Below are 69,750 nucleotides of genomic sequence, written 5' to 3'. Positions count from 1 at the left end.
ATACCAAGAGGTCACTTTGACATGAGGCTGAAGGTCAGACGAAGTGGAAATACACTGCGGGGGGCTGGAAATAAAACCCCTAATTGCAGTCATGTGAAACGTTCACCAGTGAGATAAAATTTCTTCGTGGAATTGATTAAGTTTGGTTCTTTCATCGTGTATATTTATTGTATTTCAGCCATACACAACGACAAGCTTGCCTTAAGTACGAGAAAGGCTTCCTGACATTCAGTGAATTCTTCGCTTTAGCACAATACGAAAATAGTAAAGAGGACGTCAAAGCACAGCAGCATTTATGTGGGAGAAGCCCAAACTGCATAACTATTTCGGAGAATCGAAATTGTCTTCCGGGTGGAGGAAGATCCTGCACACAAACAGTGAACCGGTTGTGGCAGGGTTTTCTGGGGTCAACTTCGTGACACCGATCTCATTTTTCTCCTTCTCTAGGGTTAGGAAGCGATAAGAAGGCAGGTGACTTTGTGCGCTATTGTGTCGCGTCGTTGAGGCGATCCCGGACGCCACGCCCCGGCCCGGACAGGTTATCTCCCATATGGGAGCCGCCAACCGGGGAAAAAAGCAAGGGAAGTCCAGGCAAGCATGGGTAATCACCATATTCACTCACTGAGGACGTAACTGAGGCCACTGACGTCAGAATAACGTTCGTCTCCGCGTATATAAAGACTCCACACCTCAGCTTCGGCCACAAACATTCAGCCTCCGACAGCAAAGGTGAGAAACTTTGGTCTGCAGTGTACGGGAAAATCTATTAATAGAGTATATGTGCTGAAGCAACGGTCAAATCAATAACTTAATTTGTCACTAAAACTTTACCCTCTGCTCTGCAAGTACTCCCACAACACGACTCTGCCGTCGACATGAAGATAATTTTCCGTGACATCTTGCACGAGACTTCCCCTGTATCATCGTTTTCTGATAGACAGGCTTCGTATGTATATCAGTTATAGCACTGACCCATAAATCGAATAATTTCAGATGGTTCGACAGCTGGTGGAGGTGGTCGTCGTAGCAGTGTTGGCGGGGTGGGCTGCGGCGAAGCCCGGCTGTTACTCCTGCAGTTATTCAAGCCACTCAAGTCCTCCTGGTAAATCCGGCCACTCTGGTCACCCTGAAAAATTCGGCCACTCCGGCTCCTCTGGTCACCCCGGAAATTTCGGACACTCCGGCCATGCCAGTTTCGGTAATGTCGGCCGGCCAGGAGGGAACGGGTTCGGGTCTGCTGGAGCCCTCGCGCAGGCCGGAGTAAGTACTGTTTGTCTGACGGGATTTGACGGGTGCGCACGCCTATTTAGAGAGAAAGATTTCCTTCTTGCAGTTTTAACAATAAAATAAGAATAAATAAGTTGTCACCAATATCAGCAAAAGTATAAATACTCCATGTAATAAATTTTGATTCCTAGAAAATGGGAGGACAACCCGATACGAGACACTCATTTGTCGGATATTTACACGCTGATGATGTTGACATCTTAATTCAACTATTGCGAAAACATTGTTAAATTACGCTCTACCGATTAGGCCCCTTTCACACGAGCGGTTTTCTCCCTGCGGTTTTCGGGCGGGGTTTAGAAATCAATGGAGTTCAATGTTCAATGGGGCCCTTCACATGCTGGCCGCGCGGCTTAAACTCCCGCGCGGCAGTGATTTACCGGCCGCGTGCACTGCTAACCCGCGCGGCGCCAGGCGGTTCAGAATACTATAGAAGTCTATGGAGCCCTTCAGACGGGCGGTTTTTCCCCGAGCGGCAGACGTGGTTAACATGTGGCAGAGGTTCATTTTGCTCACAAGTTCTTCAAATGTGGATGATGACATAATGGAAATAATTGAAAAACTTTTCTTCATAAACTTTCAGGTCAGAATATAATGTACAGAATGCTCTTCGAAAGAGCCTAGGGCTGTTTACTGGGTGGGTCCACCATTTACGTAGTCGCTTCTTCTTTAACATCCTGTTCATTATATACACAGAGATCACTCTCTTCTTTACGTCCTCCATCTCGAACAAACAATCAAATAAGTCTCGACAAACTGACAAGTATTCTGTGCACTGTTGCAGACGAACCGAGCGGGAAAACTGCTCGTTTGACGACATGCCTTTTTAGACACCCGCCCGAGCAGCCATAGTACCGCGCGGGAGACAACCGCTCGTGTGAAGGGGGCCAAGTCAACAAATTTAAAGACGACCACTTAGTATTTAATTATAACAGTTTTAAACACTTTCCAGAGTTTCGCGTTTAGCAGCAGCAGCAGCTTCAGCAACGCTCAGAGCTACGCCAACAGCCACGCCAACAGCCACGCCCTCAGCTTCGCCAACAGCCACGCCCCGAACCAGGGTCTGAACCAAGGCCCGAGCCATGGCGGAAACAAAGGCGGAAGCGGGCGCGGCAGACATCAGGGAGGAAGGCCCAATATAGGTCATCCAACTGGGTGTCCTAATTGCGGCTGCGGTGGCTGTGGCGGCTCCTGCGGCTGGTGCGGCGGTAACTACGGCCGCAAGAAAAGGAGCATCGACGGCTTGATGAACAGCACCAACGTCCAGAGCCTGTATGACGCCGTGAGTACATCGTGTGCGCTGCTTGCTAGCGGTTCAAGAGACTTGCATGTATATACTGATAGAAATATGATCAAATTACCACATTTATGTTGATATGTGCTAAACATACCAACAGTCAAGATGATGTTGAACAATAGGTAACATTGCACCGAATGCGCCACATTGTCTTATTTTTGACGACGTGCGAGATGTTCTAACAAAACACCGCTTCAGATCTCGTCCGAGGACAAGGACCAGTGTGGGCTGCGGCTGGTGTGCGAGCTGGCGCAGCGCGACCCGCGGGACCTGGCCGAGGACGAGGTGCAGATCCTCCTGCCCTACAGGTGAGGCTACGCTGGTGCTGCGTCGCCCTGACACAACCTTTCCCTCTGTTTTAGCACCTAAGCTGCCGCTGGGCTTGTTCCTGACTTATATACACTCGTGACTTAACCGCAGGGGCGCCGGGGAGAGCGACGGCAGCATGTACGGCCAGTACGACGAGGCGGCGTGGCACGGGCAGGAGGGCCACGCGTGCCCTGAACACTACCCGCTGTGCGCCTTCACCGCCCAGCAGATCATGGACGAGTACAGGAAGGGCGTTGCTGCTTCAGCCAATGAAAACTGAAGACTTTTTGCTTTTTATTCCAAAATTTAACAAGAAACGCTCGCAAAAGTTCTTGTGATAATATTTTAGGTACAGTCTCTACCTCGGATCATGTTATTCCTTTTAGAGAATAAATTAATGCAAAGCACGCCCACTTACTTCTTTCACTTCAATGCCACCTCCCCAAAGCTGTGATGCATGTTAACACACTGAAGGTGGCGACGAGCCGAGATGGCCGGTGGGGAGAATATTAAGGCAAATAAGTGTAAACTTGTTAACGTGTTGTGAGTCATGTCTTCATCGGGTTATTGTTTGTCTGGACTTGGCATAAACAAGGCCAGTGTAAGCTGCCTCGTGTGTCGCAACTCAGTACATTTAATTCCGATCCTGCGCTCATTATGCCTTTCCTCTTGGTCACCAACAGGAACCAGCGGTGGAGGGAGCGAGGGGTTGGATGGGGAAAGAAGACTAATAAACACGTGAAGAGGGAATGAAAAAAAAAAAAAAGGTTGTGGCTTGTAAAGAGAAAATACGAAACGGAACACGGACGAAAAAACAACATATTTCAACTCCCTACATAAGAAGAAAGTCACGTAGTTGCCTCAGGTTTTGCGGCTTACGTCTCCGAGTTATCTTGAGTTATCTTGAGTAGCGGGCTTTTTTTTCACATTTGTTACCTTTTTTATGCCTTTGAACTGACTCCTCTGCTGTAAAAAAAAAAAAAAAAAAAAAACTCGCTACACACGTTTCCTCTCATCTGTCCCTTCCTTTCTTCCTTTCTCTCAGGTCTCAACCCTTTCTCTCCTCTTCTTCCCACTTACCATCTCCACTCGCTACACATAATTTTCCTCTCCTCTGTCCCTTCCTTTCTTCCTTTCCTCCCTCTCTCTCAGGTCTCATTCCTTTCTCTCCTCTTTTTCCTACTCACCATCTCCACATGTATAAAAAAAAAAATCTACCTTACAATCAGAGTTGCCAAATTATCGTACTCAAAACATCGCATTTATCAGTTTCAGGGCCCAAAACTTTCTTACCCACACGGATAACGAAATACCAGTCAAAGTTCTCGTTAAAAGCATTACATATTGGCGTTTGTTTGCGATAGCTGTGACCCAGAATCCGGAAATTACGATGTGCTGAGTGTCTGAATACGATAATTTGCTAACCCTGCTTAAAATGATAGCAAACTCCAGGAGACATAACTGTACCACGGGGGAAAAAAAACGTCTGCAATACTCTAATATATTATAAAAACCGTTCGGGAATCAAGAAACGGATAAAGAACGTGGTTATAGATGGCATAAGAGACCCCAGCGAACCCCGTCCAGCCCAGGACCAAGTAAACAGCCCCAAGTGACCCAAAGACCCCAGCGAACAAACAAACGAACAAACAAACAAAACGAACACGTGTCTCGATCTTGTACTCAAATGGCAAGCCTCCCCCCCCCCATCCAAGAGAGAGAGAGAGAGAGAGAGAGAGTAAACACCTACTAGTTCACTGTCAATAATGGTTCGAGAAAGTACGCAAGAAGGAGGAGGAGGTAAAGGAGGAGGAGGAGGGAGAAGAAGAGGAGGAGGAGGAGGAGGAGGAGGAGATAGAGGAGAAGGAAGAGAAGACTGACAGTTGACTAGGAGTAATAGTAGTATCAGTAGTAGTGGTAGCAGTAGAAGTAGTAGTAGTAGTAGTAATAGTAGTAGTAGTAGTAGTAGTAGTAGTAGTAGTAGTAGTAGTAGTAGTAGTAGGAGGAGGAGGAGGAAGAGGAGAATAAGGAGGAGGAGAAGTATAAGTAGAATGTGGAGGAATAATAGTAAGAGACGAAGAGTTAGAATACGGAAAATAGAAAGGAAAAGCAAAAGGAATGGGAAGAGATAAAGAAGGAGAAGGAGGAAGAGGTGAAAACGAGAGAGAGAAAGAAGGTGGGTTTAAACAGAGGAGGAGATAGGTTAGAAGGCACAGCGTCAGAGGGCAAGACAACACAGGGAATACCGCGAAGGAGGGAGGGAGGGCAAGCAACATCAGCTGGGCGGCCGACGGGCAGTATTGGCACGACCAACAAGGCATCGACAAGGGCAAGGGACGAAACACACACACCACACGCGACAAAAGTCCACTGAAACAGGAAAGAAACGAAAATGCAAGGTAATGCCGATAGACAACGAGAAAATGAAAGAAAAACTGATATGAGGTAATCTAGACTATTGTTATAATTTAAGTGAGGTAATATATAGGAAATAGGGTAATTATAAGAGGTGATGCAAGGTAATGCCGATCAAGGAGGAGAAAATCAAAGAAAAACTGATATATAAAGTAATTCAAACTATTGTTATGATTTAAGTCTAAGGAAATAGGAAATACTTGTAAAAAGTGATGCCGATGTCAAACGAGGTAATTCGTTGAAAAGAAACAAAAAGTAATGTAGTTAGGTATTTTTTTTTTAAACGAGGAAATGACGATTAAATACAAATACAAAATAATGCCAGCTAAATAATCAAGGGAAATTAGGATAAAATATGTCAATGCCGAATTCAAGCAATAAAACCAAGCAAGTAAGATGGAATAAAAATCAATATAAGTTAATGCTAATTTTGCAAGATGTGTCCAGAGGAATAAGAAAACTACAAATCAAGGCAAAGTTTAATCATCTATACACTCTTTTAATAGGGGCAGAGATTAGACGGGCTTTCTTCTCTTTATTTTTTGCCCTTGAGTTGCTTCCTTTACTGTAAAAACAAAACGGATGAGGGTAAAACAAAACTAAAAAAAAACAAAAAAACTCTGACGTCATACCGGTGGGTTAGGAAAGAGGGAATTAGGAGGAAAACAAACAAACAAAAACAAAACAGGCGCAGGGATGAGAGAGGGGAAAACACAGCAACCTTAAAAGCAGCCAAGACAAATGGTGTTCCTTTACCAGACCCATTTCACAGGCCGACGCTTAACGACTCTCATTTATCAGCGCGTAAACGGGGAGACAACGAACAGGAACCACTTTTGTTGTTCCTGTTCCGTTTCCTGTTGTTGTCTGCCTCTTCTTTTCACCCCACTCTTTTCTTTATCTTCTTTCCTCTCTATCATCTTTTCTTCGCTCTTCTCTTTCCTTTTCTTCTCTTCTCTTCTGTCGTATCCTCTTTTTTTCCTCTCCTCTTTTGTCTCTTCTCTTCTCTCCATTCTTTTCTTTTTCCTTTCTTATATTAATTTTTTCTCTATCCTCCTTTCTCTTCCCTCAGCTTTTCTTTCCTCTTCTCTTTCTTCCTCTTATCTTGCCTCCTATTTTCTTTTCTCTTTACTCAACGAATCTCCTCTCTTTTCCTCTCCTCTTTTCTTCTCTTTTCATTCCTTCTAATCTTCTTTTTTCTCTCATTTTCTCTTCTCTATTTCCTACTCCATTTTCTTCCTCTAATCTCTTCTTTCCTTATTTTTTTCCCTCTCTTCTCTTTTCCTTTTCTTCCTCTTCCTTTCCTTTCTCTTTCTTAACACTTCCCCTCTCACCAGCTTCCTTCTCTCTTCCCTTTCCTTCCCGTTCTTTCCTTATTTGATTCCTCCTTTTCTCCTCTCTCCCCTCTCTCCCTTGTCTCTTTCCTAGTCATACTCATTCTTAACTCCTCACCCCTCATCTCTCCCTTCCTCTCTTCCCTTTCCTTCCCCTCCACTCCCCCTCCCCTCTCTCTCCTTCCACCCCTTTCCCTCCTTCTACCTCCCACTCCCCGTCACTTCCTGGTCACTGAGGGTCACGGTTGGAGGTCAAGAGTCAACAGGAACACCACTGGGTCAGGATCAAGGGAATTACTTTTACTGCGGATGACCCTCTATACGCCAAGGCAGGTGGATTCAAGGCGGACGCAAGGTGGATTCTGAGGTGGATTCGAAATGGGTTTAATCACAGTAGATTCAAGGCGAGTTTACGATAAGTTCAAGATAGGTTCAAGGCGAGTTCTAAAGTGGATTCAAGGTGTGTTTCAAATAAGTTCAAAGTGGCTTCAAATTGGAGGATTCAAGGCGTCTTCTAAAGTAGACTCAAGGTGGGTTTATTATTATTTTTTTTTACAACAAAGGAGACAGTTCAAGGGCACAGAAAAAGGAAACAATAATAACAAAAAGCCCGCTACTCGCTGCTCCTACAAAATAGAATCAAAAGAGGTGGCCGAAAGAGAGGTCAATTATTATTAGGTTCAAAGTGGATTCAAAATGCGTTCAAGATGGATTCTTAGGTGGGTATTAAGTGGATTCTGCAGAGTATACAATTTCCAGCTTAAAAATACACCTTAACGATATAGATTTCGTTCGTAGTATTTTCTTTCTTTGTTCTTACTGTCTTTCCCCTCTTCTTTCTTTTCCCTAATTGCCCGCATATTTTTGCTTTTTATTTTTTCTCAATCCCGCTTCAGGTAACAACACGCTATGATGGTATGTAAAGTAACTGCATAAAATTATTGTAGAAAGTCTTGGTTATGAAAATCTCCGCGTAAAGGAAGATCTTTAAGCAAATGATTGATAGTAAAAAATGGAAAAGATGAGGAAAGGAACAGAGAAAACGTTAAAATAGGAAAACTATACGAGAGAGAAGAGAAAGATGAGGAAGACGACAAGAGGATAAGGAAAGGAAAGAAGGATGAGAGATAAAAGAATGAAGGAAAATAAAATAAAAATGGAGGAAAAGGAAAGGATGGAGGCACGGAAAAGGAAAAAGGAACAAGGACGCGGGAAGAAGGCAAAGAAGAAAGGAAAGAAGGAATAGGAACGAAAGGAGGATAAAGGGATAAAGGATAGAAAATAATGCATGAGAGAGAGAGAGAGAGAGAGAGAGAGAGAGAGAGAGAGAGAGAGAGAGAATGACACAGCACTTCAATCTTGGGTATGTAAACCAGAAGTAGGAAGGAGCCACGCGCCGCCCTCGCCCCCGCCAAGACGCCCAAGACCCTGCCACTGAGGCTTCGCGGGAAGTCATTCGTTCTTTCAGTTCATTCATCACTCATTCACTCGCTCACTCATTTATTCATTCATTTGATTTACTTATTCATTCATAGATATTCCATTTATTCCCTCATTCATTCACTTCATTATTTTTTCTTATTCATTCATTTCATTTACTTATTCATTCATAGATATTCCATTTATTCCCTCATTCATTCACTTCATTATTTTTTCTTATTCATTCATTCATTCATTCATTTACTTATTCATTCATAGATATTCCATATATTCCCTCATTCATTCACTTCATCATTTTTTCTTATTCATTCATTTCATTTACGATTCATAGATTCTTTCATTTATTCCTTCCTTCATTCATTCACTTCATTATTTTTTCTTATTCATTCATTTCATTTACTTATTCATTCATAGATTCTTTCATTTATTCCTTCCTTCATTCATTCACTTCATTATTTTTTCTTATTCATTCATTCATTCATTTACTTATTCATTCATAGATATTCCATTTATTCCCTCATTCATTCATTCATTCGTTTATTCAATCATTCATTCACTCATTCATAAATTCTTCCATTTATATCTTCCATTCTTCATCTATATATTCATTATACGACTTATTCATTCATTCATTCATTTATTCATTCATTCATTCATTCATTCACTCGCCTAATCATTCATTTTTTTTCTAAACTTGCTACACTTCCAGAAGAAAATGATAAGGGGTAATGCTACGGATATGAGCATCGAGGCCACGCGCAGCTATAGCGTTTTCTTCCTTAATAAAGAAAAAAAAATGGTAGAGCTGCAATGCCCCCTTGAACACATAACCCAACATTCGATCAGTCAAATTATTTTTCACGAGGGTTCCTATACGTTTCACCTTATCCTTATCATTTTCTCGCTAACTTTAACTCTCTCTTTTCATTAAATTTCTGAACATAATCACACTATAGGGACCCTCGTGAGCTCGTTGATAAAAGATAATCCTGCCTCTTACTGATATCAAGATAGAGGAATTTATCGCATGTGCCCGCTCGCTAAACGTTTCTCTCCTTATATGAAACTAATATCGAAAACCACGTGACTTCTGTGCTATTTCTTATGAACACTACGGCTCATATTCTCAAACGCTTTCGGCCTATTCATATCTCAATGCTTTCGGCTCTCACAACAAGTATTTCCAAAGGTCGCAACTTCGCAAGGGAGATTAGTTGAGGTCTCATGAGTGTTTTCACGTTCATGGTGTAGAAGCCTTGTCAAACCGTCACTAGATTCATAAAACAACCCATGTGTAAAGCCCGAAATGTTTGAGCATATGGGTCTATTAGCTACAGAAACCTAACATACTTTTCACTTCTCCTTCACCAGTGTTTCTCTCTCCATATAACACGCCAGGCAAACCCATGGACTTTCATACATACTTATACATAGATCACCTGCACCAATCCCATCAGTGGCGCGCATGGCAACTGTGATAATAATAAAATCCTGCTTCTTGTGAATGTTGAGATACGTAGACTTATAACTTCTTCGCTAAATGCTTCTCTATCATCAAAAAAATAAATCCTTTGTACACAGAATCAGTCATTTCATCTCTCCTTTGCTAAACGTTCCTCTGCCTAACACTCCTCTTTGCTTTTTACGAATACTAAGTGAGAATGAGACGTAGCTATCAATTTCCTTTCGCTGATGTCCTTTCCCTTATCTTTCCTTATTTTATCTTCACTTCTTTCCACTATTTTTTTTCCTCCTCTCCTCTTATCTTCCGACCTCCCCCCATGTCATCTCTCCTTTGATAAACGTTCCTCTGTCTAATACTCCTTCTAGCAACCATTATAAGATAGAGACGCATAATTTCCCCTTCGCTAATGTCCCTTTCCCTCAAACTTCCTCGTATAAGTCTTCCTGCGAAACAGCGAGGTCGACGTCACGCCCCTGAGCACGCCCGCACGTCGATCGATACCCAGAATTTCTCTCCTACATTGAGGTCACAGGAACTCACTTTGTTTCTTCGGACAAATATTGGACCACCGCTGTCCTTGGCTGGCGGTTTTGTCCCTTCAGTATATAAGGTGGGCGTCTGTCAGAGGACCTCACTCCATCGCCACGAACTGTCTTGCTTTCACGGTTTTTAGCATACAGGTAAGACTTTCTATTACCTTCTACAATCTGCCGGGAATAAAGCCGTACTTATATCATACTTCCGCTGCAAGATGAGAAACTCGCAATTAGGTTATAATTAACGAAACTGCAGACTTGGATTACGTACATTCTAACGCATCACGTGTAAAAAGCTCTGATTGTTATACCGTGTTCCAGCGCTGCACCGATGGAGGCTGCCCACACCTAATCATCCACCACTCCCACCCACCCATCCATTTACTTACCCCACCTTCATTTCCACCCACCTACCCACTCACCCACCTATTCATCCATGTATTGCTCTTCCTCCCCTCTCCATCATTGTCCCACCCACCCCGCCTACACAGGGTTCTTTAGTCACAAGTTTAGTGCACAGGTTACGCCCTAGTGCTGCACTGCGAAAGATTATACTTAGCCTACTTGGTCGCCACACTCTCCCAAACAAGAAACTTAGTACTAAATAGTGTGTAGCATACAACTCTTTTGTATTGCATGTCAGGAGGCTTTAAAACAGGTGACGAGAGTAATACTTAACTAAAACTGGGTGGCTGTAACAAAAAAAAAATCTCTTGCGGTAGACTTCTCATACATAGATAACTGACTACTCAACACAGCTCTTTGTACGCACGGGCAAGAGACTTCAAAATGACTAGCCTAATAATGAGAGTAAAATTGAGTTGCTATGGAAAAAGCTTGAAGAACTCTGCAATCGGCTACGTTCTGGCCCGCCACTTCACCAGTAGATAAGCGAATACCATAACTGAATAACAGATAGCGCCAGTGACACAAAGCTCATAATATGCAATCGAGAAGTTTAAAAATGACAAATGCTTAAAATGAAATGGGGTTGCTAAGAAAAAAGCTTGAAGAACTCTGCAATAGGCTACGCGCTGGCCCTCCCTTTCTTCACAAATGGATAACCGAATGGCGAATACTATAATAGACAGGGACAGAGACTTATTTTGTAGCCTAATATCACGAGGCTTCAAATGAGGTCATGAGGTTAATAAATAGGAAGTTATTTATAGTTCATACGCTATAGCTGCATGCTCGTGGGTAATGCTCAAAGTAGAAATGGATTACTGTACGGAAGTTTGAAGAACATTATAACAAAAAACTAATCTAACCCACAGCCTCACAGGACCGACCATGCGCGTGGACGTCTTGCTGGCCGGGGCGTGGGTGTGCCTGGTGGTCGGGGGCGCCGGGGTGGAGGCGTCCCCCTGCTGCGGCGTCCTTGCGGCAGCCACCGTCGGGGGCCTTGCCTTCGCTGGGGTACGTAACCTTGCTTCTTCACTGCCATTCCCTCCTCTAGCCTCTTTATATAACAGGAACACTATGTAACTAATCATCTTTCCATGTATCCGTTTATTTGTTTATCTATCTTTCTATGTTTATCTATCTATCTATCTATATCTATCTACCTTTCTAGCAATCTATCTCTCTACCTACCTGTCTATCTATCTATCTATCTGTCTGTCTGTCTATTTACCTTCCTATCAATCTATCTCTTTACCTTTCCATCTATCTAATTATCTATTGATAAATCTATCAACCTTTCTAGTCATATTACCTTTGAAACATCTCTGTATGTTTATACGTATCTACCTTCCTGCCTATGCCACTAAAATAACGAAACAAATTTCCGTTTAGCCTCCCGGGATTAGTGAGTCAGATAACCTCGAGATACGTTGATAACATTTCTGCCGCGTACCCGTACACTCACAGCCACACACTGCATTTTTTTTTTCATTCAGAATTAAAAACTAACCATGGGCGCCTTATTGATTTTTTAAGACCCTTCCTGACAAACCAAATCGCTTTACTAAATCCAAAACATACATAGTCATAACTTATTTAGCATTGAAGATTACTGAAATAACATGCATTAACGATTAAGAAAGTGAGCATTGCATTTATTTAAAGATGGCGATGATGAAGCTAATAATGGCGATTCTGACCTAAGGGTGTTGCGGCGGCCAAGCACCACCACCACCACCACCACCGCCGCCACGGGTGCACTAGCTGTGGCTGCGGCGGCTGCGGCGGCAACTGTGGCTGGTGCGGCGGAAACTACGGCAGGCGGCGGCGCAGGAGCATCACCAGCTTTATCGAGGACGCCGAGATTCAACAGGTGTACGCCAAGGTGAGGGAAGCCTTCACAGATTACCATCTCTGAATCGTATTCTCTGATCCTGAAAATCAAGTATACAGGGAAGCCGACGGGAAGGTGGGTGCTCTAAATCTAGTGATTCCTCAGATCTCGTCCGAGGACAAGGACCAGTGCGGGCTGCGGCTGTTGTGCGAGCTGGCGCAGCGCGATCCGCGGGACCTGGCCGAGGACGAGGTGGAGATCCTCCTGCCGTACAGGTAAGGCTCCTCCGATGTTGCGTCGCCCTGACACAACCTTTCTCTCTTTTAGCACCAAGTTGCCGCTAGGCTTGTGCCTGACGCTGTACACCTGCGACTTTTTTTCCCTCAGGGGCGCCGGGGAGAGTGACGGCAGCGTGTACGGCCAGTACGACGAGGCGGCGTGGCACGGGCAGGAGGGCCACGCGTGCCCCGAACACTACCCGCTGTGCGGCTTCACAGCCCAGCAGATCATGGACGAGTACAGGAAGTACGTCAACAGCAACGAAACCTTCACGTTCAAGGGGCAGTAGTGGCCTTGACGCCCAGGTCCGGGTCATTTGCTGATTGATGGTGTAAACTTGGTCCGGTTGAGGGGAATTCCTGACTCCTGGTCTCTATTATTCACGGAGTGTCATTTGGTGGTGTAATATTTCCAACACTGAAATCATTGCAGTGATAACCAAGCATCCTTATGAGGAAATTGTATATGTAAATAAAATTCATCGTTAATACAGCGCCTTTGAAAATATCCTTTTGATGGCGTTACGCAGGCATTGACGAGGGAGCAGCCTTGCGTCACGGCTCGGCGCCCCTGACTCAGCAGCCCTGACTGGCAACAACTGGAGGAATCTCCACCGACAGACAGACATCCCGAGAATTATTATACTTTTTAGCAGTCACTAGAAGTAAGTGTCGTGCCAATGCTTGAAGCAAGGCGCCTCATTCCGCCAACGCGTCATGCATGGCATCTCGTTCTTTTAGTAATCCAAACTACTGATACGAAGCCTCAAGGACAAGACCTATCACCATCCTGCCACTCACTGCTGGCTCCCCGCCGCCAAGCCTCCCCATCCATGCTCCGCTACGCCACTCCTTTTCGTTAACGCGGCGCCGACAACAGAAAACCAGAGCTAACACTGAAATGTCGAGTTATCGGACTTCCGAAGGTGTTGAGAACGAAATTTTAAAATTTGCTGTTTCCACACCTGAGAACGGCACTTCATTTATGCAGATTGAGGGCGAGCTTCAAAAGCCATGAATATTAACACCTAAGAAATTAATATTCTCTTCATCGAGTCGGAAGATACACACACACACACATATATATATATATATATATATATATATATATATATAGATATATATATCTATATATATATATATATATATATATATATATATATATATATATATATATATATATATATATATATATATATATATATATATATATATATATATATATATATATATATATATATATATATATATATATATATATATATACATATATATATATATATATATATATATATATATATATATATATATATATATATATATATATATATATATATATGTAATATTATTTTAGTTCATAGTTGAGGTTAGTCAGCTCGAGGGGTTGACGCAGTCCAGGACATGTGTGAGTGGGAGGGCAAAGGCATGGAAAGAAGCAACTTGCCCCACTCTGAAAAAAAAAGTGCGTACAACCCCTTTATTTATCATTTGTCATCATATCCTCTGAAGGCCAATCTTACCCCAACATTCATTCTTTTTTAGGGATATTGTGCGCATTATAGCCTTTGTAGATATTCTGTCTAAATTTACTTAGGTCAACAAACAAAAATTTTTCCAACATCCTGGAGAGTTTACCCTCTGCCCCCCCCGGCCCGACCCCCCTTAACGGCCACCCCCCCCCCCCCCCGTCCTCCCAGCGCAGGACAGTCGTGTGTATAGCCCCTGGATGAGGACGGTTGGACGGGGCGTGCGGGGGCAGCCGGCAGTGGGTGCTGGTCAGGGTACTGGCGAGGGCTTTGGGGTATTCCCACCCGAAGCTCCCTTTGTTGGTTTGCACTGTTTACATTCGTGATTTTCTTTTTACGGGCTGGGGCTCCTGAATCTTTAGTCATTGTTTACCTATTCTGTCTGCATCCTCCTGCTGCATCATCTTCCCCGTCATATGAAAATATTAAAAGGAATATTGACGCATCCTGTGTGCTAGAGCATGGAAAATTCCCCGGTCCGAGTTTATACTTGCACTGCGCGCACGCACATGCGCGCGCGCACGCACGCACGCACACACACACACACACACACACACACACACACACATATTATATCCTGTGTGCTCGAGCATGGAAAATTCCCCGGTCCGAGTTTATATACACACACACACACACACACTCACACTCACACTCTCTCTCTCTCTCTCTCACAGAGTGGGCGCCGGTCACTAGTGGCGTCCCTCAGGGCTCGGTTCTTGGCCCAGTGCTCTTCATTATTTACATCAACGACGTGGATGTTGGACTCAATAATCGCATTAGTTTATCTCAACGTCTCATTTTTCCTGGATGAAAGGCGCGGGCTTAACTGTGAAAAAGAAAATTACAGTAAAATAAGCTAAAGCGTCATGCTAAAATTCTAGCTGCTTGTAACTTTCCGCGTTAATGCAAACACACCGACCCTCACACCCTCACACCCACATTTTTATATTTGTGTTTTGTGTATTTTCAGCACATGACCATACTATTTACTCGGAAAAAAAATTAATTATTATCAACATTTTCATTATAATTACACTCTCCATCTGTATTATCATCATCATCATTATTATTATTATTATTATTATTATTATTATTATTATTATTATTATTATTATTATCATCATTATTATCATCAAGTTACGAGTCCTTCTTTCACAAATCGACTCCTCAACAAGCGGGAGGAAGCACGGATGTGAAGGCGGCGCTATGAAGCTGAGTTCCTCCGAAGGCGAACAACTTCCGATCATCGCCGGGTGGCCGAAAGATGGTCGCAATTTCTGCCAAGTGGAGCATCAAGGGAACACGAGCCATACAAAAAGGAGTAATCGTTTGGGGCCGACCATCAGTGTCCCTCAACATGCTTAGTAGCGTAATGGGGCAGCACATAGAAAATAAATAATACAAAAATAAATCTAATCACCTAAACGTGGAACAATTTTTTTTTCTAACCGAATTTCCAACACGACCAGTAGTCAAGTCTTTCCTCTTGACAATAACGCTGTCCATTATGCAACCGATGGCCATCACTGTCCTTCCCGCCCATTGCCTTCTCCCTCGTTCTTCTCCGCCTATTGTAGTATTCCGCCCGTAGCCACCGCTGCTGATGAGCCGAGTCACTCTGAGCCCCGAGGCCCTCCTCCCACGCAGCAGCCAGGACATATATACTCGCCCTCTGGGACGTCCTCGCCCTCACAGGACACCGTAACGCGGGACAAGCCAAAGGTTACCGGGACAGTCCACCTAACGCTCTAAAGACTTGATCAGGTACACACTCTCACTCTCACACTCACACTCTCACTCTCTCTCTCTCTCACAGAGTGGGCGCCGGTCACTAGTGGCGTCCCTCAGGGCTCGGTTCTTGGCCCAGTGCTCTTCATTATTTACATCAACGACGTGGATGTTGGACTCAATAATCGCATTAGTAAATTTGCAGACGACACAAAGATTGGTAACTCGGTTCTCACTGACGAAGACAGGCAAAGCCTCCAAGAGGATTTGCACAAAATTTCAGCTTGGTCGGATAAATGGGAGATGCCCTTTAACGTAGACAAGTGCCAGGTCCTTCAAGTTGGAACAAAAAATAAGAAGTTCGATTACGAAATACGCGGCGTTAAACTCACCATGCAATGGACATTGCTAAACTAGGTGTTCAGCGTCGAGCAACAAAAATTATCCCTTCCTTGCGCAACAAATCCTACGAAGAAAGGCTTTCCACCCTTAACATGTTCTCTCTTGAGAAACGTCGCCTCCGAGGAAAACTGATCGAATGTTTTAAAATACTTAATGGTTTCACGAATGTAGACAGAACAAAATTGTTTATGATCGATGACACTTTGCGAACGAGGAACAATGGCACAAAACTCAAATGTAGACAAGTAAATTCAGACTGCACCAAATTTTTCTGCACCAACGTTGTAGTGCGAGAATGGAATAAGCTCCCACCATCAGTGGTCTAGTGTAACACGATTGACTCCTTTAAAAACAAGCTCGACCGTCACTTCCTTGAACTTAATATTAACTAGAGTAGAAAAGCAACGTTTTGGAGCCATCTGATTAATGTAAAATCACTTAGGTTTAAGGACAGACCACCTAGTCTGGACCATGGGGTCTGTGTGGTCTGATTTTCTATAAATTTCTCTCTCTCTCTCTCTCTCTCTCTCTCTCTCTCTCTCTCTCTCTCTCTCTCTCTCTCTCTCTCTCTCTCTCTCTCTCTCTCTCTCGTCGGTTCTCACTGACGAAGACAGGCAAAGCCTCCAAGAGGATTTGCACAAAATTTCAGCTTGGTCGGATAGATGGGAGATGCCCTTTAACGTAGACAAGTGCCAGGTCCTTCAAGTTGGAACGAGGAATAAAAAGTTTGATTACGAAATGCGCGGCGTTAAACTCAAAAGCGTTCAATGCGTCAAGGACTTGGGGTCAAAATCGCGTCAAACCTCAAATTCTCACAGCAATGCATCGATGCAGCAAATAAAGCGAACAGAATGTTGGGCTTCATTAAAAGAAACTTTTATTTAAGAATAAAGATGTAATACTCCGCTCTACAACAGTTTAGTCAGACCCCACTTGGAATATGCGGTACAGTTTTGGTCTCCCCACCATGCAAAGGATATTGCTAAATTAGAAGGTGTTCAGCGTCGGGCAACGAAAATTATCCCTTCCTTGCGCAACAAATCCTACGAAGAAAGGCTTTCTACCCTTAACATGTTCTCTTGAGAAACGTCGCCTGAGGAAAACTGATCGAATGTTTTAAAATACTTAATGGTTTCACGAATGTAGACAGATCAACATTGTTTATGATCGATGACACTTTGCGCACGAGGAACAATGGCGTAAAACTCAGATGTAGACAAGTAAATTCAGACTGCACCAAATTTTTCTTCACCAACGTTGTAGTGCGAGAATGGAATAAGCTCCCACCGTCAGTGGTCCAGTGTAACACGATTGACTCCTTCAAAAATAAGCTCGACCGTCACTTCCTTCAACTTAATATCAACTAGAGTAGAAATGCAACGTTTTGGAGTCTTCTGATTAATGTAAAATCACTTAGGTTTAAGGACAGACCACCAAGTCTGGACCATGGGGTCTGTGTGGTCTGATTTTCTATGTAAATCTATGTAATTGGCTCGCTCTCTCTCTCTCTCTCTCTCTCTCTCTCTCTCTCTCTCTCTCTCTCTCTCTCTCTCTCTCTCTCTCTCTCTCTCTCTCTCTCTCTGTGTGTGTGTGTGTGTGTGTGTGTGTGTGTGTGTGTGTGTGTGTGTGTGTGTATTTTGAGGGTTGATATATGAATCTCTGCGTGCATTCTTATTTGCCACACCCTGTGCAACTTCAAAAGTTTCGCAACGCAAGAGATCGTGACTAGTAAAACGAAGGGCCACAACCAATAAAAGAGGGGCATTCAAGCATGCATGGCCTTGATTCAAGTCCCTGAGAAAACACCGACCCTCAGATTTTCCTCTCCTCCCCAAGCCATGAAGCTAGGCGTGGCGTCACCGGCGGGCGTGTGGGTGGTGGTGGTGGTCGTGCTGCTGGGCGTGGGCGTCGAGCAGCCGCCGGGTACGGAGGGGGCTGCGGCGCCACACGGCTGCTGCCGCCGAGGACGCTTCGCCGCCGTGGCTTTGGGCTTCATCGGGGTGAGCGACGCGACACGTAAATTTCTTTGGCGAAAAAAATTAAAAAAATTCTTTGACTTGGATGAAACTGTTTACAGATACTAATAATGCCCTCTCTCGAGCAGGTGATACTGGATGAAGTGCTAATTAAGAACATTTTAGGGGTTCGTGGTCGGACGCCACGGCGGGCACCACCACGGCGGGTGCGGGGGCTGTGGGGGCGGCTGCGGCGGCTGTTATGGCGGTTGCGGGTGGTGCGGCGGCGGCCACTACGGCAGGAAGAGGAGGAGTCTGGACGAGGTCATGGAGAGGGACATCATCGAGGCCATGTTTGAGAAGGTGAGGCTGTGTGAGGCTGGCGTTCAAGTGACAGTTCTGGTGCCACATGCACTTACGGCGCTCATCACACATACACGCTCCGAGATACTTTGGATATTGTTGAGGTTTATGAACTATAGATAGAAGGCAAATATTTGTACTAGAAGGCAAAATAATTGACGTATCAACTACATATCAGTCTCTGTCTTGCCGCAGTTCGCCTCGCAGGACAAGGACCAGTGTGGGCTGCGGCTCGTGTGCGAGTTGGCGCAGAAGGATCCCAACTACCTGACCGGCGACGAGACCCTCATCCTCCTCCCGTACAGGTGAGAAGGCGGGAGGTGTGCAGGCTGGTGTGCACTTCAAACACAGCACTCGCCGGGGTAGTCCTTCCTTACTGTGTTTAAGCTTCTTCTTAAAAAAGTTCTATAGCATAACAGCGTATTTCAAATGTCGTAGTGATGGCTCTTGTGTTTTCATATTTATAGTAAAGGAAAAGTTGAGCTTATTACCACTAATGTTTGCCATAATATTTTGATAGACAATAACAACCTGACAGCAAAAAACTACTTAGTATATTCTCGATCCATCCAGTAACTAACGATTTTTTTGCGTAGAGGTTTTGCTCCTGAAGCCAAGAAATTCACGCGGTATACCTTTTTGATCTCAATGAGTAAAATCATTGCATACCTGGAAGCGCTATCCCGCATGGATGCTCTTCCTCGGCCACCACCGATGAGATGATATTGACGACATTCACTGGCGTAGTCGATTCCCGGGCAGTGGAAAAATTTGGGCGGCTTTTCCGATACCCTACGCCCCTGTCCACCCAACAGTGAATGGGTGTACCAGGTATTAATCGGGGGTTGTGTCCCGTCTCCTGGGATCTGTTCTCTTCTCCTATAATTCCTTCCCCTTCTGTCTCTCTCCGGCATATGACCACAGATGTTGCGCCGACTAAACGAAACTTTCCAAACTCTTCCACTGGCGTAGTTTTCTTCGATGACACAACATACATCTCAACAGAGGAATCACACACACAGGGGCCGCGATGAGAGTGACGAGCAGAGTTTCTACGGGCGGTACGACAAGGCGGTGTGGCACGGGCAGCACGGGAGCCCCTGCAAGAAGCTCTTCCCGCTGTGCCCCTACACGGCCCCGCAGATCATGGGAGAGGTGCCCACCAACGCCACAAACGTCACCTTCTGACCACCGACCCCCACCACCATCATATACCACCACACCACCGACCACCACCACGGACTACCGCCACACACCGACAACTAAATGATGCTGCAGATGTCTTCGAGGTTTCACTCCTACGTAATATTACCGTCTCCGTTTTGTAATATTTTTGTACAAATAAAGAATTAACAATATATTGTTCTTATTCGCAACAGCATGTATAAATCACCAGTGCTAATTTCGACCTATTAAAACTATCATTACTGCTGCTGATGCTGCTACGATTGTTATTGCTGCTGATGATGATCCTCCTCCTCCTCCTCCTCCTCCTCGTCCTCCTCCTCCTCCTCCTACTACTACTACTACTACTACTACTACTACTTCTATTACTATCGACTTGCTCAATCCATGAACTCTGTCGGCGTCTCTTGGCCTCCTCCACTCGGCATTGTCTCTTACGAAAACAACCCGCTGAGCAGGGTCGACTTCTGGGCAGCGCGTCTCATGCCCGTTCAGGCGGAGTTGGCGTTAATGGACTATGCAGGTAAAAGGCCTCGAACCAGTCTCACGGATTAATCGCCAGTTTGACGGTCACCTTTTTTTTTTTTCAGTGATACCGTATATCGTTGTTTATTTCTTGTTCTTCACTGTAATGGTTCTTGTAACATTGAAACAAAACTGCATCGTCCACCTTCTTTAAAACTTTATTACGAGTCACTGAAAAAAGAGCAGGGAAAAGTGAACAAATGAACCAGAATTTAACTACTATATATCAGGTCCGTAATTTGCAGATTTTTAAGGGGGGCCAGAGAGCATCATGGGTTCCTGAGGTAGGGTGGCGAGCGAAGCGAGCATGAGCATTTAGGCGGATTTTTTTTTTTAAAGTAAGGTCTTTTAGGGGCATTTTGAGGCTCTTTCAAGAGGAGGGTATCAGGACACCTCTCCTCCCGAAATTGACCTATCTTTCGGCCACTCCTCTAACTCTTTTTAGGAGCAGTGAGTATCGAGCTTTTTTTAACATTTGTTACCTTTTTTTATGCCCTTGAACTGACTCCTCTGCTGTAAAAAAAAAAGGGGGGGGGGTAGCCCCCTAGTCCCCCCAGAAATTAAGGCCCTGTATATACTCATGAAAGAGTCGCCAAGCAAGATTGCAATAGGATCGAAAGAGGAAGGCCATTAAGCTCTTAGAGAACTAGAATCCATATCAAATCCACCCCTAAACTTACCCTTATAAAAATATTAAAAAATCGACTTTTACGCAAGCTTACACGCGGCATTTTAAGCCTTTTAGGTAAGTATGTCACGGGGCGAGGCGGAGCAGGTGCAGCCGTCCCCAGGGGGGGCGCCGCTCGGGTCCCCGTGTAGCCGCCTGAGCAGCCTGGGTCAACACGTTTGTTTGAACTATTACGAGGAAGAAACGCTCCTCACCTTCCCCACCCCGCGCGTGAGAATCGATGACAGGTAAAGAGACTCTTGTATCTTCTGTTGCTATGCTGTCATTATTATTATTATTATTATTATTATTATTATTATTATTATTATTATTATTATTATTATTACATAATTATGTAGTAGTAGTAGTAGTAGTAGTAGTAGTAGTAGTAGTAGTAGTAGTAGTATTCGGAATGGTGATGGTTGTGGTGATTCTTTTTTTCTCGCTCCTTGCAGAGTGGTCGGTTCTCCTTATAAAGCTGAGTCGCTGACTAAGCATCGATTCAGGTTTTCATGTCCTTAAAGCATGGCACAAGCTCAACAATTGTCAAATAAATATTATCGGCAATTAATTCCATCACAGACTCCCGATTCTGCATAAAAAAATGTTTGCGCAGAGCGTTCAAACACTCCTACTCCTTCTTGAAGAAACAAAGGAGGGTATTGCGTAACCCTGCAGGCCAGCGGGTCATCGAAGTAAACAAGAGGAGCCTCGGGAGTCGGGGCCCGCGATCCCGTGTCCTTGAACAAGCGGGTATAAAATGGAGCCACGGGGTAATGAGCACCAGAAACAGACTGTGCGGTGCAGGACGATCCCATGACAGCAGAGCAATAAGGTGGGACGGTGCGGCGAGGCTGACCCAGGGTCTGGCCATCATGCACGCTTTGCTTTAGTTTTAACACACGTGAACTTTTTAGTGTTTACTGGGAATGTGCGCTTTCGTGTGTCTGGTTGAGACGTCTTCAATTCGTATTATTCGTGTATTCCCCTTAGATTCGTCTAACACTCGTGTTATTTGTTCGCGTCGCTTATTTTAATTAGGGAAAATTTCATTTAACAGCAGAGTTGAGAAAGATAATTAAATCGGTAACCTCATGAACAGTTCCTCGATCACCGTTCAGTTGCCGCACACAAATCTTTCTTTTAACTGTAAGTTATTAAGTGCGATTGTCTACACCAGAGTTCATTTTTTGCCTGCCGTGCCCCAGTTTTATATTGAAGATTTATATCGTGGCGTAGTCTGAGGACTCATGGTGGTATTAAAATGTGTACCTTCCGCTGTCCGGTATTCAGTAACCTACATTCGAAGTAGTGGCGACCCAGACGCAGGCGCTCACTAAACATAATGAGAGTGTCTGAGAATGTGACGACACAGCATCAGAAGAGCACTGGTCGTCATCGGTGCGGGACAGGAAAACCAGCTGGTCTGGAGTCTCATTATGCATGGCATATGTAATTCAGAGAGGCCTAGTTTCGACAGTCAAGGCAACAACCGCCCAGGTCCCAGTCTAACAAGTGTGCCGTCTGGACGAAAAGAAGGAACACTGAACAGCGACCTCAAGGAAATGCACGTAAGATTTGAATGTCTTTGGTGTCTGATTGGAGCAACGTATAATTTTTTTTTCTGCGGTAATCGACAACGGACATTGGTTGTTTGATACGTAGTAATGAAATGCCAGAATTTTCCCTTTACTACACTCCCACACGACCACTGCGTGTAACGATACACGAGAAATTAATCCAGACAAGGAAAGGTTTGCCGGCGCCGGGGATCGAACCCGCGACCAGCGTAACGGGAGAGCCACTCCTTTACCAGTCGGCCAAAGAGGTACCCCACTGGCTAAGTGGGTTATGGGAGGCTCGCCCATCAGGCAAGTCAGCACTACAGTAATACACTCGCTATCATGTTAAATACACCTGATGGGCAAGAGGGTGGGTGTATTGAGTGGCACGGAAGGAATAGATACATGTAAGTTATGTGAAAATAATCAATGAAAGGGATTATATGATTCCAACGTGGTATTTACGTTTTCGAGAAAAAAAAAACAAAAAAAAAACAAGTCAGTGAAACGAGACGGTACGAAAGAGAAGCACGTCCCAGACAGACGCCACTACGAGCCTGGAGACTGTAAAGGACGACTGATGATGACGACGCAGTGTCTGGGTACTGTTCGCTAATGTTCATCGTCCGCATAACATTACTACTGCAAAGTGAAAACATGAGAATGCGAGAACACCAACGGGGCGACGCCTTAACCTTTACGGACAAATGACTATAAAACCAATACGTATTAACCATGAGCAACTTTTTTTTACTTACCTCATCTATATCATGTTTCCCTCCCGTAGCTGGTGGCAATGAGATCCCTTGTAGCATTGGTGGTGGTGCTGATGGTGGAGGTGGTGCTGGGGCCCGCCGCTGCCAACCCCTCTCCCGCCCCCGTCGCTGAGGCCAACCCAGCCGCTGCCCCCGAGCCTTGCTGCGGGCGGGGCTTCGTCGCCGGGGTGAGTAACTGAAGGATTAAAGAGCAGCGTTAACTATTTCATGTGGTAATGGGATAGAATCTCTGACTTGCACTATTAGGTTTATAGATTATGAAAGAAAATTCCCGAAAAATACTGAAATTCAAGTGGTAAGGGATGCAAATGAGACAAATAGCGAGTTCAGTCTTTGATACCACTGATATGTTTGTAAATTATATGAAAGAAAAAAATCTCCCAATGTACTGAAATTCAAATGGAAAATAATGGAAATGAGACAAATAGCGAGTTCAGTCTTTGACCTGCAGTGATAAGTTTGTAAATTATGACAGAAAATGACCCCGAAATACTAAAATTAGAATGGTAAGAAATGCAAATGAGGCAAATAGTGAGTGTGATAGTCTAATATAGTGTCACACTTATTTCCAGGCCTCTCATCTTCATTCTGTTCAAATACGATCACATCATCAATCAATCATTAATCTATTTTTTCCCCATTAAATACATATTTAACCATTCGAGCTTTCACTCTATTAACAAGGGGAGCTTAATACCCAGTCGACTTCCCTAATGTCCTTTTCCCTACAATACCATCTTTTTCCATTAATTTGTGTCAGGGCTTCGTCGTCGGGCGTCGCTTTGGTGGCGGCTATGGCGGCGGCTACGGCGGCGGCTTCGGCGGCGGCGGCGGTTGCGGCGGCTGTGGCGGCGGCTGGTGTGGCGGCTGCGGCAGGAGGAGGAGGAGCCTGGAGGAGGCGATGGGCAAGGAGAAGCTCGAGGATCTCTACGGACAGGTTAGTGCAGAGACCTGTCTTCTCACATGCTTCCGACTCTCGAGACAAATATTTCCAAAGGTCGGGTTCTCATGATTTTTTTTTTTTATCACATCCATGGTGCAGAAGCCTTGCTAAACTATCACTAGGCTCACAAAACTAGCCATGGAAACACCCACAACCTCTACGAAAGCCTTATCCAATGTGGGCGTGTTGGTCTCGCGGAGGAACTCTTAAAGAAAAGGGGATGGAGAGGGACACGATTAGGCTAAATTATTACTTTTGGATTGGTTTCGGTTTCCATAGCTTTAAAACTCATTCCAGCCTTTTATATCCCCCTATTTATTATTACACTGTTCACTTGGGTATTGTAATTGCCTCCATACACGGATAAATGATGAAAGACGAAGAATTAATATAGAAATGAAGTACAAAGCCAGTATAAGGGGTTAACTCTCTCTCTCTCTCTCTCTCTCTCTCTCTCTCTCTCTCTCTCTCTCTCTCTCTCTCCTTCAAGTTGGAACGAGGAATAAGAAGTTCGATTACGAAATGCGCGGCGTTAAACGCAAAAGCGTTCAATGCCTCAAGGACTTGGGGGTCAAAATCGCGTCAAACCTCAAATTCTCACAGCAATGCATCGATGCAGCAAATAAAGCGAACAGAATGTTGGGCTTCATTAAAAGAAACTTTTTATTCAAGAATAAAGATGTAATACTCCCGCTCTACAATAGTTTAGTCAGACCCCATTTGGAATATGCGGTACAGTTTTGGTCTCCCCATCATGCAAAGGATATTGCTAAATTAGAAGGTGTTCAGCGTCGGGCAACGAAAATGATCCCTTCCTTGCACAACAAATCCTACGAAGAAAGGCTTTCTACCCTTAACATGTTCTCTCTTGAGAAACGTCGCCTCCGAGGAAAACTGATCGAATGTTTTAAAATACTTAATGGTTTCACGAATGTAGACAGATCAACATTGTTTATGACCGATGACACTTTGCGCACGAGGAACAATGGCGTAAAACTCAGATGTAGACAAGTAAATTCAGACTGCACCAAATTTTTCTTCACCAACGTTGTAGTGCGAGAATGGAATAAGTTTCCACCATCAGTGGTCCAGTGTAACACGATTGACTCCTTCAAAAATAAGCTCGACCGTCACTTCCTTCAACTTAATATCAACTCGAGTAGAAATGCAACGTTTTGGAGCCTTCTGATTAATGTAAAATCACTTAGGTTTAAGGACAGACCACCAAGTCTGGACCATGGGGTCTGTGTGGTCTGATTTTCTATGTAATTCTATGTAATTCTCTCTCTCTCTCTCTCTCTCTCTCTCTCTCTCTCTCTCTCTCTCTCTCTCTCTCTCTCTCTCTCTCTCTCTCTCTCTCTCTCTCTCTCTCTCTCTCTCCAGATCGCCGCCAAGGACAAGGACCAGTGTGGGCTGCGGCTGGTGTGCGAACTGGCGCAGAAGGACCAGCTCGACCTGACTGACAGCGAGGTCACCATCCTGCTGCCCTTCTGGTAATGCAACATTGACCTTCACACTGTCATTGATTGCTCCGTTTTTCATCCTTTACTTCATGCTTTCTTCGCTACATGTCACTCTTCCCTTCACTCCGTAATTCTTCACGCTCTCTTTCCTTAACAAGCACTTTTTTTTTTTTTCGTTCGTTCATGTCACCTCTTCAACCCCTTCTTTACTCCTCCCGTTCTTCCTTACTTTTCCAATACTTCTCCATTTTTCGTTCCTCTTGTATGGTGTCAAACCTCTTATCTAATTCATTCACTATTTTTCTTCACTCTTTTCCTTATTCCTAAAGTCTTCATTACTATTTGAGCCATGGCGCCTCTTCAATCTCCACCACAAAACTTACATACAAGAATTTATTAGTTTAGTGTCACCAGTATCCAAACGGTGACCACATAAACTAATACTACCGCTATCCTTCATGGTACAGCCCGTAACAACCACTCAATATGTTATCAGGGGTCGCGAGGAGAGTGACGAGCAGAGCTTCTACGGGCGGTACGACAAGGCGGTGTGGCACGGGCAGCGCGGGACCCCTTGCAAGGAGCTCTTCCCGCTGTGCCCCTACTCCGCCGCCTTCATCATGACGGACTTCTCTCCAGCATCCACCGGCATTGTCTTCTAAGGGCTGACACGATCACTTTTATCCTTTTTTTTCTTCTCTGGTTTACGAGTTTCGTCTGCCAGGGCTTACACGTATCGCAAACAGGTAATTTTCATGGATTTGGAGTTCGATGTCTTGATTTCAAACCCAATAAAGTGTTGATTACCGATCTTTTTTTTTTTATTTATATAATACTATTGCGAACCCCATCCGTTTTCCGTTTACTTAATATTACGAGAAGCTGTGAAATGTAGGCTACGGGTAGGGCATTTAATGAACTTTTTTTTTGTGTGTGTGTGTATAATTCACCTCTTGATCTGCTGCGGGTCTCTCTCGAGACAGCCAGCCGGTCCCCTACGGAAGAGCACAGAGCTCATAGTACCGATCTTTGGGTAGGATTGAGACCACTCACACACAACACACCGCGACAACGAGGTCACAACTCGCCTGACGCCGCGTACCTACTCACTGCTAGGTGAACAGGGGCTACACGTGAAAGAAGATAGACCCAACTTATCTTCACCCGACCGGGGAATCGAGCCCCGGTCCTTCTGGTTGTGAGGCAAACGCTCTATCCACTGAGCTACCGGGCCGTGTATCAATTTACCATATACGGAAACACGTATCGTAGAAGAGTAACCTACATTTATCCAGTTCTAGTTTCTTTAAAACACACACACACACACACACACACACACACACACACTTAATTACATTACGTCATCTCAACAAGACATCTCGGTTTTTACATCCTGTACTTAATCTCGCTGACACAACCATAAACACTGAACCTGAATTCACCACACATCCCTATCACATAATAAAGGTAAGGTGTACAGTTGAAAGGAAAATTATCTCGTGTGCTTCGGCTAGCTAGAGAACTGCGACAGAACATCATAATAAAATCTTCAGTAAGGGGACGCGATAGGAAAGGCAGATGACCTGAGTCCTAACAACATAACCACCTCATTCTCATTTTCGTCGCAAATAATTCCTAAACAAATTGTCGGATCAGTATGGTATTTCAACACCAAGCCTTTTACACCCCTACATAATTTATGGCCCACATAGCATATTGCTATATGTGTTTACGAAGGAGTTTACTCCTGTATATTAAGCCGAAGCCAGGCATGGTCACTAAGGTCGTATGCACATTCGAACGAATGTGGGGTACTCGTCTAGCCCCGCCTACACCCCTACCAACCCCCAGACTATTCCCTCCCTACCCTTATACCTCACCCACCCCCTCCCCGTCTCCCTTAACCCCTTTATCACCGTCCCGCACACGTGTACGTGATAGGGAGGTATGGTACTACATACCATCACGTACATTGGTACGGAATACATTCGGAGTAAATATTAGAAGTATGGTTGGCAGCGGTCAGACATTCCCAAAACTATGAAAAAGGGTACTGGAGGTCTGATAACATCCATGAGCCGGTGGGACCCGTAATCATCAACGTCGCCAGCGATGATGAAAGCGAGGAGGATGATGATGTGTTCCTGGACAGTGACTGCGATTAAATCGTGTACTATCATGTTTGCCTATTTTTATTCCTACAATGCATACTCGTATATCGATCATAATACTTTCATTTCATAAAAATAATACAATGTATAACATACAGTAACTTCATAATATCCCACAGCATATTTTGTATATTTATTGCCTCAAATGTACTTGATAAAGCTACAACGCCATTATTACCATTAGGCATCAATAAACAAAGATGCAGTGATGCAGAGAAGAACAATTGTGCAATTTATATGGAACCCTGTGGTTATGAACGACACAAGTCAACAAAATAATATAATGTCAACTTGACCATGTTGTGTGATAAATACACTATGTTCTAAAGAAGAACAAGTTATTACAAGAAAGTCAAGGCCACAGGTAATACAAATAGAGCGTGTTCATTCGGCTGGCCATAGGACCTACGTACAGCACATTTGCCTCCTACTACATTTGCGTAAACATGATGTTATACAGTAATGAACAACGTGATATACGTTTTGCCTCCATGAAAGCTTGCAGTACTCCCACGTTACATGTTAAGTAATATTGAAAGCTGCACACACTGCATTACTTAGATGCATACCTATATGACATATGTAGCTATAAGTACAGTACATAAAGTAAACGGTATAACATAATGGAAGAGGCAGGAAATTGAGTAATGAGGGGAGGGGAGGGTAAGGAGGAGACGGGGAGGGATACGAAAGGAGGATGGAGGGGGGAAATATGGGAGGGTGGTGGGGGTGTTTGGGGGGTGGGGACGCGTCCTCTGAAAGTGTAGACGTGACCTCCTGGCTTCGGCTTAATATACAAGAGTAAACTCCTTCGTAAACGCATATAGCAATATGATATGTGGGCCATAAATTATGTAGGGGTGTAAAAGGCTTGGTGTTGAAATACCATACTGATCCGACAATTTGTTTAGGAATTATTTGCGAAAAACAGTGTAACACGGCCAGTGAAACCCATAGTAGTTTCGGGCACGTGCCATTACACCTTTCCTCTCAGCCACCACTACCTACTGCTCAACTCTCCCCCCCTTCCTCGACCTCCACCTTTTCCTCAACCCCTAGCTCCTCCTTAATCCCCACAATCTCCTCCTCAACTCCCATAACCCCCTTATCACCCTTCACAATTAACCTTGCACTCAATCTCCACAACCTCCTCCTTCTCGACCTCTACAACTTCCTCCCTGACCTCTATTATTTCCTCCTTGACCACCACAGCCTCTCCCTCGGCCTCCACAGCCTCCTCCTGGACCTTCAGAGCCTCCCCCTCATCAATCAGCACCTCATCCTTAATCCAAAGAACCTCATCCACCTTCATAACCTTACAAATGACCCCCACAACGACACCCCCTCCACCCCCACCGCGAATTTAACGAGTCACAAAGTCTTGTACTCCCCTAATAAAATGGAGGCAAGATGTGCCCAAAAAATCCGCTGTGTTGTCAAATACTCATCTCGAAGAACAAATCAAACAAGTGAGCTCACCTCAGCAGGTCGTGATGGGGGCTAATTCAATGGCGGCCAGACGAGCAGCCAGGACCAGGGAAAGGTGCAGCCAGCGCCCAGGCCTGAGTGAGAACCGAGGTGACAGCGGCAGCCCCTGCAGGACGTCATGCCTGAGTGGCACTGGTTTCGTCTTGAGTAGCAGCGGCACACATTACGAAATACACACATGACAGCCACACAAACTTCCGTGACAACGCCAAGACTGCCGCTCCTGCCTGTGTTGCCAGACTGCCGCGGCATGAACGCGGCCGCCAGCTCGGGACACTTTTCGAAGCTTCAACATTCTTAACGAAAACTCGCAGATATACATGATGTAATAATTATATATATATATATATATATATATATATATATATATATATATATATATATATAGAGAGAGAGAGAGAGAGAGAGAGAGAGAGAGAGAGAGAGAGAGAGAGAGAGAGAGAGAGAGAGAGAGAGAGAGTGTGTGTGTGTGTGTGTAGAAAATTAATGAAACGAGCAGTCTTCGGTACATTTTGGGAATTAAAAAAAATTATATCGGGAAAACACATCGCCTTGGTAGATGAGGAGAGGTTTCTCAAAATCATGCTGACATTCACTCTCTCTCTCACGGGCAGTTGTTCATGTTCTTGCCAGTGGCGTACATACCGGAGGGGTTGTGGACGGGGGGGGAGGGGGGGCAAGACCACGGAAAAAGTTGGGCCTCCCTTTAGAAATTCTGAGGGAAAGAAAATCCGAATTGAATGCTACTGTATGAATTTTGTAGGTATACCTCTCCGTGGATGACGGGCCCCTCAGATGCAGATTGCAGACCCCAAGCTGTGCGCCACGGCTTCTTCGGTTCTTCCAAGGATGCTCTAGATAACTTATAGACTCCTTGGGCTCTTCCTCTTCTGGGCACACTAAATTAATATCTTGACTATTTAACACTATTTTCTGTCTTGGTTGCATGAAAATGTCAGATACGAACAGGCTACCTATCATCACTTTGCCTGTAGTGTATCAGTGCCTTCAGAAACACCTTATCAGTTATCACGTCATGGATGATGATTCACGCCGGCTGGGCCTCAGGATATCTTTATCAGTAAGCTCAACTGTTGTCAAGTCAGTGTCGACGTAGCAGCCATGGGGGATTCTGCACCAGACCCGGCTGTCAGAGGTGGGTGTATTCTCGATCCAGACTTATTAAGACTACACCAAAATCAATGAAACAACACAAAAGTTTTCATTACAGGGCTTCTTTAGCGTCACAGTGAGCGGGGGGGGGAAGGAAGTTGCGCTTATACTGGTTTTCAGTATGTTTTTTTACAGTTCTACAACTAACCTACTACAATTACTACTACAACAACAATTATTACTCACACACTTTTTTATGTGCTGCCTAAAGCGCCGGTGTGCTGGCAGACTGTCGTGTGGGGACACCAGGCCGTCACGTACGTTAGTGGTTGCCGTGATATAGGTATGACTTTTGCTTGGCCCATGTGAAATACCAGAATTTTCTCTTTACTACACTCCCACACGGTCAATACGTGTAACGAAACACACGAGAAATTAATCCAGACAAGGAAAGGTTTGCCGACGCCGGGGATCGAACCCGCGACCAGCGTAACGGGAGAACCACTCCTATACCAGTTGGCCAAAGAGGTACCCCACTGGCTAAGTGGGTTATGGGGGGCTCGCCCATCAGGCAAGTCGGCACTGCACGTCTCCCCATTTCTATTTAGATTAATTTCTGTGTTAAGTTCCCATTTTCTATGAACTTCGGAGAGCATGGCCAATCACTCTACCTGTTACCCTCTCGGGGTGACACAACAGAACCACAGGAGAGGATCCCACCACCTTGCCACCACTGAAATACCCAGAATTTTCTCTTTTCTCCTGGGGGTTGGGATGGCATGCTCCTCCCTTCTCCTTTGTTGTTTTACTTGCAACAATAAACTATCAATCAATCACTCCCACACGGCCACTGTGTGTAACGAAACACACGAGAAATTAATCCAGACAAGGAAAGGTTTGCCGGCGCCGGGGATCGAACCCGCGACCAGCGTAACGGGAGAGCCACTCCTTTACCAGTCGGCCAAAGAGTTACCCCACTGGCTAAGTGGGTTATGGGAGGCTCGCCTATCAGGCAAGTCGGCACTACACATGCTGCCCCCCAGTGCTCCGCTTTAAGGAATTCACTTAAGTTAGGGTTGATTGAAGATCAGGGCAGCATGTGGGGAATCTTCCGCCACTCTGCGATGGTTGAAAAATCAGCGTATTTCGGCGGGACTCGAACCTAGGTCCACAGACTCACCACGCCCGGCCACCGCCTCCCCCAAGAGGAAATAGTAACACAGAATAAAAATACTACTAATCTTGGAGGACTTTGCCCTAAACACTGACCTATTAAAAATCACAAACACATTCCTTATCTCAAAATTGTGTTCGATTTCTACTTTTGCTCTTTTCAGTAACTCGTTCACTCTCCTTCAGATCATTTACATGTAGTCACTCACTTGCCAATATTTTCCCCTCATTTCCCTACTTCCTCTTCCAATCTTTCCTCTGGATCATGTGTAGTGACCCCCACACCCTTCAGGCCTTCACCTACTGAAATGGATAGATTTGTCTGCGGCACTATACTTCATAACATTCTATAAAAAAAGTGTCGTGGTATTTATACAAAATCTTTGTTATTATCCTAAAAACGAAACAATCTTAACACTGTATGACCTTATTGGATTATCCAATTATTTAATCAAATTCATTTAAAGGTAGTAAATAGCTGACATATGAGAGGAAGCGAGAGGTGTTGATCGAGATAGTGTGGTAACTTGGCAAGGTGAGGGGCTTAGCTGACCTTGCAGCCGCCACTATCCCACCCGCCAGTTTCTAGTGGAAATACTATATAAGTAACGGGTCTTTTCAGCTCCATCATACACTGTTAGAATATGGTTACTTATGTATGTTATAAAAGCAACTGATTTTAGTTTAAGTTCAAAAGTGGTGAAGGGAAGAAGGATTACTGACTAACTGAATGCTCCTACATCTTCCCCACAACTCAAGTCTCTCGTAAAATGGACCTGAGTAGCATATATTCTTACCCCTGCCAGAAAGCATCAATAATGAGCTTCGGGAGCACTACCAGCGCATGGTGGATGCCTATCGACCTGACCTGAAGAATGATAAGCCACCAGGGAAACCCATCTTCCATACTTTGAACCCTTGTCACCTCAAAGAACAACGGGAAAGAGACAGAAGGTGAGGGTGAGGGTGGCCCGGGAGACACTGAAGGGTGAGGGGTCAAGGTGTGGATGGAAAACTTCTTCAGCCATATTTAAGGAGCAGGTGAAAGATAATGCTCTGCCAGTGGTAGAACCCTAAGCACAAAATTATTGAACATGTGAATTTCTAGGTAGGTATACTTGACTGATATTTAAAAGGTGCAATGAGCAAGGATTTTTCAACATTCTTTTATAATGCATTTCAAAATTACTTACCTTAATGCCATTTTTTAAGGCATCATAATTGTACACTCAGAGAGGTCAGTGTGGCAGATCTCCTGAATTTTTCACACACAAAAAAGCACCAGGAGGATGCAACCAAGTTACCTCGACACTTGCTGGTGCTGGGGCGTCCTGAGAGTGGGAAGACGGCCCTCTTTGCCCTCATCCTGCACTACTGGCTTCATGGCAAGCACAGGGTGAGCTGAAATGCATTTCAATCTTCCATTCTATACATTCTCAAAGAAAAAAAATAATTTGCTGCTTACTGTTATTTTTTTCCAAAATATGTTTATTCTATATCCAATTGTTACTTTATTAGACAAATTAACAATCCATGAATTACACTTCAAATTGCCATTTTCACACCTGTATTCTTTATTGCAGATACACAATCTTGTTAAATTTGACTTCTTGCTGGCTGTCCAATGTCTAGGATTAGAGTCTCTCTCCTCTGATTGTGAGACAACTACTGTGGATCTAGAGAAGCACATGCTGGATCACCTTCCTAAATCAGTTGAGAAGCATGGTGAGGAGGTAGTGCGGCAGGCTATGAGGAAGGCTAAGGTCCTCCTCATGATTGACTCACTGGACTTCCTGGATAAAACCACTATAGACAAGGAGACTTCCCTGTCTCCTTGGTCAGACAGTCGTGTGCTTCTGCTCTGTCGATACAAATTCATGAAGGATAATAATGATCATGCATTTTTCTGTGAGCAAAGCGAAGACAACCTGGTGTTGAAACTCTGGGGTGGATTGGCTCCTAATCTTTTTCAACTTCCTGAAAACTCTCATGAAGACATTTCTGAGCTGGGTGGTGTATTTTCAGAAAATTTGTTAACAGATTACTGCGAGAGATTATGCAAATGTGAAAGACAGCAAGAAAACCCATTTCATGGATATTGCCATTCAAAACTAAAGTACCTTTCAATGGATATGAGGAAGCCATTCAATATATACTGGGCAATGAAAGTTTTCTGTGGTAATGCTGATTTTGATGTAAAAACACAATCTGAGCTCTACAGTAAATGGCTTGAAATATGGTCCAAGTCTTACAGGGCTAGTTTTCATAGATCAGATGCAGATGCTGGAGATCTCACTATCAAAGGAATGTCTGTCCTGACTAAGTTGGCACATAATGCCTTCACCACAGAAAATGAATACATCTCCCATAAGGACATCCAAGAGCATGGTGATTTGATGGGTTTCTTAAGTCATTTCCTGCTTCCTCATTACAACCCTCATGGCAAAATTCAGCATTTCACATTTAGAATAGCTGCTCATAAGTTTTTTTTAGCAGCCAAGAAGATATTTACTGAAATAGAATATGGCACAAGAGATATGGAAGATATGGTACGTTGTGAAGAATTAAAAAAAAATCAACAAATGCTTCCAATTATCTTGGGAGTGGCCAAAGGAATTGGTTCCTGTGACAAATTAAAGGAGCATTGCTTTGAAATTGCACGTATGATTTGGGATGATCATCGTACACACCAGTACAATGACCCCATCATTAACTATGTGGTTACTATGCTAAGTGAGACAAAACAATTCTCTGAAAATGACAGTCAATCTGATCCATTTGTAGAGAAGTTAGTAAAAACTCTGCCACAAGATAACTGGTGCATTGTGGATGGAAATGTGCACCCAGAGGCTCTCAAGGCCCTATGTGAATGTAAGTATAACAAAGACAATTGTGAACCTCAGAAGACTCAGAGGCTAAATATTATTCTTGCTGGCTCCCCCAAGGATGCACCAGGACTCAGAGATGTCCTGACAGCAGTGCAGCATTGTGATATACGAATAAATATCACTGGTGATCGCAGCTTCCTCAGAGGAGACGGAGAGTTGCCACTTGATGATGCTGTGTTGGGATTGCACGGAAACGGCAAAGCATCACTTGCCAGCATCACCGGCTACCTTAAAGAGATAAAGAAGCTTGATGCCCATCCTGCTACACGACGCACCTATAAAGTCAGTTTGCGCATCTGTACCAACAATGAATACACACAACTGCGTGACTTGTGCAAAAACAGCCGCAAGCTCAGTCGGGTGATGCTTCGAATCTCATACAAAGCTGAAATTGATCCAAAGAAGTTGAAAGAGCTCCCAGTAAATATTTCCAACTTAACAGTATTCCTTGAGGGTTTTGGGGATGAAGATGCAGACAAAGCGATTAAAATCTGGCGTGCCATCCAGGGTAAAATCAAAAGGCAGATCATGAATTTGTGTTTCTGGGATATTTATGAGAATGAGAAGAGACTGAGTCCTGAAAGTATCAAGAAGATAATCAAAGATGACCTCCCAGGTACCAAAATTGAAGTGCCTCTGGAACAGCCTGTGAGTTCCTTTGATAAAGATCAACTACAAGCAGAACTGAACATGTTGCAGGAAGATAAATATATGATCAAGTTTTTGGGTTCACCCGAACATCCTAGATTTGATATGAAAAAAGAAAAAAAAGGACACTGAAACACACTCAGTTTGACATAAAAAAGCAACATTGCAATGATAACTTCCAGTCATTGCTGGATAAGCCAGGAAAGTATTAACCCAAAACTAATCAAATAATGCTCAATTTCAAGTGTTTAACATGGATATATTTCTTGTAAACTTCTACTATTTTTCTCTCATGTAGTTCTCCACCTTATCATTTCATCTTACTTATTTCTTCTTTCTAATACCAGTCTCCCACCCAACCTGCATCCTTGTATCTGTTTCCATACACTAGTACTGATTAATTCATCACTCTGCATTCATCTCACATCAACACCACCTCAACATACCTTAAGACTACATGCTCTTGTAACTCTCAGCATTCTAACCTGTGAGCTTACCAGGTTTTCTTAACCCAGTAGCAGCGACGGGCCAAATTTGTGGCTTTACCGTGTAGCAGCGACGGGATAAATTTGTGTCATGACATAAACCCCCCAAAATAGATGATACATAATCTGCTCTCAAATGCTTTGATATATATTATGAAATGATTTGTGTGAGGGGTAATTTTTTCTCATTTTTCCCGCTTTGAGGGACCATAAAGAAACATGATCCCCGCTGCTACCAGGTTAAGGACCTACTTTCCATTTCATAGATCCTTGTTAGTTCCCTTTCACTATACAACCAAGTATCTGAGGCACGAGTTAAGGTTAGTACATAATATTCTTCACTTCTTTTTCCTTTAAGATTACTTGAATTGTTAACTGCATGATGATAGCCAACAATTATTATGTTTAAGAATGGGTGCAATTTACTATCTTACTTCTGCATTAGAAGACTCTCTAGGGTAACTTTATTTTAGAACTTTTTTTTTTTTTTTAAGTCCATGATGTGTTTCCCATATACAAATCATGCTATGATCCATAATGGTCCTTTACAAGAACTCCACTTACTGTACTATTGTGACATGAACCAAAAGGATGTGGTATCTTTCAGTTTTGCCCCTGATGGATACATGCATCTGTATCTTCTTTGTATGACATACTTGTGCTACTTTGCATATTACTGAAAACTTGTCATTATGGTCAGCAGGAGAAATTTAACAATACTAGTGACAGTAACAACTCAAAATAAATATATTCCTCTTTAGGAAAATACACAAGTTAGTGCACTGGAATACCACCACTTGTGAATTACTCTAACATCCCAGGCACTTGCCCTGAACATTATGTTGCTTATGAAGGGCTCTGGAGATTTTGATTATGTTGTTAGGAACAGGAATACAAGACAATCTGTAGTCTTTGAAATGAACAAGTTTTTCAAATCAGTAATTGCTTTTAATATTCCTTTACAATGGTACACTGATATACATGTTATGGCTGTTATGATGACTTCCTGTACTCTTTTGGTTACTCATCACAACTATAAAAAACAGGACACACTACAAGGTCTGACACATTAATTGTTTTGAAACACTATATTATGGTCTGACAAGCATGACTCAATTGTTTATGGCCTGAGATCAGTTGAACGAGAAAACAGTCTGATGAATTTATCTTCCTTGATATAAACGAAATAGAGATGGAAAAAGAAAACATTACTATTTACATATATACACAGGAAAACATTTTGTGATTACCTTCAGTGCTTGGAGGCAATGAATCTCAACATCCAGCCAGCAATCTTGACACTGACTAGCTCTTTGTTGCTGAGGGAGGAAGAGGGCTCTATGCTATGGACGTTTGTTACTTGAACACTACAGAAATTGGGTATAAAACTCTCTCTCTCTCTCTCTCTCTCTTTTGTACTGGGACTATTTACAGAAAGCCAATATCTCTTAACACTGCACCTATAAGTCTTATTCCTATACCTTGAATATCCAACATGAAATAAATAAAGAGTTTGGAGTTTACATACTTTATGTGACTTACAATATCTACTCCTTGTGGTAAACTATACAGGAAATTATGCTGAGAAAACTGAAGTGGTGTGAGGGAGACAGGAGCTCTAGAGAAGAGAAGCTGAGAATAAAGATGGTGAGGTAAGGCAAACTAAGAGCAACCTTGGAAATGCATTTAAAATACATACAGTTGCAAATTTCTTGCAAATATTTATGAGAAATCTAAAACCTGCAAAGATAAACTTGTGGAAATTAAGAAATGAATACTGTAGTTCTAAGAAAGATTAAAAGAGAAAAAAAGAAGGGAGAATCTAAAGCTGGTAAAACTGACTGGCCAGTGGCTGAAGGAAGTGAGAAAAGTTAAAGAAAGGGTGTTTCAGGATCACAAATGAAGCAATGAAAAGTGGAAATCTTGCAATTACTTTAAAAAATAATAGCTAATTAAATGCAATCATAAAAACAATGCATGCAAGCATGGGCACACTGGTAATAACTACAGATATTCATAAATAAGAAGCCTTTGTAAGGGGTTCAGTAACAATGGAACTTCTCATATACTACACACACACACACACACACACACACACACACACACACACACACACACACACACACACACACGTGAGACATTAGCCAGGCAGGACATACCCCAGAGAACCAACCCTGTGTTGTCAGCAGCACCTTCAATTAGATAAGTGTATTTTGCAGTATTTAGTCAAGCTCTGCCCCTTTTGCAAAATTATTTATTAAGACAAAAACTACCAGTGATGTGTTTCATGTAAGATAAACATTAGAAAAGAATTCAGTTGAGTGGCATGCATCAAGAGAGGCTGCTTACTGTTACTCTGTTTTAAAGAAGAAAATATGAGAGTTTGAAAAGACATGATTCAATGAGCTTGACTCAGTCTTATAAAGATACAATTAGGAAATATTATTCAAGTAATATCGCACACACGCACGCACGCACGCACGCACACACACACACACACACAGATCATAAGAACAAATAATAATAATAATAATAATAATAATAATAATAATAATAATAGTAATGACCATGAGGAGATGAAGGTGCAAATGGAGAGTTAGTCTGATCCACTGCTGATACATCTACTTCCGGTGTTTCCGCCTTGCTCCCTGGGGCTTGGAGGCCTCGGGGGCAATGTACAGCTTGCCGCCCTGCAGCTCTGGGTTGCTGTTGACTGTTGAAAGTGCCTCCATGTGGGCCATCACGTCTGTCACCTGCGACTCCAGCTCCAGGATCCTCTGTGACGGGGACAGGTGACGTCAGGAGAGGAGAGGGCAGGAGTGGAGAGGTAGGAGATGTGTGGGGATTAGAGGAGTGGTGTTTGGGGGATATGGGATGATAGGAGGGAAGGGGGATGAGGAGGAGAGAGGAGAGGAGCAAGATGGGAGGATGCAATGGGGAAGAGGAGGGGAGGAAAGGGGACAGGAGGGGAGAGGAAAGAGGAGAGGAGAGGAGAGGAGAGAAGGGGTAAGTAAAGGAAGGTAGAAGTTTACACACATGGGTTGGAAAAGGAAAGGCCAGAAAAGGGAGAGAGTAAAAGGAGGATGAGGAAGGCAGAGGGAAAGAAAGTAAAATGACAGGATGCCAGGAAGTGGCCAGAGACAGAAAGGAAAAATGAAAGTATTAACAAAATGAAGAAAAGGAAATATAAAGGAAAAAAGAAATTGAAGAAAGAAGGAAAATAAAAATGGAAAGAATTTACAAATTAAATTCAGATAAAATAATGAGTTTCCTCCACACAATCTCATGCTGATGCCCACTCCACCCTCCCACCTGTACAACACTGTGACTTTTTAATTACAGTTAACACATGACAAAATCAGCTGCCTCACTATCTCAAGATAATCAGTAAAGTTTGTCGATCCGGTCACAGTTAGTTCATCATGCCTAAGTTGTAATTTTTGGGCCCAGCCAGAGATAATCTGGCACCTCTCGATGCTCCAGTTTATCCCTCAGGTGACAAATGGGTCAAAAGGTAGACACTAGTTTATGTGTTTCATGGAGCCCCACCAACACACATGCCACACTGAGGCTCAACATTCGGAGGTGTGGCTGACTGGCTGACTGAGGACTAACCAACCCTCCCTAAACCTAACCTACTACTTATGGCAAGCTAGTGGTAATCCAAGAAACATCTAAACTAGTGTCCACTGGGTGAACCCATGGGAAGAAGGGATTCCCACCTGCCCCACCGATACAGCATCTGGGACTGGGCTGATATATACACTTCATTTCAGTACTGTGAATACCGGAACTTAAAAATGTAACTGGGAGTACCAGTGCCAGTAATGATGGAAGGCCAAAGGCATCTTTTCCTTTCTCCTATTCCAAAGGAAAAAGCTGTTTCTTCTATGACTTTGTCATGGCATAGCAAGGCTTGCAGTATCAACTACTGCCAAGAATCCCAGAGCAGGGTGGACAGGAAGGGAGGGAGGGACAGTGGGAGGGATGAATGAGGGAGGAAGGAAGAGTGAATGGAATGTGGATGCATGGTGGTAAAGAGGTAGGGTGTATATTGAGCATAAAAAATAGTTTAATCATGTGGATGGCAGCCCTGTTGATGTTCAAGGCAACATCAATGGTGATGTAGGTAACATTATAGAATGATAAGAGAAGCATATGATATATGAGAGGCTGCTTACTTGATCTTTCTGCTCCAAAGTGGTCTGCAGATTCACCACCTTGGACACCCACTCCTGCTTGCCCTGACGCATTGAGATGTTCAGCTGCTGCTCCGTCTCCAGGTCTTTGCTAAGCTGTAACCAGAGTGCTCCTTAGTGATACACTTCATAAATATTACTGTAACTTGCTAAATAGGGACAATATTCTGACTTAGCAACTTTCATTTATAAAATAATAATGTAGTTCACAAAAAGTTAAATTTATTAGAGGTTAATGACTGCTTCAGGACATTAGTCAAGGATGTGAGCATCAATACCACACATCAGTCTGCTGCTTCACTTACCTTGGTAATTTTCTGAGACATCTGTTGCAGCTTCTTGTCCTGCGTCTGTTTGTCTCGCGTCACGTTGGACAGCTCATGTTTTACCTTTTGGAGCTCCTCTCCAAACCTCTTAGCCTCCTCTCGGGATTCTTTGGCCTTAAAAGCAGTAGAGAAGATTCCTTAAGAACAAAGAAGTTTCTGTTCTCCCTTATAACTAACTGGCCAAAGTCTGACAAAGCTGAGAAACAAGCTGCTGCAGTGACAGTGGGTTATCCAACATTGCAACCCTTTTTTCTGTGCCAAGTGACTCAGTTATATGGAAAACTGCAGTTGAGAGGTAAAAAAAAGTAATAATAATTATAATTTAAATTGAATAATAATACATATGCAAGAGCTAACCAGGCAATTCCTTACATTCAAGCAGGATACTTCAATGAGGCTTGATGTACACTATGTAATTAAACTATGAACATTTATATTCCATTTCAAGCCTCGCACATCATCAATCTTCTGATTATTTCTCATAGAATAATGGGCAGATCATGCTTCTCTGGCCACAGCTCTTGTAATTCTTTCACATGAGAGTAATTTCTAAGTCAAAAGATGTCTCAATTGATATATTTCCCTTGTAAACAAATAAAAAAGGAACTAATGAAATTGGGAGGAGGAGAATATAGGTAGAGTAAACTTGGGGCCTAAGATAAGCTCCCCTTCTCCCCACAGAGAAGCAGAGAGTGCAAATCAATGGTAAAAAATCTGAATGGGGCAGTGTTATGAGTGGAGTCCCGCAGGGGTTGGTGCTGGGTCCACTGCTTTTTATCATTTACATCAATGATTTGGACACAGGAATTAGCAGTGATGTCAGTAAGTTCGCAGATGATACCAAGATTGGTAGAGTAATCCAATCAGACCAGGAGGCTTGTGTTCTCCAGGATGAACTTGACCCTTTCACGCACCATGATGCGATTCACGTCAAAACTGAATCATCTACATGAGCTTTTGACTCGAATTGTGTCAAAAACTTTTAAAAATTTGCCAAAAATAAAGTATCTTTCAGAATTGCGTCATTTTATTTTGCATCAAAGATCCAAGCTAGACCTATAAAATAAACTAATTGTCAACTCTCTTGTGCCATTGGATTTGAAATGATAATTGCCCGTGGTTTAGTTGCCTCTCAGCAGGCAGCCTGTGAGCGCCACTGTCATCCCTTTAAATTGTTTTTTTCTCAGTCGGTAAACTTTTTTTTTTTTAAACAAAAGAGCCGGCTCAAGGGCAACAAAAAATTATATATATATATATATATATATATATATATATTTATATATATATATATATATATATATATATATATATATATATATATATATATATATATATATATAACAAGCCCGCTACTTGCCGCTCCCACAACAGAAAATAGATAAGAGTAGCCAAAAGAGAGGTCAATTTCGGATGGAGAGGTGTCTTGATGCACACTTCTTGAAAAAGGACAGGTCATAGGCAGGAGGAAATCCAGACGAAGGAAAGCAGTTCCAGAGTTACCAGTGTAAGGGATGAAAGAGTGAAAATGCAGGTTAACTCTTGCATAAGGGGTTTGGACAGTATAGGGAGGGGCTAGAGTGGACAGCTGAGTGCAGTGGGGCCATGGGAGGGGGGGAGGCATGCAGTTAGATAGAAAGAGAGGCAACATGGCGGTGGAATTTAAGAGGTAGAAGACTATCAGTAAGAGGAGGAGAGCTGAAAAGACGATGTGCCTTGGACTCCACTCTGTCCAGGAGAGCTGTGTGAGTGGAACCTCCCCACACGTGAGATGCATACTCCATACGAGGCCGGACAAGACCCCTATAAATGGAAAGTATCCGTGCGGGGGAGAAAAACTGGCGGAGACGATACAGAACACCCAACCTCGAGGAAGCTGATTTAGTGAGAGAGGAGATGTGAAGTTTCCAGTTGAGATTTTGAGCTAAGGATAGACCAAGGATATTTAGTGTTGAAGAAGTTAACAACTGAGTGTTACTGAAGAATAGGGGATAGGTGTTTGGAAGATTGTGTTGAGTTGATAGGTGGAGAAATTGGGTTTTTGAGGCATTGAAGGACACAAAGTTCCTTTTACCCCAATCAGAAATAATAGCAAGGTCTGAGGTTAAGCGTTCTGCAGCCTCCAGTTCTCCTGTTGAGAAGGTCTTCTGTTGAAAGAAGTTGAATAATGCAGAGTAGTCATCAGCATATGAGTGGATAGGACAGTTTGTTATGGAAAGAAGATCATTGATGAATAACAGGAAGAGAGTGGGTGATAGGACAGAGCCCTGTGGAACACCACTGTAGATAGGTTAACTTTAGGGGAAGAATAGTGACCGTCTACCACAGCGGAGATAGAACGGCCGAAAAGGAAACTGAAGGTAAAGGAACAGAGAGAAGGATAGAATCCGAAAGAGGGCAGTTTAGAAAGCAAAGACTTGTGCCAGACTCTATCGAAAGCTTTTGATATGTCTAGCGCAACTGAGAAAGTTTCACCGAAATGGCTAAGAGAGGATGACCAAGAATCGGTTCAGAGAGCAAGAAGATCGCCAGTAGAGTGCCCCTTGCGGAGTCCATACTGGCGATCAGATAGAAGGTCAGAAGTGGAAAAGTGCTTTTGAATCTTCCGGTTAACCCCTCAGCGACGCAAAAGTTTTTCTTGGGTGATCTCCCATGATGCAAAAGTCATCGAAAAATACACTTCAAAAATGAGAAAAAGCCATAAAACATATTTTAGAGGAAATTTTCTAGCGCACACTGCTGTGAAATCCATTTCTTTTTAGGTTGTCGCATTTGGCTGGAGTTCCATGATTCTTGAAAAATTCCAACTTTTTACTGGTGTGACATACAGAAAAAAATATTGAAGAAAAGTTGCTCATTTTATCACAATGGAGTCTGAGAAATATAGTTTATAATCTTTGACCTTGAAATTTACTGGCTATAGAGAGCCAAAGTTGTGGTAAAACTCAATAAATAATTTTGGTAAATTTTTGTATTATTTTTTATTCTGGAATGAATCTTACTGAATAAAAGTTGTAGAAAATAATCTGTATAACTCAACTGTGAAATCAGTTTATGATTTGGACTGACCGTTTGGCTGGAATTTCAGGATTCCTGAAACATTCCAACTTTTTACTGGTGTAACGTACATGAAAATTTATCGAAGAAACGTTGTTCATTTTATCGCAATGGAGTCTGAGAAATATAGTTTATAATCTTTGACCGGTAAATTTGCTGCCTACAGAGAGCCATAGTTGCAGTGAAACTCTAAAAAAATATTTTTTTTAGTTTTTCATTCTGGAAATAATCTCCTTGAATAAAAGTTGTAGAAAATCATCCGTATAACTCAACTGTGAAATCAGATTATGATTTGGTCTGACTGTTTGGCTGGAATTCCATGATTCCAAAAAATTCCAAGTTTTTACTGGAAAATTTATGGAAGAAAAGTTGCTCATTTTATCATGATGGAGTCTGAAAAATATAGTTTATAATCTTTTACCGGGAAAATTACTGCCTACAGAGAGCCAAACTTGCAGTAAAACTCGAAGAAAGAATTTTTGTAGTTTTTCATTCAAGAATGAATTTCACTGAATAAAAGTTGTAGAACATTATCTGTATAATTCAACTGTGAAATCAGATTATCATTTGGACTGACCGTTTGGCTGGAATTCCATGATTCTTAAAAAAATCCAACTTCTGCTTCCCACTCCTCTGAACACTCCTGTGAACAAGATATTGGTTCATCTAGAACATCAGGTAAATCAGTGGAGGTGTCAAGACTACACTCAGCACGCACACGATGAGCAGAAACTAAAAGAATACCGCCGAAACAGGACGGCTGAGGGAACATAATCGCTTTGCAGATGCCATGATGCGTAGGCAGGAACTGTAGACTATTTTTAGCATGGAGTCGTCTAAGGGGCAAAAAAGGTGCCAGTTAGTCACTTAGGATCGACACATACATTGTTACGCGCACCGTTCAATTTCCAGAAAGATTCTCGTTTTCCGGCGCTGGCGCCATGCTAGTCGTCTACATTAGAAAAAATTATATGACGCCACCGTCATAGTCGTCGCTATGGGGTTAATGACTGATTCAAAAGCTTTAGATAGACAGGAAAGTAAAGCTATAGGGCGGTAGTTTGAAGGATTGGAGCGGTCACCCTTCTTAGGCACAGGCTGTATTTCTTGATATTTTTTTTTTTCATAAGGTAGAATAATCTCTTCCAAACCAACGATATAAAATAATGCCAGGAAAAAAGAATACTCGTGGGTGAAATCGCTAACATGATAAAAATTTTCGCTGCACGGTCAGGCCATTCCGCAAGCTCCCCAAGGGAGCTCCAGACGGATGTCGCAGTGGAAAGAGAATCTTATCAAACTTTTGATGCGTGAAATGGTTAACAGACTATGATTGGGCGGGGAAGTGGCAGATGAAATTTAATGTTGGGAAGTGTAGTATACTGAGTGTAGGTAGGAATAACCCCTCACACAATTGCTTGTTAAATGACACTCCTTTAAGCAGGTCTGGGTGAGAGAGAGACTTAGGAGTCTTAGTGAGCGCTGACCTCCGTCCTAGGGCTCAATGCATTCAGGCTAAAAATCAAGCAAACATAGTACTGGGTTTCATCCAGTGATGGGATTCAGCCGGTTCGCACCGGTTCGCAAGAACCTGTTCTAGGAATTTCTTTAATCCCGAGAACCGGTTGTTACTGCTAGCTTAAATCAGGGGTTCTCAATTTTTCCCCCTTAAACACCTTTTACTTATAACTTATTTTGCTAAACTCCTCATAAAGAGAACCTGTTCTTAAAAAAATTGAACCCCACCACTGGTTTCATTTCAAGGAGCGTAAGCAATAGGAGAGCTGAAGTCATCCTCAAACTTTACTTAGTTGGATCTCATCTCAATTATGTGGTTCAATTCTGGTCACCCTACTACAGAATGGATATCAAGGTGTTACAATCTGTACAGGGAAGGATGACAAAAATGATTCAATGGGTGAGAAACTTGCATTATGAGGATAGACTGAAGCATTTAAATATACACTCTCTAGAAAGGGGAAGGTTGCGAGGAGACCTGATCGAAGTTTATAAATGAATAAAGGGGATGTCAATAGGGTTTTGGTTGTAAAAGAACCAGGTAGGACACGTAGCAATGGTTTTAAGTTAAATAAATTCTGACTAAACAAAGACACAGGCAAAAATTGGTTTACCAACAGAGTGGTGGACAAATAGAACAGACTTGTCAGTAATGTTGTGGATGCCAATACCATAGAAGCATTCATGAAGAGGTTGGATAAATTCATGGATAGTGAGGTAAGGTTGGGTTAGGATTACAGGAGCTGCCTTGTATAGGCCAACTGGCCTCTTGCAGACTCCTTACATTCTTATGTTCTTATGCTCAACTCATTAGTCCTTGAGGTCATTGAAAATAAATGCAAAGGCATAAAGAAAGGTAATGATGAACCAAAGTGGCAAACATGAAATCTATCTTAACCCTTTCATTGCTAAATGCACGCAGCGAGCGTTAGGCATATTTGTTGGTGGTGTTTAACACTCGCTGTGAGCTCCGGCCGCACTCAAATCTCCCACGTATGAGTGTTCCAACAATATTTCTCTCAACAAAGGATTGCCAATTGAGTGGGTTCTCCACTAAATTTGGTGGAAAATCATATCAGCCCAGCGCAGAAAATCTATGGACGAGTAACTGGTGGATGTTGTTGTCCAATATAGCGTCATTTTTGCATAGCTTCACCTATCACCTGACTGATTCTTTGACCAAATAGTTAAAATATTGCAGTTGGCAATACTACCTTGCCAGAACCTCAAGGAGAGATGTCCACAGTTCCCTCAATATGGCTGATCATCCCGCACGCACTGACGTAAGTGTTAACATTCATCACTCCCTGAACGTGCATGTACGTTCGCAGGAGAGGCATACATAACTGACTCATATAGATCTGAGCCTCCTCTTTCCAATGGTGATTTTGGTTTTTAGCTGTGATGAATAGTTTTAGAGATACAGAGGTTAAAAGAGACCCCCCATTGGGCTGCCCAACTGCACCTGAGGGGATAGTCGCGTCCCGCACCACGCGCAAAGAAAGGGTTAAATATCTGAAGAAGATAATGTCAAGAGGTCTATGTTCATCTACATCATCATCATCATCATCATCATCATCATTATTTCATCGACGCCTGCTCCTAGGAGCTCCCACCAGGGTATGGCCACGGCAGAAGAGCTTCCAACTTTCTCTATCCAGACACTCCCTCCTTGCCTGATCAAAGTTTCTCAAAGATCTTTCCCCCCTCTCCCTAACGTACTCTTGCATCCTATCCCTCCATTTCACTGGAGGTCGTCCTCTAGCATTCCCTCCCTCTATCTCACTCACATGCACCCTTCTGGCCATCTTACTCTTCTCCATTTGCTAAATGTGGCCAAACCACTTTAAAGTCTGTTGCTTCACTTCTTCCACCACTCCACACTTCTTCCCTTCACCCCTGTGACACATTTCAAAATGCTCGTACATACTTTCATTACTCATTCCATCCATTCTACTCACACCACAAGCACTCCTCAAATAACTCATTTCCATTGCCTGCACTCTAGACCTCTGACTTTCATTCCAGGCCCACATTTCACTTGCATATGTGAGGGTTTGTACTATTATTGTATTTCTCAAATCCCTCTTTACCTCCATGCTCACACTTCTGCCATTCATGATTTGTCCCAAAGACCCTACCACCCTTCTTCCTTGCAATGCCCTTTCTCTTATCTCTCCCTCTGGACCACCATGCTTACACATAACTGATCCAAGGTACTTAAACTCATTGACCTACATTTCTTCACCATTCAAAATTATTTTGCATTCTTTTTCACATTCAATTCCCACTCTATATGGGCATACAAAATCTACAACCTCACTTCTACTTCGCTCACAAACCATCACTTTACTTTTGTTGACATTTACTTTCAGCTTTTTCCTATTGCAGACACTATCAAAAACACTGACCAAATTTTGTAGGTCACTTTCATTTTCTGCAATGAGCACCGTGTCATCAGCAAACAGTATCGAATTCAGTACCCACTTCCTTCCCTCATCGAACATTCTTACTCCAACTTCTCCAACTTTGCCCTTCATATCTCTAATAACACCATCCATATAAATATTGAATAACCATGGTGACATGACACACCCCTGCCTTAAGCCCACTTTTATCTTAAAATGTTCACTTGTTTCTCCAGTAATTTTGACACATGAAGATGCATCCTCATAAAGACTTTATTGCACTAAGCAGTTTTCCTCCCACACCATAAATCTTTAAAACATCCCACAATGCAATCCAATCGACTCTGTCATAAGCTTTTTCCAAATCCATGAAGGCAGCGTATAGTTTCTTTCCTTTTGCTATTATTTTTTCTACTACCATCCTGAAAGAAAATATCTGATCCACACATCCCCTTTCCTTCCTGAAGCCTCCTTGTTCTTCACTAGATTTTCTGTTCTGCAAGTCTTTGCACCCTCTCTATTATGACTTTCCCATATACCTTTCCGGGTATACTCAGGAGACTTATACCTCTATAGCTCCCACATTCCCCTCTCCTGCCCTTCCCCTTGTAAACTGGGACAATGATGGCTTTCGTCCAGTCTGCTGGCACCCCCCACCTCCCTCCCATGCTACTTCACATATCTTGACCATACATTTCACGACTTCATCTCCTCCACACTTCAACATTTCTGCTGTGATTCCATCAATTCCTGCTGCCTTTCCATTTTTTAATCTTTTTATTGCCTGATTTACTTCTTCATATATTACATCATCATAGGTCCCATATCATGGCAAATGTCAGTAGACCAAGGTACTATTTGTAGAAGATAATGTCAAGAAGTATATACAGTAATCCCTCGCCATATCGCGGTTCACTTACTGCGGTCTCGCTTGTATCATGATTCTTTAAATTGTATCGTATCATGATTTTCGCTATCGTGGGATTTTGCGGTAAAATAATAATTTTCAAGCCAAAAAAAATGAAAACGATATAAATCAACGTAATTAGGAACATACCTAAATAAGCACCTATGTCACCTGCCTATTTTTCATTTTTCCATCGCGGCCTATTGCGCCGTTAGTCTTTTCCCTGGTTCATTCCTCCCCCACTTCCTTTCTTTCTTCTCCCTCTCCGTCCCCGTATTTTTCTCCTTCCTTCTCATTTCATTCTTTTCCTTTCCCCTCCCTCCCAGCTTTTCTCTTTTAATCTCTTTTCCTCCCACTCACACCCTTTCTCTTCCCCTCTTTCCTCATCCTTGCCTGACCTCCCTACCTCCCTCTTTTAATCTATTTCCCTTCCACTCACACCCTTTCTCTCCCCCTCTTTCCTCACCTTTACATGACCCTCCCTAACTCTCTTTTAATCTCTTTCCCTCCCACTCACATCCTTTCTCTCCCCCTCTTTCTTCACCTTTACCTGACCCTCCCTACCTCTCTCTTCTTCTCCCGTCCCATTTCCTCCCCCCATTTCCCTTGTTTCCTCCTTTCTCACACCCTCTTTTCTTTAGTCTTATCTTTCACTCTATCACTCTTCCTCCCTTTAGATTATATGAACACACACACACACACACACACACACACACACACACACACACACACACACAAGGGAAATGGGAAGGGTGTGTGGAAGGAGGGGCAGACCTGACCTGACTCTCCCTTCTGCCACTCCCTCTCCACACCCTACTCATTTCCCCTTCTCTGTGTGTGTGTGTGTGTGTGTGTGTGTGTTTTTAAAAGTACACACACACACACACACACACACACACACACACACACACACACACACAGAAGGTGAAATGGAAAGGGTGTGGGGAGGGAGGGGTGGAAGTGGGAGTTAGGTCATGTCCTGACTGAAGTCCTGACCTGACTCTCCCCACTGTCCCTCCCTCCCCACACCCTTCTCCTTGTGTTCATCCTCTTTATCTCTCCCTGTTTCCTCCACTACTTTTCCTTGGTCTCCCTTCTTACATCTTCTATCGGTATTGTTTTCATGACTCACTCTGTCCCTCTCCTCCCTTTCCCCTTCTGTATTTACCTAATTGTGATATAAAAGAAGTAAGCTACGCTCATATCGTCTTTTCTCTGAGTATTCTTCCGCCCGCCAAACTAATTCCTCTTGAAGTTCGTATTCTGAAGCAAATGTCGAAAGTCGAAACAAAAATTAAAGAATCATTTATTGGGACCGCTTCGTAACAACGAAATGTCGTAGGAAGTGTTTATAAGAGTGTGGGAAAGGTCAATAGGAGTGTGCGAAAGATTTGTAAGAGTGTGGGGAGGGTTTATAAAGCCTTAAAATATATATAAATAATAAAAAATATAAGGTTGCTTACATTGATTTTTCGCCTATCGCGGGGGGTTCTGGAACCTAACCCCCACGATAGACGAGGGATTACTGTATTCATCTACATTTCATATCATGGCAAATGTCAGAAGCCTAAGGTGCTATACTTGAATTGGATGGGAAAATATATATTATTAATTATGTGCTGGCTTTGTAGCCTGCAGAGCAACTTCCATTGGTATATTGTGCCAACTTAATTCTTTTCTGTCATGTCCTGGCACTGGGAGCATCACCAGTATGACGGCCACACAATAAGGCCTGCAAGGCTACTTTGAAACACACAAAAGAACAGACAAAGTGAAAATGGAGAGAAGGGTCTATGGAGAGGCAGCAATGCAAGCTGAGATTACAAACACGAGATATCAATCTGCTTTCATAAAGGAAAGTGAGTTTGTAGAATGGGAGTGACTAGAACTAAGTGCTGAAGAGCATGTATAAAGGGAACAGAACAGCACATGTACAAAATCCATATTCAATATAAACATCAAAGAGCCTCACCTCCTGCAGAGCACTGGCTTGTGCCTCTGCTATTTTATTTTCAAAGAACTGTCTCTGTGACTCAAGCTGTGATGAGAGCAGGTGCGTGTACTCCAGCTGCAGGGCTGTCAGCTTCTCCTCCCCCTGCATCATCTCCTCCTTGGTGTCAGACACAGGGGACAGCCGCTCGTAAGACACAACCTGTTCATGAGAGGTGGGAAGAGCACATTTTTTTTTTTTTTTTTTTTTTTGTCACATGAAATGAAAATAAAATAAATCTTAATTATTTAATTGAAAGAAAAAAGCATGATAATCTTTTGTTCTCTCTTATTCCAAAAGAACAAACTGTTTCTTCCAAGGTATTGTACTAGATCCTCTTCTTTACTCTGATAACTTTGATACAAGAAGCACTAATACTTTTCAGGAAAGAAAGGTGTGAATACACAATTTTTTTTTTTAGGTGACTTTCCTTGAAATCATATCAAACAAGAAGTACATGTATTTTTGGACTTGAAAATCCATGTGCTATAGTAGACTATCTTAGCAGTATCCCCAACATACAGGACACAGATGTACAGCCAATGTAGGGGAGAGTGGCCACCAAAGAGCAGACAGGAGTGTGTTAAAGGGACTGACATAAGACTAGGAGTGTAGTGTTACATGGAAGTAAAGTGTCACAAAAGACTCATCTTCACTACTCGAACGTAATGAAACTCTTCTCTTTGGCTCCTACTTCTCCTTTACCTTTCCATCGCCCTCACTCTGCAGAAGGCGGTGGACATAGTTGTCTCTCACGTAGTCCCACACTCGGTTGTTCCCCACTTGGAGGGAGAACAGGTGATTCGTCTCCATGAAGTGTCTGGGGATAAGAGAAGAATGGTAGTCTTTGAAAGAATGGAAGAATTTCTATTTCTAAATTCAACAACAATACTGATAATAATGAACAGCAGAAGTAACGAGTGATGCCAAACTTTTTTGTAAAGAATAATGAACTCCCATTCTGTAAAAACTTTCTGTGCTCAGTTCAGATCTCTAGCACCTTACTCTTAAAACATCACTGAAATATTTGGTGATGACACAAAGACTGGCATTCAGTAAATTTTGGCAGACAAAAACTAAGGAAAACTACAAAAGCTAACAGCTCATACACTTAGTCTCTTGGTGGTTATCTCACTGCTTTTAGCAGTGACATCTTAAGTAATGGACAGCTTACTCTTTTGATTTTGCGGTGCCCTTGTCATTAAGCCGCGAATTTTGGAAAATCAACCGCTTTGGTGTAAATTGCCATAACTCCCTTATTTCTGGGGCTACAGTAAAGTTTTTGGCATCAATTGACCGCAAAATGAAAGGGCTATATTTTTTAATTAGAGACTGGGCTCAAAAACCGACTCAAAAGGGTATAAAGTTGAATAAATTCGCAAAAAAAGACTCGGAATTAAACTATTTTTTAGTTCCCAACCTAGAAACCCGCTCATTTTTTGAGAATTTCAAAAAACTTATTTAACAAATGATTTAGTCCTGCCAATGTGCTTTCCAATATGGTGCATAATATTTCCCTACTCCCAGTAGTTTTGTCGCTAGAGCTCGAAACGTGAACCCTGTCAAGAGCGATTTTGACAAACTCCAGACACTGTCGTTTTTGTCTAGTGTGGCCTTGCTATTGCCTCTAGAATACTGTAATTTGGCATGTAGCCCTTCTTGGCAATGTAGTTTGATCAAGTCAAAGGATGTCTTGATAGCTCGATTCCAGGTTCGTCGTCAAGCTGTCACAAAATAGCCTGTTGTTCGGCCCTTTTGCCGCGATTTGGATGTCCTAGTTTATTGCTTATAATTTTATTTATTTATTTAATGCTTTCCATTTTTTTTTTCTGATTATTAATCTGTATTAAAAGAGCTTTCATTTGCCACCAAGCACACCTTCCTAGCTTCAGTAGTTTTCGCTCGAGCTTGACCAGAATTCACAACGAACATTCGCCGAATCTGACTCATTTCACACGCCGTGACGAAAAACCTTCCCGACGCCATAAAAATTCATATATCTGCATAAAAATCATATATGAACACTTCAATATGTTGACTAACTTGTATTAAAACCATTTTAAGATATTTACATAAAAAAGTGGCTATTTTTCTATAATCATTTCACTATATAAATCAACCTATATTAACCCGGTAGAAGCGATGGGCCAAATTTGTGGCTTTACCGTGTAGCAGCGACGGGCCAAATTTGTGCCATGATTTAAACCCCCAAAATAGATGATACATAATCTGATCACAAATGCCTTGATATATATCATGAAATGGTTTGTGTGAGGGGTGATTTTTTCTCATTTTTCTCGCTTGTGGGGACCATTAAGAAACATGGGTTAAGGGCCTTATTATACATATTATTTATTATTATTATTCATTTATGAATAATACATTTCATTTGCTTTCTTTTGATACCAAATATATATATATATATATATATATATATATATATATATATATATATATATATATATATATATATATATATATATATATTTATATATATATATATATATATATATATATATATATATGGTTGAATACTAAAAAAAAAATAAGAAATGCATAATAAGGCGCTTAATATAGGTTGATTTATATAGTGAAATGATTATAAAAAAATAGCAACTTTTGTTTAAATATCTTAAAATGGTTTTAATACAAGTTAGTCAACATATTGAAGTGCTCATATATGAATTTCTATGCAGATATATTAATTTTTGTGGCGTCAGGAAGGTTTTCCGTCGTGGTGTGTGAAATGAGTCAGATTTGGCGAATGTTCGTTGTGAATTCTGGTTGAGCTCGAGCGAAAACTACTGAAGCTAGGAAGGTGTGCTTGGTGGCAAATGACAGCTCTTTTAATACAGATTAATAATCAGAAAAAAAATTGGATAGCATTAAATAAATAAAAAAGTTATAAGAAAAAAATCTAGGACATATCCAAATCGCGGCAAAAGGGCCGAAAAACAGGCTATTTTGTGACGGCTTGACAACAAACTTGGAATCAAGCTATCAAAAAATCCTTTGAGTTGGTCAAACTACATTGCCAAGAGGGGCTACATACCAAATTACAGCCTTCTAGAGGCAATAGCAAGGCCACACTAGACAAAAACGGCAAAGTGTCTAAAGTTCGTCAAAATCACTCTCAACAGGATTTACGTTTCGAGCTCTAGTGATGAAACTACTGGGAGTAGGGAAATGTTATGCACCATATTGGAAAGCACATTGGCAGGGCTAAATCATTTGTTAAATAAGTTTTTTGAAATTCTAAAAAAATGAGCGGGTTTCAAGTAGGGAATTCAAAAATAGGTTTTTTTCGGAGTCGTTTTTTTGCGAACTTATTTGATTTTTTACCCTTCTGAGTCGGTTTTCGAGCCCAGTCGCTAATTAAAAAATATACGGCGGTATCATCAGTCAAGCTCTTCTTCCTTGATGTCAAGCGTCACTTAGAGAGCGTGTTTCCGTTAAGAGGTATTATCAAACGCTATTTTCTCTTCCCCCTTCGAAGCTATCTTTCCATGTAGCATTGGTACTACTGCAAATCAAACAAACGTTGAAAACCAAAACATTATGCATTTTAGGTACATTTCTATAATGGAAAATATTGTGTGGCAAATACTTATGTAAGCAGTGCTTGATACATTGACACACTATATATAGCAGAAAATTTACACTGATACGTTTAATTGGTTGGTACCCATGGCAATATTTGCTTTGCGCTCATCTCGTCCCGTCACCTGTGGGCAGAGCTTAGGAGACCTCGTTACAATAAACTGCTTTCATTTTTTTTATTCTGCTCCTGTTCCATGAGACATCTCTTTCTCCCTTTGTTATTTCTCCGTTGTAAATATATTTTTAACTAGCTTTAGAGCTTCTATCAGTGGGTGGAAAATGGTATCGTCTATATTGCTGAGCTTTGCTAAGCTCCACCCACAGGTGACGTCACAAGTTTGGAGACTGGCTGTGGGAAGCCCAGCACGAAGTACCACATACCACCACATATTCATAAAGACTTGGGAAACATGCACCCGGAGGCCGAAGCCTGTCAGTCCGTCACTTTGAAATTCATTCCAGCAATCTTCATGCTTATGGTTCGAAGTGCCCGCCCTACAAACGCTAAAAAAAAGAGAACTGTTGTGAATAGTTAAGACTGAAGGGTGGGGCGTGCTGGTTGAGAGGTGTGTTCCAGTGTTATTGGCTTAAATTATCATAGGAACCGTGAAGTCTTGAATAAATAGAAAAATAATGTTTTTCACATTGTATGATTTTTTATATAAGGCCTAGAAAATTTAAATTGTTCTTATACCCAATTGATAATACAGCAACATGGAAAAAATGTTGTAATAAAGCATTAAATGTGTGAAGATATTAGCGAAGAGCTGGCCTTCACCTCCTCTTCGTCAAGAGAGGAAATTAGTTCATTTCTTTCCCGCTCGCCGCTTCGCGCGCTGCATCAAAGACACTCCTCGTCACTGATAATACCATTTGGTCCACGAAGCCTTGCTTCCTCACGGGAAGGGAGAAGAGATAGATTGAGAATGCCGGCGATAGCCCTTTCATTTTGCCTTCGATTGATATCAAAAACTTTACTGTAGCCCCAGAAATAAGGGAGTCATGGTGATTCGCACCAAAGTGGTTGATTTTCCAAAATTCGCGGCTTAATGACAAGGCTGGGCAAGTGTCCGTTCTATAGTATAGGGTTCACTGCTTTTAGTAAGTGGGTGCAGACTGTCAAGTGTGGACTCAAGTCAGTGTGATCTGCATATTTATGTTAATAGAGGGCGGGCTTTTATTTTTGGTGGGCTTTTTTTATGCCCTTGAGCTGTTTCCATGGATGTAAAAAAACTAAAAATAATAAATGATAATATTAAACATAAATAAATAAATAGCAGGAAACTATATAAAGTAGAAAAATCTGTAAACACACCCTAATTCTTTTCCTCCTTAAAATCTTACTGAATAAAATGCATGTGTTTATAATTCCCGTGAAGGAGGTCCCCATATTATCCGTCCCACCCACCTGTAAGCGTGAACCCCAACATTATTTGTCCCACCCACCTGTGAGCGTGACCCCCAACATAGCGGCCACACCCAACATGGCCACATATGAGGCAGATCCAGAGGGAGTCCGCTGAGCCACACAAGGAACACCTCTGGTCGGGGATCTCCTCGGGGGTCTGACAGTACCGGCACACGGGGCAGCTGGAGGCACGGGGCAAGTGGTTTGACACATGCACACTCTTATATTGGGTTTGTAATGTAAGAAAAATGTTATGGAGACTTTATCAAAACATTCACTCATCTTTTAAGTATTTGTCAAGCAAGTTTCACAAAAAATTGTAACAAATTTTTACATTACTGGTTCCCAGAACATTATGCATATTTGATTTGAAAATACAAAATAAAAGTACATTTCTATTACTCCTGAGAAAGGATTAATCAAAGCAATGAAGTGGGTGTGCAAGGTGCTTGCTTCCCTTGTGTGTCCTCTTGGGTTGCTATTTGGGTTATCATTCTTGAGGCCTAGTTACCTTTGTGAGGAACATGCACTGTGATGCAAAAATGACTGAAAAGCTACTTTGTGTTATTACACTGCAGTGCAAAGCTGTTTGAGACAAGAATTTTGGTGTTATCTTGTGTAGATCAGCAAGTTTTCATTAGGTGAAACTTTATACATGTACTGCAACATTTTTCTTCACAGCAAAATTTTCCAGTACGTGTCTCCTGTGTCGACAATCTTCATAGTGCCACTGCTTATGCTTAACTATGAATAACATCATGTTGATCAGAGCATACAAGACAGCACAATCTCTCATTCAATTTAAATATTTTGTGAATGAACGAACTTATCACCACAACCTATATTACCCTATACTGTACATTGAGAAGAATAAATAATTGAGTGCATCAATGGAATAATTATTATAATGATATTGAAAACCTAACATGACAAAATAGTACAGAGCTGCAGCATGAGTGGATAAAAGAAAGAAAACAAAGCTTGTTAAATATTCAACAGTATATCAATCATAAACCCAGAGGAAAAGAAAGAAAAGCATAACATTCTGCAGAAACATTTATACACCTGCAAAAACTAAATTATGGCTTTAATAATAAAAAAAAAAACACAAACACAATACTGAATGGAACCAACTGTTCTTAGCTTGTGAGACACTGACAACATTGACACACAACGTCCTGCGAGGGACTTACACGAGTCCCTCGTCCGCATGGCGCCTGCACACCACCCACAAGAGAGCCAAAGCTTAGTTTGTTTTCATGCACATAGAGGGTAGTAAGATAAGTCTGGGGACTGGAGGTTATGTAGAGATGCTTAAAACTGTTTGAAAAGTGTTTTTAAGACTGTTTTGCATGGACCTGACACCATACAGGTACATAAATTGATTTTACCAAATATGCAGTATTGCCAAACGAACCATCTCAATAATAATTCTTTTAATTCAGATAATATTCTGTATAATGAAAACATTTTACAATAATTTCAATGTCCACTAAGTGAGGATGACCCTGTGAGGAACACCACTACTTATACTGCTTCAACACCCTATCACTACCATTACTTCTACTATCTGGGCCTTTATATACCACTAGATAGGCCTATCCTCCTCTGTGTGGGTGTAGCAGGGTGATGTGACATATTTCCTCACCTGGTGTCGCCCCACTTGGCCAAACATTCCCCGTGGAAGGAGTGGTTGCACAAAATGGTGAGGATGCCGTCCACTGACTCATCCATCCTTTCCAGACACACGGGACAGTTAGGCAGCTCTGTGTGGCCTGTCATGAGGGAGTGCCAGGAATAAATTAATAATTCATCCCCCCATTACCTTCCATAATGCCATACTTTTCAGGGAGGCATGAAAGATGAGCCTAGAGAGATAGGGAGGATAGTAAAGGGAGGAGGAAGGAAGAGTCCACACTACAATGGGCCTCACTCATCCCTTCAGCACCGGTATACCAGCCTTGTAACTGTTACTGATACTGAATGCTGCCTTTGCTATTAAAAGATATGATTCAATCAGTGACTTACATCTTGGAAAATGAGGCTATTATCCTACCTTATCTTCCTTATCAATATTTTATGGCATTCACCAAAAGACAATTGTGATGTACATGAAATTAAAGCACAAAGGTTCTCTTCAAGAGGAGTATGCACATCATCAAAGTGCATGGCATGGTATTACTCACTTTTCATGTCTGGCACCACATATATCTCAGTTGTCTTTACTTGCACTATCATACATTCATACACATATTAACCATGTGCTCTTGATACTGAAAGGAATCACATACTCAGTGGATCTATTTTGAAAATCCTAAATCAAGAAAATGATATTAGAATTAGTAAAAAATAAGATATCTTGTATTAGAAAAAAATCTCCTACCTGGAATAGGAAGACCGCCATTCTCTGACTCTTTAGTTGTCTCCACTCGAGCTACATACACCAGACGGCAGATGTCTTGCTCAATGCTGTTGAAGCACTGGCCATTAAAGGTGTTGTAGAACATGTCAGCATCACCCTGTACGTTAGAGACACAAGATACAAGTCAAGTTCAGGCGGGCAAAAAATAAACAGTTCTCACTTCCTTAGCTAATACATACATTAAAATACATCTATTATGATAAGCTCTCCTCTGAACTTGCACAAGGGAGTGAGCTAAGCAAAAAAATTAATATACCTGCATTCATCACTCCATCTATTAACCCATAAAGGTTGGATGACGTGGTATACCGTCAACCCGTAGAGGATGGTTGACGTGGTATACCATCTAGGCTAGAAGGTCGGCTGACGTGGTATACCGTCAATATATATTTGTAGCCCAATCAAGCAACTTTTCGCTAGATTGGCTACACTGCTTATTAGTGCATATGAATAGGTCCTCACCCCGCTTGGTAGCCAGTTTCTGCCTGCTTGTGATAATGAGTTAATGTGATTTTTCGAGTTCTCACACGTTCGGATTGCTGCGCTTCTCTCAGCCCAACGAACACAATGCTCTCTCTCTCTTTCTCTCTCACCACCAAACGTCATGGTTTGGGGCGGAGTGAGAAGACCTTGAGAGACCTTGGTGTGGCGGGTGATGTTAGCAGCTCACCCTGCAGCAGCCCGTCACCATAACCATGCTGCGCGCACGAACACATACGCTCTCCAGCACAGAAAGTTACTCCACTTATACTCGTTATATCTCAGCACACATGCAGCGCAGAGACTTCTGGTTGGTCTCATTCGAAAGAGGAAGACTTGAAGGAAAGTAATGATGTGTTTTGAAGTCAGTACAGTGTATAGTTTAAGAGTGAGCACGGTGGGAAAGAGTGAAAATCGGCAGATTTCCACTCAACCAGCCGTACTATATCGTAGCAGGCGGGTGGGGACGAAAACTCATAAAAGCTCAAACCTGCCGACCTTTAGCCCGTAAACTGCTACTGGGCTGTGGCGAGCTATCCTTGTGTTGTGGCAGTACTAAAAAAAGGTCGCGATTACAGTATCGGTAAAGATAGCATTCATGTGTCTTTAGAGGATGACACTGCACCTACCTGCAAAAAGAAAAAAGTTGTAGTAGGTCTCTTTGTTTCCATATAATTGCTTTCCAAAGTTGTATTTTGGCGCGAAAGGAAGCTCCTCTGTCAGCTAGGGAGGGAAGGGAAAGAGATAGGGAGGGACGGGTGGGGGTACTCGTTGCCATGGAGACAGGAGAGAAAGCAGCATTGTCAACATCAGCAACACAAGTGGCGGAGCGGTAATTTCATGTCATGCAAACATGTGCACATGTGTGTGTGTGTGTGTGTGTGTGTTTGTGTGTGTGTGTGTGTGTGTGTGTGTGTGTGTGTGTTTGTGAGTGTGTGTGTTTGTGAGTGTGTGTGTGTGTGTGTGTGCACACACACACACACACTATATATATATATATATATATATATATATATATATATATATATATATATATATATATATATATATATATATATATATATATATATATATATATAATGAGCTTGCACAAGGTATTTTGAACTGCCACAGGGCTTCCCTGTGAGACTATTTTTCTTTATTTGGTTACTTTATTCTAATTCATTGGAAATAAAACAGCGTCGCTTCTCATGCTTAGCCTTCAAAATTGATCCATAACACAGAAAATGATTTCTTCTTTCATGATCAGCCTACGTAATTGATCCACATAAGAACATAAGAACTTATGGAGTCTGCAGGAGGCAGCTTTCCTTTCTTTCCTTTCCTTTCCTCGTTCATGCTTTCATCTTTCATGCTTAGCCTACAACACTGATCTATATCAAAGAAAATGCTTTCCTCTTTCATGCCAAGCCTTCGGAATTTGACCATATCAAAGAAAATGATTTCCTCTTTCATGCTTAGTCTATGACATTAATCCGTATAAAAGAAAATCCTTTCTTCATAAGCTAATATAATATAATATATGAAATAGACTGACCGATAAAAAATAACTATAAAAAAATTACTTTCTTTCTGCCGGGGAGGAGGGCATTCATCATTCATGTCATTGGAAAGGGATGCAGTATTTGCCCCATGCACTGTCTCTCATGACTGGCAGAGAGAGACTGTGGGTAGCGGGGCGGAGCGGCGAGTGACTCACGAGAGGCAGTGTTACCAACGTACAGAATGCCTCCTTTCTGAATTCCTAACAAATTGTTATTTTTTCTCATCTTCTGCTTCTTTTTATGCCTGAACTTTGATGTCATTGTGTTTATAACTACATTTACAATGTAACAGAGAAGAGACAGTGAGTAGGATCCTGAATTCAGTGACTCTATAGCCTTCCCATACAAATGTCTTTATCACTTTTGACAAGACGACAAAGTAATGACAAGATCTGCATGAATAAGATGAAAAATTAAACATGTGACGCTATGCTAACTATGAAAAAAAGATTCGAGGCTGTACAAGGCTCAGCAATTTTATAGAAGCAATGTAAAAATCGCTCTTCCAAGAGGCATACAGCATGTTCCCGAAGAAGCCGCCTGAGAGGCGTACCGCAGATTACGGGTTAGGGATTAATATTCCACTCCTTTCACTTTTCCTTTTTTCACAAGTTAACCCAAAGATTCATCCTCCCAGTTTATGAAAGGCCATTGTTATGGTACCCTCGTCCAACCGAGCATCGAAGCGCGCCATCAATCAACATCACCTCACCAATAAGTAATTCACGCACGAATCCTCGAAGCCCCAGCAGCACCAGCTCACTAACTCGAGGACTCGTGACTCTTCGCATCGAAGCCTCACACTCGCGGACCGTCTCGCCTGCCAAGGTTATAAATACACCTTCAACTGCTCACCCCAGCAGTCTCAATCCGAGGTAGCTCACTCTCCGAGGACACACGGACTCATCACCTATCTTGAGCAACCAGGATTCACCAAGGGGTCTGACATACACACACTCACACACTCATACACATCTATCCATATACACATTCTCACGTGTATGTATATTTGGTCCTCATTTGTAATTCTAGCTCTAATTAAGCACTTCAGTGAACCAAACCACTTACCCTTGTCATTGTAGCATTGCCTATTTTGTCTTATTTGTTCTCTTCTGATGTCATGTAATTATTTGTTTTATTAGCTTAAGTATTAATAATAAGTAAAATCACCATTCACTTTCAATTAACCTTACAAATATGTTATATCACAGTTAGCTCTCCTTTCACCACAACTCAACCCCTAGACGTCAGTTAACTGTATTCATAACACCATCCTCTTACATCCATCTCACATCACTTTGTTATAGTAGTTGTAGTTATATCAGTGTATTATTATTATTATATGTCACCATGGATTAGGAATGCATGTATCAGTGGAAAATACCCACTTCAGATAGATCATGCCACCGTCTGTAGGAATGTCACTTGTCAGTGTTGATCGTACATTCGTCTCAGTATGTGTAACAATCATTTTGTCAACTTAGAGGTCACCTTGACGTACGTGACCGGTTGTAACTTCATTATTTTCCAAGCCTCTAATCTTCACTCCTTCCCGAGAGCCCGACTCACTCAGACCTACAGTCTCGGCTCTCTCCAATGCCCTTGTACTTAGGTTAAGAATATATTCACCTAAAGCAGCAGAGTGTTTTCCTTCATGCCTTGTTCGTCCCCTCCAGACCCTATCTGAGCTACACGCAACCAAGACCGGCAGCCGTTACATTATTGGTGATCAGTGGTGCCCAACGTGCCCAGCCGTCGCTACCTCATCTGTTCTACAGTGCTACAAGCCACAAGAATTCACCGAACAGGGGACAGGCGTTACAAGGAAGGAGTCACAAGCAGCACCTTCACTGGGCACAGCTACAAGCTCACTACAGGCCAACAAGCCACTACAGGTCACCAGCAGCCGTCGGGCTACAAGCTCACTACAAGCCACCTGCTACGCAGCAGAAGGGGTCACGCCCATGGGCTGCCTGCCCGCAGCAGCCATGCTGGCCAACACATAGCGGCAACACTGCCACTGCCAGGAGCATCACCCAAACCTCTTCCGGCAAACAATCAACCAGGGCGAACTCGGACATCCCCCAGTGACTACTAGCAATTACCACCTCAGGCGCCTACGCAAGAGGTTACATACCCAGGCCGCCAAATCTACACACGCTGCTCCATAACACTCAAAATACGAAGAACACCGCAGCTGTCCTACGTCTAGCAAGGAATTCCGGGAGCCGCCCGCTCAGCACATCAGCGACACCCCCCGTCTCACAGAGGTTCGCCCTCAGCACCACAACCGCCCAAACAACGCAATCCAGCCGCCATCCAGGGGGTCCTACACGACTCCGGGATCCTGGTAACCTTGAGGCCGACGACCTGCTTCGTCGCCAGTACTGCAATATCATCTAATAGTCCCGGTATTGTTCCTTTATATTTTTTTTTTTTCAGCTTGATTGAATTGCGATTTCATTCAATCATTGAAGATACGACTCGATAATTCTATGAATGTTCTGTGTGTCTACTGTTACATATATATATTAATTATAACAATCGTCGTCGTATATTTATTATTGATCATTTTTTATAAATATTAAATAAATTGCAGTTTCACAATTTCAACTCAACTTCTTTTACTTTACACTCGCTTTTTTTTTTTTTACGCAGAAAAGAAAACGCCCTTTCAAAAGCAACTTATTCCTTTTAAACCATCTAAATCTTAAGTAGTACTACCTCTATTATGTCTATCAGACTATGCGCTAACCATCTCCTCTTGTTTTTAGGGGTACTGTGCAAACATTAATTCAGACGCGTTCCGTATTTCTTTACAGCTAATAAACCATGATAAAATATTATTGCAGAGTTTAGTCCAGTTATGAACAAAAAGACACTCGCTAAGATCAGCGACACCTTTAAGCAGTTAACACAATCCTCGGGAGAAGAGGAAGATACAACCACCGATGATTTTAATAATCTAGTGTTACGTTCTGGCACTCATTATTCATCAATTCCAGAACGCAGGGATCATTCACCACAGAGTACGTCAGGATACTTACAACCCACTCAACCAATCTCGACCATGTCTACCGAGCATCCTGTAGGACCTCCTCCACCTCCTCCTGCCGGGGGCAACTCTAACTTGGCACCCCAACCACCACCACCACCGATTCGGGTCATTCCAACTCACACCAGTATCAGACAGTTTGCCGGCAGTGAGTCAGACTATACGGCGACAGTTCCTAAATCTATGCGAGTCTGCCATCGTAAATTCCTCCATTATGGAAGATCATGACAAAATTGCGTTCATACAGTCTCAGTTACTACCAGGCTCTCGGGCACTGAATTTGATGCAGTCCTCGGTGTTCGCATTGGGGGACATTGGAGTAAACTATGAGATCTTTAAGAAGAATTTTATTAAGATTTTATTGGGGGGTAGTAAACCAAGCATCGTTAGACAGATGGCCCACACGGTAGATTCCCTCCAAAAGAATTCCTCAACAAAACCGATTTGGGACGCCATGACTGAGGCAAATCAGCTGGCAGTTGACTGTGTCAAAAGTCTAGAGGACGCGCAATGGATGCTACAAGGCAGTATGCAAAAACAACAGGTGAAGACCTTCTTGGAGTTTTTTTTTTATTTATTTCATATTTCAGAAAAGAACCGCTGTTCTGCCCTTACCTTGACCTTCAAACCAGGCGGGAAGTTGGTTGACTTCGTCTCAGAGTTAGAAGTCAAGGTTCAAGAACACACTCACAATCAGCCACTAGCAGCAGCCGGTGTGATACAGGCACAAAGTAAGGCATCTCTCACCTGTAGGTTTTGCAAACAGTCGGGACATTCCGAGAGTACATGCTACTCGAAACGTAGGGACTCGGCACACTCTACACAGGGATCTGATAGGAAATCAGGGCGATACAGAGGCAGCCATCACTCATCACACAGGACCCCTAGGCCAAACCATCAGCGGAAGACTGCCTTTTGCCATGTCCACGGGAATTGTTTTCATGATACAGACAGTTGTTATGCAATACAAAAGGCCAGGGAGGAACAGAAGAAAAAATCCCAGGCAGACAGTAAAACGAACCCCTCCACTTCTCAAAATAAAAAGGCATGACTACGTGACAGCCACAAGGCATACATCCAAGTATCCCATAAGGACGATAATGATTGGGAGCAACTTGACTCAGTCATTGCCACCTTGGGACGGACAAGCATAATTGCCCTACCTTGCAAGGTGGGCAAAACTTCACTCACCTTAGCAGTAGACACAGGTGCGAGTCAACGTAATCTCAGACTCTGCTTACAGGTCACTGACACGACAGGCGAGAGGGGGAAATTGGCCGCTACAAGAGAACGACCTGAATGTGGTAGGCGTGACAGGCACCACGTTGGGAATCCTAGGGTGAGTAACACTAACAGTCAGCCTACATGAAAAGGTATGTCCCTTTCGAGATTTCTTTTATGTAACTAGCAGGTTTGCTTTACCTGTAGATGGGGTCTTAGGATTGAACGCCATGAAAGACCTGCACATAACCATAAACCCTGAAAGCAACGCGATCGTGTATCAAGGACGACGCATACAGGGGATGGTAAATCCGTCGCCTATGTCACCAGACATAATTATAACAAAACAAGCTATGGGTAATATACCAGGATGAGGTCTCTCTACAACAATGATGCTTTGTATATCTTCCTCATTGCTTTATTCTCTTGACATTTTGGTAAACGTAGAAGAGTTGGGGGCATGTTAAGATTTGTGTGGCCTCAGTGCCCTACTGTTGGGCCTTGAATCAGTGGTGGAACAGAATACAGAATCCTTGAAGTTTTCTTTTGTATGTGTGTGAAAAGAGAAAATCGCACACATACATAACCACCCCTGCACTCATTCGGCTGCCTACCCACACACCCACACCCACACCAACATCCAGACACTCACCTGTGTCCTAAACTTAAGGAGGACCATGTACTGGTTGGGTGTCGGGTCCCGGATGATGCGCATGTTCTGAATGACAGAGTAGCACGGGGCAGTGAACTGCAGGAGGTCATGGATGGTCATGGCGGTGGGCACAGCCAACATACACAGCATCTCTGACCGCAGCTCAGACTCATCCAAGCTTGTCTTGGTGCTGTGTGAAGGAGGGAACGATGACTAATGACACTCACCACAACAGCCAGAGGAGGATTGCGGGAAGGGTGCAAAATAGTCTCACCCATCATCTGCTTGGAGCTCTGCTGACTCACTTTTCCTTGTAGAGGTGAAGGATGCCATGGGTCACGTCTACCATGGGGTTGCCAGAGACGAAAGTGACACGGTCCTTGATGGAGCGGGACCGTCGGCTGCTGCTGCTGCTACTGCCATCCTCTCCCAGCCCTGGGGTGCCTGGGGGAGGGAGTTCATGTTAGTCATTCTCATTCCTGGCATCTGCAGATTTGCAGGACATTATACAAACAGTATGAGGCAGAATAGCAAGATACTCTGCAAATGTTCATTATTTTACACTGGTGAATCAAATTCCACAACTCAATTTGCAAATTTGAGGTTCAGGGCAACCCAAAGTATTCCACAATTTTACTTTTGCACCAAAACATCAGCTTCACAAAAAGAAAGTTACCTTTTTATTATTGTTATTAGTGTAGTACATTCAACAATCATCAGAGACAGTGGCTAGTAGGATAAACAGAAAGCAAGTGAATGTCAGTGCTGCAAGTAAGGGGTAACCTATGAGAGCTAAGGAGGGAGGGAGTAAGTACCTACCTTCCTTGCTACTTGAGGCCCCTGGGGTGGACTCCTTGCTAGTTCGAGGCAGCACACCGCCAGAGCTCAGGGGCACAGAGTCTAGGGTGGTTTCTGCCTTCTCCATCATGCCACCCTCCGCCTGAAGCTCCTGTTGTTCCTCCTCACTCTCAGCCAATGCTGCAGCCTGAGGCACAGCAATGTTTATAATGCAGCAAGGCCTCAGAATAGAACTGAATGGTGACTTTCACTCATTAATCTCCTTAAAAATACTATATATGTGTGAGAGGACGGAGGGTACACCAAACCTAACCAAAAGGTGTAAATACGGTTATTAGAAAATTTTATCCCTTATATAAAGATGAAGATATGATAAATAAATTAAGTAATGATTTGTAGGGTTCATTCAATTTTTTTAATGAAATGAAATTTTACAATAATTAAATAGTCAGAATAAGGACCAATGCTTGCAGGTTTTGTTTTAAAGATCAACTTTGCAATAAGAGTAGGAACCTTGCATTAACACAAAGGCAACTACAGTGAACATAAAAATGTAGCAACAGTATCAGAACTGACTCCTCTGGATGCATAGTACACCACCTCAGCTATCAGGTGGTCATCTAGGGTTGTCACAGTGAGCTGGACGGGTTCCCTGCGGCCGCGGTGGATGGAGAGGAGCGTGTCGGTCACCAAAAGCGGCCACTCAGAAGGACTTGCCTCTCGGTCACGCCCCTTCCCACAGTGAGCCTTGGGTGCTGCGGAAAAGTAACACACTAACCAAAAATGTCTGACCAGTGGAATCGAGAGCAATTACCACATGTGAGTAGTAACTAGGATACATGAGTTTAAGGATTCATATAGTTGAAAATATGGGTTGCAGTAGCTCAGTTGGTAGTGATACTGCATATGATAATAGTGGCCTGGATTCAATTCTAAGTATAACTGTGTGTGTGGGGAGGGCCAGGATTTGATCCCTGTCTGGGGAGTCAGTGCACAGCTCACCAGCTGTTAAATGAGAGTTTGTGACTACAGGTTGAGAATCCCTTATCTGAAATCCCTGGGACCGTAGGTGTTGTGGATTTCAGATTTTTTCAGATTTCGGAATATGTAGGCCCTTTGACATTTTCAACAATATCTTTACACCACAGAGCACACAACATGCGGTACCGTAATCACAATGAGTAATGAGTGAAGGTGTTACTGTGACGACTACTGACAACAAACTAACACAGAGCGGCACTAGAGTTGCCAGGTCGTGGAATGTGTTCCCGCCTAAGCCCATCCCAAAAGCCGCTGAAAACCTGAGGTGGTGGCCGGTGTGACAGACTGATCAGTCCCCCTTGCAGACCTGGCAACCCTGAGCGGCACACAACATTTGTATGTGGTGGAACCTTATTCCCATCACTTTTTGGAATTTATCATTTGTGACGCGTCATGTCAGCATTAAAAAAACTCAGATTTTGAAGGTTTTCGGATTTTGTAATTTTGGATTAAGGATTCTTAACCTGTATTAGGCCATATTTGTTTATGGCCATGGCCCTGTTAGGCTGTAAGACATTTAAGATGTAAGATGTTTCACCTATAAGATGGTTACGTAGGTCCCAGCAACCATTTTGCCATTGGATTTTCTGCTGAATGGTGGTAAAACTATGTAAAACTGTACCTAATATAATAGTAACTGATTGCTTGTACGGTGAAAACTATTCTCAAAGTAAGAGAGCTCCACACACACACAGGTGACTGTAGGGTAGACCTCCAGTTTTTATTTTACCTCTACAGGCTCAAAGGATTGAGGTGACAAGAATGAGCACCAACACAATGCACAGCTATAGTGTATGCACCCAACTTTACCTTTACTGGTGTTACTGAAGTTTCAAACCAGTATCCCAAAGACAATTTTCATTCTTACCAACCTCTAGATCTCTTTATTCTAAGAATTCTGAACCCCATCAATCAGTACAGCTAATAAGTAAGGAATTATTTATGAAAATTTACCAGAATTTCACTTGTGAGACACGTTCCCATGTGTATGATAATCATTCTTAAGTTAGGTTTCTTTTAATTTTGTTTACTTTGGCTAGTCGTTGTCGTTGTAGATTTAAGTGTCGTCACCACAGCCAGTCTGGGGACCCGCCGCTTCCACACCTCTGCTCCATTTTCAAGTATTGCATTTTGCTAAACCCATTACAAATTTGGATTCAGATTCATTTTTAGTACCGTGCCAGTATTTCATTACCTACTTTATGAAACATCACACGCTCTTCATATATCTTTTCTGCAAACGATGATAATATTCACAAAAGCGTAGCCTGCATTGGTGCAGCCGGTGTCGCAAGAAATACCTCCTAGCAGAAATAAGTCGCATGTACATGTGGGGGGGTTGGGGGGGTCAAGGCCCCCCCCATTAGCAGGTCGTAAAGTTTGGTTGGAGTAGTTTAAATATAATCCCCCACCCTAAACCCCCTGTGAACTATTTTGTGGCTGCGGCACAGTCGCCATGGCCACCGCCAGAGGAGGCTATGCTTTCGTGAATATTATCCCCTATTTTCAACAATAAATAGTCCTTGAATTGAATTTTGAAAGCATTTCCATGACTGTTCAATGTTTGTAGAAAAGATATATGAAGAGCGTGTGATGTTTCATAAGGTAGGTAATGAAATACTGGCACGGTACTAAAACGAATCTTTACCTAAATTTGTACATGTAGACAAGGTCTTTCTGATGTTCATGTGTTTTCAATTATTCTGATCTTCATAGCTGCGTGTTATGCACCTGTACGGGTGCCCTGCGCATATTGTCCAGATCCAGAGATAGCTGTCAGTGCAAACATTCCTTATCCCCCAAAGCACTTCCAGTGGATATGAAAATTTAAAACCATTGGGAAAACCTTGGTTACATTGTGAAATACATACTGGCACTCAGCTACAGTAATACCCCTTAACTTTCTTTAACCAGGCAACTTAACCACCAGAGTTGGGTGTGATTCTGTATAAATACCTAACCTTCATATTCCCCAATACTTCTAATAATTTTACATGATGGGATTACTATAAAAGATGTAAGGATTATAAATGATATGCAGTGGTGCTTACACACCCACCCACAATGACGCAACACGCCATTCACCCCCTTGCCCGTCCCCCCCCACCCACCATACCAAGGTTGCACCCCTTCAGCACACACACACACACACACATCACCTCAGGCTCTCACCTCTGTACTCTATGTGCCTGAGGTCCGGGCTCTCATCAGCTGTCTCCAGTCTGATCACCACCAGGCTGACGGACATAGTTCATGCCTTGGTGGTGCTCCCGTGCTCGCTCATAACACGACCAGCTGAGGGAGGGATGGTTGCTGTTGCTTTGCTTCCTCTGCCTCCTCCTCCTCCTCCTCTTGTTCTTCTTCTGTGTCCCTTTTTCTTCTTCTTCAGCTGTTTTCCCTCTTCTTCTTCTTCGTGGGTGTTTTATGGGGCTAGTTAGGCTCTTCCTCTTCCTCCTCTTCTTTTGTGTCCCTTTTTCCTCAGTGTTTGCCCCTTCTGTTTTCCTTTTTCCTCATCCTCTTCAGAGTTTATACCCTTTCAGATGCTTTTTCTTTCTTTCTCCTCTTATTTTTCTGTCCCTTTTTCGTCTTCCTCTGCTCAGTGTTTGCCCTTTCAGCTGTTTTTTTTTTCCTCTCCTCCTCCTCCTTCTTCTTCTTCTTTATCAGAGTATGCCCTTTAAGCTGTTTTCCTTTTCGAATTGTCCCTTCTTCATCTTCCTGTCTTCCCTCTCTATTGTCTCTTCTTCCTCAGTGTTTGCCCCTTCAGCTGCTTTCCCTCTTCTTCCTCCTCTTCTTAATCTTTTAATTGTGTCCTTTCTTCCACAGTGTTTGCCTTTTCAGCTGTTTTCCCTCTTCTTCCTCTTCTTCTTTTTCTTCCCCAGTGTTTGCCTTTTCAGTTGTTTTCCCTCTTCTTCCTCCTCTTCTTTTGTGTCGATCCCTTCTTCCTCAGTGTTTGCCTTTTCAGCTGTTTTACCTCTTCTTCCTCTTCTTTTGTGTCCCTTCTTCTTCCTCAATTCTTCCCCAGTGTTTGCCCCTTCAGCTGTTTTTCCTCTTCTTTTGTGTCCCTTCTTCCTCTTCTTCCCCAGTGTTTGCCTTTTCAGCTGTTTTCCCTCTTCTTCCTCCTCTTCTTTTGTGTCCCTTCTTCCTCTTCTTCCCCAGTGTTTGCCTTTTCAGCTGTTTTCCCTCTTCTTCCTCCTCTTCTTTTGTGTCCCTTCTTCCTCTTCTTCCCCAGTGTTTGCCTTTTCAGCTGTTTTCCCTCTTCTTCCTCCTCTTCTTTTGTGTCCCTTCTTCCTCTTCTTCCTCAGTGTGTGCCCCTTCAGCTGTCTGTGGTGTTGATCTCTCACAGGGCTGCCATCACACTCATTTAAAATAGTCTGCCCTTAAACAGTATAAAATGAGACCCAAATGCACCTATATCATGAAGAGACAGTATTTTCCACCTTTTTTCTCTCATTTCACATATAGTAAC

At 42.7% G+C, this 69,750-nt stretch overlaps 6 protein-coding genes and 1 long non-coding RNA gene across 12 annotated transcripts in view; 5 read left to right on the top strand and 2 right to left on the bottom strand.

Annotated features, from left to right (window-relative positions):
* Positions 1 to 23,412, bottom strand: part of LOC126998867 (uncharacterized) — a 26,025-nt gene extending 2,613 nt beyond the window's left edge. Inside the window, exon 1 of the long non-coding RNA XR_007753045.1 lies at positions 23,272 to 23,412. This is a non-coding gene — a long non-coding RNA (uncharacterized LOC126998867). The remainder of the gene's footprint in view (positions 1 to 23,271) is intronic.
* Positions 229 to 3,306, top strand: LOC126998862 (uncharacterized PE-PGRS family protein PE_PGRS20-like). Its single transcript, XM_050861041.1, has 5 exons — positions 229 to 729; positions 994 to 1,260; positions 2,240 to 2,569; positions 2,783 to 2,892; positions 3,005 to 3,306. The coding sequence occupies exons 2-5, from the start codon at positions 994 to 996 to the stop codon at positions 3,171 to 3,173; spliced, it is 876 nt and encodes a 291-aa protein (XP_050716998.1). The 5' UTR covers positions 229 to 729; the 3' UTR covers positions 3,174 to 3,306.
* Positions 9,923 to 13,091, top strand: LOC126998865 (uncharacterized). The gene is made up of 5 exons (XM_050861045.1): positions 9,923 to 10,227; positions 11,361 to 11,502; positions 12,194 to 12,373; positions 12,488 to 12,597; positions 12,710 to 13,091. Exons 2-5 carry the CDS (start codon positions 11,377 to 11,379, stop codon positions 12,888 to 12,890), a joined length of 597 nt encoding a protein of 198 aa, XP_050717002.1. The 5' UTR covers positions 9,923 to 10,227; positions 11,361 to 11,376; the 3' UTR covers positions 12,891 to 13,091.
* On the top strand, positions 15,719 to 19,932 carry LOC126998863 (uncharacterized). 2 transcript variants are annotated; one of them, XM_050861043.1, is made up of 5 exons: positions 15,719 to 15,848; positions 18,093 to 18,256; positions 18,398 to 18,574; positions 18,770 to 18,879; positions 19,597 to 19,932. In XM_050861043.1, the coding sequence occupies exons 2-5, from the start codon at positions 18,095 to 18,097 to the stop codon at positions 19,760 to 19,762; spliced, it is 615 nt and encodes a 204-aa protein (XP_050717000.1). In that variant the 5' UTR covers positions 15,719 to 15,848; positions 18,093 to 18,094; the 3' UTR covers positions 19,763 to 19,932. The 2 variants fall into 2 exon arrangements, with proteins under 2 accessions (XP_050717000.1, XP_050716999.1); XM_050861042.1 differs by having other exon boundaries at positions 15,796 to 15,890.
* On the top strand, positions 23,310 to 26,506 carry LOC126998864 (keratin, type I cytoskeletal 14-like). The gene is made up of 4 exons (XM_050861044.1): positions 23,310 to 23,456; positions 24,050 to 24,226; positions 25,616 to 25,725; positions 26,192 to 26,506. Exons 1-4 carry the CDS (start codon positions 23,310 to 23,312, stop codon positions 26,355 to 26,357), a joined length of 600 nt encoding a protein of 199 aa, XP_050717001.1. The 3' UTR covers positions 26,358 to 26,506.
* A 3,858-nt stretch (positions 26,507 to 30,364) lies between these two features.
* LOC126998860 (uncharacterized) lies at positions 30,365 to 36,599 on the top strand. Of its 2 annotated transcripts, XM_050861036.1 has the most exons (4): positions 30,365 to 30,510; positions 32,447 to 32,594; positions 32,874 to 33,036; positions 33,224 to 36,599. In XM_050861036.1, the coding sequence occupies exons 1-4, from the start codon at positions 30,477 to 30,479 to the stop codon at positions 35,306 to 35,308; spliced, it is 2,430 nt and encodes an 809-aa protein (XP_050716993.1). In that variant the 5' UTR covers positions 30,365 to 30,476; the 3' UTR covers positions 35,309 to 36,599. The 2 variants fall into 2 exon arrangements, with proteins under 2 accessions (XP_050716993.1, XP_050716994.1); XM_050861037.1 differs by lacking the exon at positions 30,365 to 30,510 and having other exon boundaries at positions 32,920 to 33,036.
* LOC126998861 (BRCA1-associated protein-like) lies at positions 36,102 to 68,679 on the bottom strand. 4 transcript variants are annotated; one of them, XR_007753043.1, is made up of 14 exons: positions 68,457 to 68,679; positions 65,820 to 65,998; positions 65,265 to 65,430; positions 64,751 to 64,889; positions 64,446 to 64,635; positions 57,455 to 57,590; positions 56,720 to 56,846; positions 55,110 to 55,253; positions 50,769 to 50,883; positions 50,046 to 50,225; positions 40,166 to 40,300; positions 39,843 to 39,956; positions 37,760 to 38,438; positions 36,102 to 37,729 (listed from the first exon to the last, which is right to left on the bottom strand). XR_007753043.1 is itself a non-coding variant. In XM_050861038.1 (13 exons), the coding sequence occupies exons 1-13, from the start codon at positions 68,530 to 68,532 to the stop codon at positions 38,283 to 38,285; spliced, it is 1,857 nt and encodes a 618-aa protein (XP_050716995.1). In that variant the 5' UTR covers positions 68,533 to 68,679; the 3' UTR covers positions 36,102 to 38,282. The 4 variants fall into 4 exon arrangements, 2 of the variants coding, with proteins under 2 accessions (XP_050716995.1, XP_050716996.1); XR_007753044.1 differs by having other exon boundaries at positions 37,764 to 38,438; XM_050861038.1 differs by having other exon boundaries at positions 36,102 to 38,438.
* Positions 68,680 to 69,750: the final 1,071 nt, after the last annotated feature.

Source organism: Eriocheir sinensis, chromosome 15 (genome assembly GCF_024679095.1).
Source record: "Eriocheir sinensis breed Jianghai 21 chromosome 15, ASM2467909v1, whole genome shotgun sequence".
Taxonomy (NCBI): Eukaryota; Metazoa; Arthropoda; class Malacostraca; order Decapoda; family Varunidae; genus Eriocheir; species Eriocheir sinensis.
The sequence above is the reverse complement of the archived record's forward strand: the minus strand, read 5'-3'. Positions and strand labels throughout refer to the sequence as shown.

Excerpts from the sequence above, each read along its gene's own strand:
- LOC126998860 (XM_050861036.1), top strand. The coding sequence starts at position 30,477 with ATGGGGGATTCTGCACCAGACCCGGCTGTCAGAG. Across the intron at positions 30,511-32,446 it reads ACCAGACCCGGCTGTCAGAG|AAAGCATCAATAATGAGCTT; the intron begins GTGGGTGTATTC and ends TACCCCTGCCAG. Across the intron at positions 32,595-32,873 it reads CAACGGGAAAGAGACAGAAG|AGAGGTCAGTGTGGCAGATC; the intron begins GTGAGGGTGAGG and ends TTGTACACTCAG.
- LOC126998865 (XM_050861045.1), top strand. The coding sequence starts at position 11,377 with ATGCGCGTGGACGTCTTGCTGGCCGGGGCGTGGGTGTGCCTGGTGGTC. Across the intron at positions 12,374-12,487 it reads TTCAACAGGTGTACGCCAAG|ATCTCGTCCGAGGACAAGGA; the intron begins GTGAGGGAAGCC and ends GTGATTCCTCAG. Across the intron at positions 12,598-12,709 it reads GAGATCCTCCTGCCGTACAG|GGGCGCCGGGGAGAGTGACG; the intron begins GTAAGGCTCCTC and ends TTTTTCCCTCAG.
- LOC126998864 (XM_050861044.1), top strand. The coding sequence starts at position 23,310 with ATGAGATCCCTTGTAGCATTGGTGGTGGTGCTGATGGTGGAGGTGGTG. Across the intron at positions 24,227-25,615 it reads TCGAGGATCTCTACGGACAG|ATCGCCGCCAAGGACAAGGA; the intron begins GTTAGTGCAGAG and ends CTCTCTCTCCAG. Across the intron at positions 25,726-26,191 it reads ACCATCCTGCTGCCCTTCTG|GGGTCGCGAGGAGAGTGACG; the intron begins GTAATGCAACAT and ends ATATGTTATCAG.
- LOC126998861 (XM_050861038.1), bottom strand. The coding sequence starts at position 68,532 with ATGTCCGTCAGCCTGGTGGTGATCAGACTGGAGACAGCTGATGAGAGC. Across the intron at positions 65,999-68,456 it reads CAGGCACATAGAGTACAGAG|CACCCAAGGCTCACTGTGGG; the intron begins GTGAGAGCCTGA and ends ACTTTTCCGCAG. Across the intron at positions 56,847-57,454 it reads TGGCGGTCTTCCTATTCCAG|GCCACACAGAGCTGCCTAAC; the intron begins GTAGGAGATTTT and ends CCCTCATGACAG.
- LOC126998863 (XM_050861043.1), top strand. The coding sequence starts at position 18,095 with ATGAAGCTAGGCGTGGCGTCACCGGCGGGCGTGTGGGTGGTGGTGGTG. Across the intron at positions 18,257-18,397 it reads TGGCTTTGGGCTTCATCGGG|GGGTTCGTGGTCGGACGCCA; the intron begins GTGAGCGACGCG and ends AGAACATTTTAG. Across the intron at positions 18,880-19,596 it reads CTCATCCTCCTCCCGTACAG|GGGCCGCGATGAGAGTGACG; the intron begins GTGAGAAGGCGG and ends TCACACACACAG.
- LOC126998862 (XM_050861041.1), top strand. The coding sequence starts at position 994 with ATGGTTCGACAGCTGGTGGAGGTGGTCGTCGTAGCAGTGTTGGCGGGG. Across the intron at positions 2,570-2,782 it reads TCCAGAGCCTGTATGACGCC|ATCTCGTCCGAGGACAAGGA; the intron begins GTGAGTACATCG and ends ACACCGCTTCAG. Across the intron at positions 2,893-3,004 it reads CAGATCCTCCTGCCCTACAG|GGGCGCCGGGGAGAGCGACG; the intron begins GTGAGGCTACGC and ends ACTTAACCGCAG.